Source organism: Thalia democratica, chromosome 4, assembly GCF_965202585.1.
Source record: "Thalia democratica chromosome 4, ktThaDemo2.hap1.1, whole genome shotgun sequence".
NCBI classification, from domain to species: Eukaryota; Metazoa; Chordata; class Thaliacea; order Salpida; family Salpidae; genus Thalia; species Thalia democratica.
Window position 1 is genome coordinate 40,346,356 of NC_139168.1, and position 53,252 is coordinate 40,399,607.

The 53,252-nt window shown below is 24.9% G+C and overlaps 2 protein-coding genes across 4 annotated transcripts; both read right to left on the reverse strand.

The window, feature by feature from the left end:
* Positions 1-1,933: 1,933 nt before the first annotated feature.
* On the reverse strand, positions 1,934-19,968 carry LOC145835044 (integrin beta-1-like). Its single transcript, XM_082942581.1, has 18 exons — positions 19,885-19,968; positions 19,553-19,647; positions 18,270-18,387; positions 17,616-17,705; positions 16,453-16,618; positions 15,537-15,723; positions 14,571-14,810; positions 12,980-13,075; positions 12,189-12,293; positions 10,956-11,078; positions 10,493-10,667; positions 9,898-10,069; positions 5,672-5,757; positions 5,271-5,467; positions 4,062-4,205; positions 3,627-3,756; positions 3,289-3,455; positions 1,934-2,667 (listed from the first exon to the last, which is right to left on the reverse strand). Exons 1-18 carry the CDS (start codon positions 19,937-19,939, stop codon positions 2,581-2,583), a joined length of 2,433 nt encoding a protein of 810 aa, XP_082798707.1. The 5' UTR covers positions 19,940-19,968; the 3' UTR covers positions 1,934-2,580.
* Positions 19,969-30,229: 10,261 nt separating this feature from the next.
* Positions 30,230-52,800, reverse strand: LOC145833901 (WD repeat-containing protein 44-like). Of its 3 annotated transcripts, none has more exons than XM_082941154.1 (22): positions 52,716-52,800; positions 52,339-52,393; positions 50,887-50,938; positions 50,591-50,640; positions 50,433-50,478; positions 48,363-48,599; positions 47,425-47,530; positions 47,032-47,162; positions 46,598-46,689; positions 40,204-40,290; positions 38,507-38,581; positions 36,896-37,040; positions 36,415-36,556; positions 35,801-35,981; positions 33,931-34,072; positions 33,583-33,755; positions 33,065-33,187; positions 32,863-32,973; positions 31,787-31,990; positions 31,460-31,569; positions 31,040-31,176; positions 30,230-30,826 (listed from the first exon to the last, which is right to left on the reverse strand). In XM_082941154.1, exons 1-22 carry the CDS (start codon positions 52,778-52,780, stop codon positions 30,681-30,683), a joined length of 2,610 nt encoding a protein of 869 aa, XP_082797280.1. In that variant the 5' UTR covers positions 52,781-52,800; the 3' UTR covers positions 30,230-30,680. The 3 variants fall into 3 exon arrangements, with proteins under 3 accessions (XP_082797280.1, XP_082797279.1, XP_082797281.1); XM_082941153.1 differs by having other exon boundaries at positions 48,363-48,602; XM_082941155.1 differs by lacking the exon at positions 40,204-40,290 and having other exon boundaries at positions 48,363-48,602.
* Between the last annotated feature and the right edge of the window lie 452 nt (positions 52,801-53,252).

Here is a 53,252-nt window from a genome sequence, read left to right on the forward strand (position 1 = left end):
TTGAACTTGGTGAAAGAGCAAGCTAAAAAATAAACAGATTTAAGACTGCTTAGAATTTTAAAATTACCCCTTTGCTAGTAATTGCCTCCAAATTACTAAAATTGCACATAAAGGATGAACCTTTTGGGAAAACCTGATTTGTGCAATATACTAAAGTCAGGTATTGATTTTCTCATGAATATTTACATATAACTATCAAACCGACGCATATATTCCCTCGTGATTATTTTTAACTCTTTTTATTTAGAGTCTTAACTTAAATTAGTTACTGGTTTTTCTGAAGCGTCTTAATCTATATAAATTACTTCTAATGTACTCTCTTTACTCAGATACAAAAGCAAAATTTCATCGAACATAACGTTTTATCTAACGGATCAAAATACGCAAACATTTTTCTCACAAATATCAGCTATTTCTAAATCTTTATTTAATTCTTACAAAATTACTGATGAAGTGTTTTAATGTGTTTATTAATTCACAGGACTATCTGATACTGTTTATAAACACTAAAACCTAATTAAAGCAGAGTTGACATTTTATTAAAAAAAAAATTTAATTCCAGTACTACTGTTTTAATTTCGATTACAAAACAGTTTTGCGAGATACTTAACTTTGACATACAAAAAAACATTTTTAAGAAGTTACTAAATGCTGCTATTATCTGACCTATAAATATTATACTTAAATGAATGGATTCTTTTATAATTAAATTTGTTTTTGAAGTCGGATGAATTTACTTGTGATAGTTTATCAACTATTGCCGTTCTTAGTCGTCATTACTGATCATACCAGTATTCATGGTAAAACATGATAAAATGTTTGTAGATTGGTGACTGAAAGTTTTAGAAAAAACGAAACCCGGGTCTCGATCTACCCTAAGTGCATGATCTTATGATCAAAGTGTTAGGGTTAAACCTTTATGTTAACTTGAGGAAGTCTTACGGCATACGAAAGTCCAGACTCTGTTAGACTTTCGCCGATGTCTTTTTTATAATAAGCAAAGATGTTGTTAAATATATTTTATATGTATTGTTTTTGTATGAATTTCAATAACTTTTACAGCGTTGTCTAATTTATTTGAGAAATTTCTTGTAGGTTTTGAAAAGTAGTATAAATACCATATATAAGCTTAAAGTTAATAGATATTGCAAAATGATAAATTTTAACTTAATATTTTTATATAACTACTACTAAATACAACTTTTAAGTAAGTAAACTAATAAAGTATAATCAGCTTTATTTTTTAAGTTGTTTTGACGCTTTTTTAATTCTTATCAGTGTTAAAAAAATGCTGTTATTATCAAAACTTCGGAATTATATACGTGTTCGCAACCTTTTCTCACTTTCTGTCTGGAACTACTAATTTTAAATAACTTATTTACATATAAACAGGGTTGTCACTCGTTTTTTCAAAAAATTTTTCAGGTTTTTTAAATTTCTTCCAGGTTTTCAAAAGTACACATTTTTAGTTTAAACTTAAGTTTAAGGTAAGAAACTGTCTTAAATAGTATACAAACATTGAAAAGATACTTTAAATATGTTTTTTAATAAAAAAAAAAATTGATGATGACAATTTTTTTTTGTTTATGATAGATTTTTGAAGTCAAATCGAAATTTTACTACTGAACATGTAAAATTGTTAAAATTTCAGTTTTTTTTTTGCCTAAATTGTCAAACTTAAGGTTTTTCAAGGTAAAGTGGCAACCCTGTATATAAACTAAAATATAATATCCCTAATGGTGATAACAAATCAAGCGCTTATACATTAACACTTTATTTTATATTGAGTTCAACCATCAAATAAATTGTGATGTAAAAATTAGTTCAAATATGTCAAAGAGAAACTGAATACAGAAACAGGTCAATTGCGAAATTGAATAGTAACACGATTTTCAAGTTCATACAAGATAATTGAAATTTTAGAACAATATTCAAATTAATTACAAAGCTTTATATTTCATTAAAAAAATTGAGTAAAACAAAAATAAAATATTTTTGAGTACAAAAATTAATTTACATATTTGTACTAGTTTTAAAAATTAATTTGGATTTTTTTACATTAAAGATACAAGTGTATCAAAACTACCAGTTTTTGTAAATTGTACCAATGTTTAAAACAAAAAACTTGAAATTGATCATTGAAAATAGAATTTAAATAATTTTTAAAAGTAAAATTCATTAGGCTTCAATACCTTTAAAAAATTGTTTATATTATTAACGGTTTAAACACAAAAGCGAAAGCAAATAAGTTCACATTAGTGTTCATAAAATTAGTATAGAAAAACTAAACACAAAATCATGATTTTAAAAAAGGCAAAGGTTTAGACACAAAAAACATACTTGATAGAAATATCGTATATGGTTTGTAATTAATTTATTTTAGTTCAAATACAAAACAACAACCTAAATATCTATAGCTTTAAAATAATTAATCCAAAACTAACAAGCACCTTTCAAAACATTAACTTAATATGGATCGGACGTTTTGCAAAGTACCAAGTCTGAATGCTAAAATGACATAGCATAAGTACCGCCATACTATATCTGAGAAAATGTATATTTTCTATTTGTGACGTCACATCACATGTTGGATGATGAAGGCTTGCCAGGCGTGAAGGTGGGATTTTGAAATGTCGATGTAGCTTGCTTGTATATTGGATTTAAGCCCTGAAAAAATATTACATGTTGAACATTAAATAATATTTTATTACTACAAAAGGACAGTAAATAAATGATAATCAGATTAAACGCTCTTTTAAACTGTTAGCAAACCAAAAAACACTAAAGTAAATGAAAATAATTTAAGTTTTTTATATTGGAAGTAGCTGTTCTACTAGTTATAAAATTTGGTTTAGGTAAAACCGTGGTAAATTAAACATTTTGCTTTTGTCCCAGATAACTATGTTTTAATAAATGAGGTAATTTAAATTCCTACTAACATTCTTTAATCCATTACAATAAAAATTTTGTCAGTAAGGTTTTATATTAGTTCAAACCAAAACTATATTGACAGAATTAATAAATTACGGCTATGTGAAAAAACAAATATTGTGTTATTTATTACAGTTTACAAAAGTAAAAATTCTTCTTGGCACAAAGCCATTTACGTATAAAAAATGCATAACTTTAAGAAAGTCAGTTTTTTATGCGTAGTAAACTATTTTAGTAAAAAATTAGAAATACTACTAATCTATCTCTTGTTAAGTTTTTTTTAAATAGAGTTGAATTTATATTAAATTTTGTTCTCATTTTAAAAAATTACTGTTATGAAGGTTATTTGAAACTAACTCCTTCGAACTTGACGTTTTGTGATTCTCTGATGAAATTCTTGTACTCTCTGGCATCTTTCATGCTAGTATAGACTTTCCACACGAGCAGTGCAGCTATACCGATACCGACCACAGCTAGAATGACCCCGATTATCAGCCACGTCGGGTCAATGAATTCGTTACACACTGTAATAATAATTAACTACAAATATGTTTTATTTAAAACTGATGAAGTTATACTTATGCTGACGTTTCATCATTAGTTTTAAAAACTTGAAAACATTATCATACTTTAAAAACCAGCAAATAAATCTTAGTAGAACTTAGTATCAAAACAAGTTTAACCAAATTACATACCTTTCTCAGGTCTGTATTCAACTCTGATTTCTGAGCCGACATACTTGAACCACGTTTCATAAACACAATTATCGTCATAATCAGCAAAAACGCAGTCTATTGCGTACGACTCTGCCTCGTCTTTTTTAAGCTAAAATTTTTAACTAGCTGACACATTAGTTTATAAACAAAGTTTGGAAGTACCAGCTGACATGTATTTTAAATATCAATTCATGGTTCTTCATAAAACTTTTGAAAATAATTTTAAGTTTTAATTTAATACAATTAATACAGGAGTAATAAAAATATGTAACTTATTTTCTGTTCAAAATATTCCAAAATACTAATTTAATAAATTTATTATCTCATTTTAGAAACAAGTTGCAGTTAAATAACTTAAAGTACTTTTACTACATAACAAAACATTCTAAATGATAGTTTTTATATTAGACCAACTTCTTTTAATACGTAGTTGCTGCAGTTAGCCGCACAGAGTCCATTTTTTGATAATTCACCCAACTCGAAAGCCTTGCACATAAAACAATCCTTGCGATTATTGCAAGCAATTGACGGGGCATTTTCACAAAACAACCCTCTGTACTGTTTGATTTAATTTTAGTTTATTATTTAGCCTTTTGCAAAGTATTAAGCTGTGAAGCATGGTTGTCAGAATTTAAAAGTTTTCAAATGTATAACAATAATAATTAGTATTAAAAGTCGGTTTGTTTTAACTTAAATGTTATGCTCGAGTAACTAGGTGGTATAATGCTCAAAGCCAATCTTGCAACTTTGCTGATAAGTATATACAGGGTTCGTGCGCGTTTTTTTTTTTTAATTTAGCTTGATTTTGACCGAATTAGCCTGATATTTTTCAAAGTAAGGAAAATCCTTTTTTAAGAAGTCATTTTTGGTATCGTGGGTCTTATTATATTAGGGTTGCCACAGATCGAACTAAAAAAAAATCCTGAATCAAATTCTTAATTAAGATGAATTCAAAATACATAACCGAAAATTGTAAAATTTTTAATTTATTCCAAAAATTCAATTAGACCCTGAAAAAAGGTGAATTGCATAAGCCAATTTTTTTAAAAACGATATTAGCAAAATGCAGTTTTTTGTGAGGATAAACTTTCTTTCTTATAAGTGCATATCTATATCAAATTTCCTGACTTTTTATCGAAAATTTAAATTAGTTTTTTCTTGACTTTTATCTTTTCTTTTCCTGATTTTCCTGACTTTGTGGCAACTCTGATAATCTGTTTTAAATGTTTACCAACATATGTTTTTCATAATGTTTTAGAGAGAATGTTTAGTAAAGAAATAGTATAGTAAATAGTTAATCAGTGTTTAACGACTTTAAATTTTAATAGTATATATGTTAAATATATAAAGACTATAGAGGGGTCAACGTTGTTTATTTTTCAAGTTGATCTTATTTCGTATAAATTTATTGTATATTTGTTCGAAATCATCAAAAACTTTTAAGTTATAGTTGTAACAGAAACACAGGTTTTTTTCAACCATTTAATTAAGTACAGTAACAAAATAAACTTGGAAAGTTATTTGTATAAACTCATTGCAATTTTTAAAAGAAAATAGCAGCTTTGTGACTAGCCAACGGAATTTTCGTTAAGTCTACCGGATGACGATATTCAAACAAAATACCTTGCTGCCGCTTTCTTCGTTGGTGCTGCACTGACACTTGTTGCACACACACTCGCCGTTTCCGCTGCAAACGGCGGTGGAGTTTCCTTCTGTGATATCGGGGTTGATGCACTTGTCTGTGGATGTGGAGCAATCGCAACTCTCTCCGCTCCATCCTTCGTCGCAGATGCAATCGTTGCACTTGCATGTTCCGTGCACTGCAATACAATAACATTTCGATTCTTTGTTACTCAACTGCTGTTTGTGACATCCGTCAAGTTTTGGGATGTTAAAATATTAAATGCGTAGTTGATCAAGTATGTTTCATATTAGTCATAAATTTAATTTATTTAAAAGAATTTTAAAGACACACTGTATTAAAAATATATATTTTTTTGTACCCATTATACGAAACAACTTACAGTTACAAACATTTCCATTAAATCTTGGGCAATTGTTCGAATCACATTCGCAATACTTACCATCGAATCTTCGCTCAGGTCCCGAACTGTAGAATTTGTTTTACACTATTTTATATAACCCTTTAAATTACTTACAACATTTGATTTTATTCAAGTACAAAACTTCAAAAAAAAGTTTACTTTGAACTAGGTATTTACTAAACTAATTTATTGATCACTGGATATTCATAAAATTAAACATAAATTTTAAGCTACAAGTTATTGCTTTTTAAATTTAACATAAATGAACACTATATCCAAGTTTAGTTTATATATGTATTTAAGCGTTAGCAGGCAATTACTTTTTCATACTTGGTGATTTATCAAATATGCTTTCATTTCACGAACAGTATTTGCTTATTGCGTCTACCAGATTGTAATAGTTTTCATACACAAAAATACTATTTTACATGAACACATATTAAGATTAAACTTTCTGCAGTTAAATTAGTGATACAAATTAGGAGTATTTCCAAATCACGATCCGGGCGGATGCGGAAAATTTTAAGTAAAGCAAAACAATAACTCTTCTACTATAATTCTGCAACATATCCACTACGAATTATTAGGTTTTAGTTAATAATTAAGTAAATTAAATAGATAAATTCTAGTTTATTGACATTCAATTCAATCAACTTAATTATCGAACATTAAAAAAAAATCAAAGGTCAACTGATTTAACAATAAAAAACATTCAAAAAAACTTAAAAATGTCTTATAACAAAATGTTTGTGTAAGATACTTTGCTTATTACTTAATCTTCAGTGGATTTTTATTACAAATTTGGTTTGTTTACTTAAAAAGTTTTTTTTTTTTTTAATTGAGTCAATGCCCTTTCAATTCAATACGACCCTGATCTTGTTTTAATCAATCCAGATCTCAGAAAAAAGGTCTAAAGCAACTAATTTCAGTACAGCTGTATTATGGTTAATTAACAAACGACGATAAACTGTTGTAGGTAATTGCTGAGCTCTAAAAAGTTTTAGACTTACACCTCATTAATATTGATCATCTAAAAACTAATAACTTTTTGCTCAAATTTATTATGAGATTATACAATATAAACATTTTAACTTTTAAGCACAATGTAATAAAGTATTTTTTCAGTTGAAACAAGTTTTTTAGTCTTATACTTAGATCCTTAGTTAAACTTTGTTAACTTACTTGTCTCAAATTAATAAACTACTTGTGAAAAAATAATAAATTTCGAAATATCTACAAATGGATAGAGGAAACCATATCAAGATAATCATTAAAACAAATATTTAAATAAATTTTCTAAGAAGATTTTAAACTAAATTACTCAACCTTACGCAGTTGTTGATAACGGTTTAATATCGTATTAAAAATTGTTTTATCTATTGTTTTAAACGGGATTCAAATGGTTATATGATAAAAGAAGCTTTACTTTTATTTGAAGAGCTGTTTCCGCAGTGCAACAAATTTAAAATTTATATAATTAGAAAAAAACGTTTTCAAGCAAATGAAATTAACATTATTATTTTTAATTAACTAACCTCAAAACTTATAATAATGTATTAGGCATCAAGATAACACTTTGTTAATTAAAATTTAAGATAATTTTTATAATATAGGAAGAACAAAAAACAAGGCAAATAAGAAACAATATTAATTGAATTTTGCAATACATAGAAACACTTTATAACTACTAAACATATTCCTAAACTATTCTGTTATTCTAACTATAAAAGTAAAATTCATTTCATAAAAAACTTATGTTTTACTAATTTTAATCGCGAACAAGTTGAAAAACATAGTGACGTAATAATTTTTAAACTCAGTTTAGAAAATTTAGAATGCATAACAACTCAGATCATTTCTGAGCAGCGCTTGTATAAAGATTTTGCAAAAGAATAATTTTAAATGTCCAGTCAAACAGAAAACAAGGAGAGTTCGCCTGCAGTTTCAGCAAATATTCCTACAACGGAAAAAGCGAATGCAGCGGTCGAGCAACCGAACCTAGAATCAAAGCGCCAACGAGTAAAATACTCAACAGCAGTAACAAAACACCACCCTCCATTCGTCAAAATGATCCAGCGAGGTCTGAATAAGTATGGTAAGAAAAAAAGTGATCCAGGCATGAATAAAGCTCAGCTTTACCATTACTTAAGAGATACTTTTGGCGTGATAAAAGGTGGAAGTACTCCTGCTAGAGTGCAAAAGGCACTGCTCGAGCTCAGAAAAGCTGGTAAGGCCAAAATATTAGAAAGAGGTGTTTGGAAAGCCGGAGCTGAAAAGAAACTCAAAACTAAATCTCTGAAATCTAGTGTCAGCAAACAAAGCAATGTTAAGGCAAATTGTTCGACTTTAAAAACTTCTAAAAGGGCAATGCCAACTAAAACTAACTCCAAAAAAGGAAGCAAAAAAGTAACTAAACCAAAAAGAAAACTGAAGTAAGAAACTGAAATCTTTGGTTTAAGATTTTCTCAATGAGTTTCAAACTTAAAAAACTGTGTTTTATTTAAACTCTGCTATAAATAGTTATTTATTGATAAAAAATTAAACTTATCTGAAAAACAATAAATGTGTTGTTAGTTTTTTCTATAATAAATAGTCATGAGTTAGTTTTGCAAACGTAAAGACTTAATTATTTATATATTATAAAATTCAAGTAAATTAAGCAAAGATAATAGTTATTATGAGAAGTTGAACTGAAAAATTTTAGGCTAATGTTTTAAAGCATAACAAAAGAAACAAAAACGAATTTATAGCTTTATATAGTTAGCTTTATTTTAATTAGTTTGGCATTAGTTGAAAATTCACAGAAGCTTGAATTAAAAACTTAATGTTTCATACTTTAATAAATTCATTCTGTTTAAGATTACAAAAACTTAAATCTTAACTGATTATAAAAATATTCATAAATAAAAATTTATTTTTTTACAACTTTAAGTCTTTTTTAGTTTTTAAAAACAAATACAAGCTTCTGTGTAAGTTAGGTTTTTCCAAATTCCAAACAATAACAATATTATAGGTCTAAAAGTAATTCTTTTTCTGAAATAAGTTTGATATTAAACTTTAATTTTTCTATAGAAAGATAATTAATAAACTTGTGAGAAAAAAGATTTAAATTTATATTCAAATGCTAATCTTTATTATTTTAAGGGTAATCTTTTGTGTATTACACATACTTGGAGACTCTTTGAAAATGATAAAAATTTGTGCATCAAATTTAAAATCTTAGTATTTAAAATCTCAAATAAAACTTTTAAGCTTTAAATATTTGTTATTTGAATAAAAATTACATAGCATTAAGTCTTAAATGTTTCATTATAAAACTTATTTCATGGCAATCTTTATATTGTAAATATCGTACATTTATATAGAATATTTAACTTATATAAAACAGGAGTTTATTCATTCACGAAGTTATCTATAAAACAATGTTTATCTAAAATAGTTTAAATAAGTTGTATTAAGTATATTAAAGAAAAAAAATACTATAGAGAAATTGGAAGTTTTTATGTCTTTTTTAATACTACACTTAAAATACTTACTTGTAAAAAATTAAAAGTATTTTCATTTGAGTATACTTATAATTTGTATAAATGTTATAATATAAACACGAATTTGAAATACATTTCTAAATAAATTAATTTAAAGAAGTAGTTTTAGTGATTAAATTGAAAAAATGTCTCTTTTTTTTGCCTCTTTTGTTTGGTTTTAAAATATTTAAAACCTTGTGCAAAAGTTATTGGACTATTACAAGATTAAATAAGAAATTTTCTGGGTGATATATTTTAGTGAGCTGTATTTTACCAAATTAAGCTGCTGCAGTTTTATTAAAAAGTATATAATTACAAAAACAAAGCAAAAAAAATGACTATAATTTTTTTATTTATTCAAGGTTGATAAACCCTGTACTACAAAACTCCTTAAAAATTTTGACAAGGCACGCTATTAAATCAAACGAACATTAGTAATTAAATCAAAAATAGAAACACATTTGTTTTAAAGACAATATTTAAATAACGTTAACTTTCAGACCAATCAACTTATTATACAGGCACAAACACAGGTCATAACAGTTTCAATTTTGAATCATTAATTTATAGTTTAACTTAAAACCAAACAGCCATTTCTTCAGTCGAACTAACATAAAATATTTTATAATTGTCATAAAAGCTATTTTACCAACATTCATTATATGAAACAGTGAAACAAACTTGCAAAGGCACACTCCACACTGGCACTCTCCCCTGCCACTGCAAGGCTCCCCGCCATCCGGGTGCGTGCAGTTGGAATCATCGGCTTGTATGTTTTCCTCATTGCACCCGCATGTCAGGCCGGTGAACTTCGGCTCGCACACGCAAGTACCACACTCGAACAAACCGTGGCCTGCTCGCGTTTTTTAATCACGTTTATTAGTTTAATTATACGTTTTTCATTTATGCTTTTATGGTCAGTAAATAGTACAAGTAAACTAAGTCAACAAAAATATTTATTTAGCTGTAATCACGTGATAATCTTGTTTCGGTAAGAAACAACTCTGTTGTCGTTCGGGTTGCCAGAATATTAATTAACGTAATATGTTCTTTGGTTTGTATAATAGATTTATAATAACTAACTACTAGTAAACAATTACTTTTAGAATAATTATTTGTATTTTTTACTCGGCGTAGCTCGAAAACCAAAAAAATTACCTGACTAGTGGCTATTTTTTGCTTCATTTAAAAGAGTTCTTTTTGTTTTATTAAACATAAAAGCATGGTTTGATTTTTTCAACTATACAACTCATTATTTACCAGAAAAGAAACTGACCATTACAATTTTCATTGGCATCAGATGATTCTTGAGCGCAACCACAATCACAAATAGGTTTGAGGTGAACGAGAGCCTTTTTGCTGTAGCCAGCTACATTAACCTCCAGCGTGATCGGCTCCCCATAACACTGCCGTTCATCGTTGCTCATTGTAATATCGAATGAAAACTCAGCCTGTTAATTTTATTATATATAATTTAGTTGTAAAACATCACGAAATTTTTGTACTAAGATCAAAACGTTTTTTCCAAGTTTTGATAGCCGGAAAGTCTAATAAATAGATAATCTTACACAATATAAAATTATCATAAGCAAAGTACACTTGTTTTAATGAAAGGTCTTTTAAATTTACCCTTAATTATATATAGAGGTACTAAGAAACTTCCAAACAATTTCAGGTTTTTTTTCTAAACAAAACTTAAATATAATCATTTTTGTCAGATCTAACTACTAATATTTTACCTCATCATTTTCTTTCATGTGATTGCATGTCAATCCATCATAAGTTTTACCATCAGCACAAAACGACTTTTTATTTGAAATTGTTATTTGTTCAGGTATATTTTGGCCAAACTCCAATACAACCTAGTATTTAAAAATACAAATATAATCTTAGTTTCATTTTTTATTTCAATTCAGAAGCATTTAAAATAAATTAAAAAAAAAAAACTTTAAGTAAAATTACTTAGATGCAAACTGTATATTAAAAAAAAAAAAAAAACTATTTCAATAATTTTATGCTAGCTAGCTAATAAAAATTAATTATATTTATGACAATATTGACTTTTTTTAACAAAATATTAAAGTAGTACTCAATAAGTAAGTTAGAAATAAAAAATAAAAACATTCTGAGATTTATTAAATAATATATATTTAAGCTTATAAAATTAGCAACTAAACAATTTGTTTTAATCATTACAGCCACTATGATATAAAATAATAATAACATTATCCTACTAATCGTTATAACTAAGTTTTAAAAATTGGTGTTATTTTAAAATTAATTTACTAACTGACTTACAAAAAACTAATTAATAACAATTAAATTAAAACCTACTTCATCGTTATATGCTTATAGTCTTTTTTTATCTAGTAGACCATTTCAATAGACTATATACTATAGATTTTTGTTATTAAGTTTATACTTTCTCTTTATTACCTCTATTTACTCTAAAGTCATATATATGGAAGACTTTTATGTCTTTAATTGTTAACTACTTGAAAGTATATATTCTAAAATAGTAAGTTTAATATTTATATTCCGCATAGCTTTTATAACCGCATGCTACACAACGAAAGTTTCTCCTAAAAATAAATGTGTAACTTTTCACGAAATAATTCGGTACAGACAACTTCCTTATAAGGTTGTGCACTGAAAGATGCTGAGAGCGTTTGTAATAATGATTTTATGTATCGAGCGGTTTAAATTTAATCATAACAAGTAACTGGCAAAAACTTTATAAAACATATTAATAGTATAGTTGAAAAAATGTTAATTTTATTACTACTGAAATTAATGTGTGTTCAGTAATAAATCTATTTGTTACTATATGAGTATAAAGGTAAAATATAAAAACAAACAGTTTATCCAATATCCATTGAATTTTTTGAACCTAAATCAAATGTGAATAAACAGTACATTTGATTTTATACAAAACTCAAAGTAAAGCAAAACAAACAGTAAATCAAACGTACTTTTTCTCTGAGAGTTTTATAAGAAGTGGAAATAATGTCTATCACATTCGATGAATTCTTGGTTAATTCAGCAGTCACTGACTTCGGTATCATTGCTGAAAATTTCTGTAGAAATTATTTAATTAACATGTATTCACTAAGGAACAAAATTTTACTACGTCTATAGCAGCTTTTTTAATGTATAACTTTTTTTCATTATAAATGTTATAAGGAATGTCTTTTTAAACAACAAAAGTTTAAAATATATATAAAAACAATAATATTATGAAACAAAATATTTATTTTTAATATTGATGTTATAAAAAATAGAGTAAGTACTTGTCAGTTTACATTTGTTTATAGAAGTTTAAATGTAAATAAAACTTTTACTTAGTTAAAACTTTTCATATATATGAGGTTTTTATACGCTTTAATATAAAAAAAGAGTTGACTATTAATTAAATTTTTAACCTTATTAAATATAATTAAGTATGTAAAAAAATTAATTAAAAACTTTTGAAGTACTTTTTAAATAAACAAATGTTAAAATATTGGTTTAATAATATCTCAAATATCATTGCAAATGGTTTCTACAGTCCTTATAATTACGTATTTGTTTTTTGAAGACGAAAAAGAAAACTAATCATACATGAATTGTTTTATTTTATTTTCATTGTTAAATAACTAACAAGGAAAACTTACTGAAAATATCCCAAAAAGTATAAAAAACTTTTAATCAAAAACTTATAAATAATTTTTTAATTTTCAGTATAGTTAAGAAAACATATATATTTAAAATAGGTGTAACAAACATCGTATGTATCTTTAGTATCTGAAGTTACTGCAAATATTGGTTGTATGTTGTATTCCGATATCTTTTGCACCAAGTGACCTACTGAAGGATAGTCCTGAAAATTTAAAAATACTTTTAACCTTTCTATTTCTTTTTTTTTTTTAATAGCTAAACTTTTGATAATAAGCACAAATTACAAAAAATCTGAAGTTCATATCAATTCTTATAATAATTAAAACCTTATTTTTTCAATAATACTAGATTTCTAGTAATCTAAAAATTTATTGAGTAACAGTATTTAGTAAGTTACTAAAAATATATAACAGAACACATTTCATTTTAAATTTATTTAAGTACTTTCAAATAGGCCTCGTCAGAAATTGTTTCCTATTGAATTTGAATGAATACAAATTGAAATAAAATTATACTGAAGTTTAAAGTTTTAAGATATAAAATGACGTAATAATCAAAAGTTAAAATTAAGTAAGTGCTAATGTTAAACAAATTTGGTATACTAATAAAACTCGGTAGAACTAAAACAATCTAAATAAAAAAGCGAAAAAATTTTAAATTAAAACTATGCTTAAAAATAAATTTAAACAAGAAACTAATTACGTTAAAATTACTAATATAAGGATTTAAAAAGTCTAGTTTGGTAAACAAACTTTTTCTGCTTGCATAAACTGGGCTTTAAAGATTGAATACATAAAGCTTCCAGAATATGCAATTGGAAAGAGTTCTCCGCTCTCACTAAGACTGAAAAATTGTCCTTTTTATAATTTTTAACACACTCAGGATTGTCCAACAAATGCTGCCCAATCGCCGAGAAGTATTTTTTAGTTGGTTTCTCAGAACGGCCATCAAACCACTTTTTCAAAACTTTCGGAACATGTTGATCGATTCTTACATGAAACCTTTGAGATGTTTTTCCCACGTAGTCACTACCACAGTGACAACTAAATTTATAGATGATGTTACTTTTTTCATGGGTGGGAGAAACATCTTTGTAAATTCCACTCAGAGGTCGATCAGTATACAAAACTGTTCTTAAATGAACAGAGCTGAAAACTTGGCTTTTAATTTAAAATTTTTTCGCTTTTTTATTTAGATTGTTTTAGTTCTACCGAGTTTTATTAGTATACCAAATTTGTTTAACATTAGCACTTACTTAATTTTAACTTTTGATTATTACGTCATTTTATATCTTAAAACTTTAAACTTCAGTATAATTTTATTTCAATTTGTATTCATTCAAATTCAATAGGAAACAATTTCTGACGAGGCCTATTTGAAAGTACTTAAATAAATTTAAAATGAAATGTGTTCTGTTATATATTTTTAGTAAGTTATGCACCGGAAAAAAGCTCTTCAAATATTTAGTAAGTATACTTTAAATCAGTGTTTTATATCCTACTCTATATGTAATTACTTCAATACCAACTTTTAGCTTGCATTAACTGTAAAAATATGTATTGTTAACTTTTTTTAGTAGAAAACATAACTTATGGCTTTAATACGATTTATCCAAAGTTGAAAACAACAAAGACTTTTATCATTAAAAGTTTGCAATAGTAAAAGCAGCTTATAAAACACAAACTTAGAAAAAAAACCTGTTTGTTTGACATTTCATAGTTGAAGCCGTTGGAGTCAAGGTGGCATTTACCATCGTTGGGCAGAACGATGCCGCCGAGTTTGCCGTCTCCAGCAAAGTGAAAGTTGGCATCGGTGGAAAGGAGGAGCAGGTGGGTGGCCTCCTTCCTCCAACCGATCTGATCAACGCACACTATCGACTGCATCATCGCGTCCAGCGATCCCTCCGGGTTGTCTTGGTTGGATGAGTGGTTTACTTTCTGTAAAAAGTTGTGATGTTAGAGATGTCAATATTTAGTGGGATTAAACAAACAAATATTTAAGTAGGCAGCAATTTGTTATGAGAAAATTTTGAAGTTTTTTCAGAAAGTTGCTATGTGTTACTTTAAACATTAAGTTTAATTGATGCTCAATCATTCACGCCATGACAAAAATCATCAAATATGGCCTGTTCAATATGGCCTCAATGAGTAGTACTTTTTTTATGAGAGAAAAAATAATAACTGAAAGAAAATTAGCTTCATAACAGCATGGCAAAGTATGCTCTAAATATTCTAATTTTTATATAAATCTGTTTAGTTAGAACCAGTAAGTGTTTTTTCACTTATTTTAATATTACATAATGAAAGAAAACATACACTTTTCTACATAGTTATACTTAAATGAAAAGTATATTAATAAAATGTTTAACACAATTATGACCTACTATATGCTTTTTTTTCATATTGTAGTTACTTTGATAGAAAAACTTTTGAAGTACGCAAACAATTATGTAGTAAACTTCTTTTTAAACTATATTTATATTTTAGATTTTTACCCTTTTTATAGTGTTTTAATCAAAGGGTGTTACGAAACAATATTTTTTTTAATTTAAATTTTTGTTTTATATAGAGTTAACTTTTTTATTTCAAACTTTTAATTTTTCATACAACATAGTTTTCAAAAATCATTTACGTATGACTTCACACAAAACGCAGAAAACTAACGTTGACTTTAGTATGAAACTGGTTTGTGTCAGAAGTTAATGGTAAATCATTGTGAAAACCATATGTTTTAACACAACGTTCACCAGAATCACCTGCAGTGTTTGATTGGCATGGATTTTCAAGTTTTCCAGGTAACATCGAAATGTAAGGCATGACTGTCTTGTCGACAAACGAACCAAAACCCAGTCTGAAATAAAAAAAATAGTGAGTAGACGTTAAAAAGAATAAAGTAAAATCAAAACATTTACTTTTCATTTTACCAAGTAAGTAAAACATTAAGTAGAATTTTTTTTTTAATTAAAAAGAAAAATAGGTTTTTTTTAATTATACTTTTTTTGACTTAACACTGTAACAACATCTACAAGGTGAACAAAAAGTCTTGAATCATGTTTTAATTTAAAACATAACATCATTGAATTAATTTTTCTCTTTTAAATTAAGCTAGAATTTAGTCTTGGAGTATGCAGCTTACAGTACGTAGGTCAATCCGGCTCGCTAAGTAGAAATATGTGTGCAAAAAATTTTTAGCTTGAAAACAATTTTCTCTTATTTTTCTTAGTTATTTGAAGGCTGCACAGCTGAGTAAAACTTTTTTTCTAATAAATCTATAATTAAACTGACTACTAACAATCTGGATGATAGTGTTTAATAAAACTATAATATTATATTTGAATTCTTTAAATATCTAACTATACTTAAACTAGTTTTAAGGACTTTGTTTAAAAAAATGAAATGTTCTTATTGAGAATTGGCTTTTTATATATAGCCATTTTCTAAAAATAGTTTGAAAAGTATATAAACAAAAAAAGCTAAAAAAAATTACAAATACAAGCCTATAATCTTATATAGAGTTAGAATAAGATGTACGTAGCTAAACACTTGCAAATTATTTTTTCAAAAAATAAATATCAAATACCTAAAATCTCTAGTAATATTTTTCATTTCTTCAGCAAGTAAAGTACCAAGGACACGTAAATTTTCAAGATCATCTTTCATCGACTGTGATAAATCCAATAAGTAGTACAAATCAACTGGATAATCTTCAGATTGTTTATACTTGATTTTTATGTTGATCTTTTCGCCTGATAATGTAGTTTAAGGAATTTAAGATGCATTATATAAATAGTCAAATTGAGTATATATTTAAAGTATTTTTTATACCAAGCAAACTATGAAAGCTAGCTAAAAATTATTACTTGTATACAACAAAAAATCTTTGATGACAAGTTTAAAGACATTTAAGAAATAAAACAAAATATTTTTAAAAAACTATTTAATAATGATTAATTTTAGAATATCAACTTAGGTAGGCAATAAAAAATTTATTGAAAAGACACATTTTTAATTACTTAATTTAGATTGCTTCTAAAACACATAAATAGGATTAATGAAAATAGATTTACTTTAATTACTGAAATTCTTTTTACTTTAAAGGTTTTAATCTTAAATACAGTTTCAACTTTTTCGTAAAAATAATATCACCAGCAAAAAACAAAAGTCTGATTTGACAAAATTTGACTTTAAAAAATTTTACTTAAATTTAAATTTGTTTATAAAATTTATTTTTGTCTTTGTAAATACTCACAAAAATATCTGGTCATTAATTCATTATATGATTTATTAATTTATTGAATAAAGATATTTACAGCTCTACTTAGCTAAAGCATAAAATAAATATATAAATAATTAGTTTATTGTAGTCTTAAAATGCATACATAAAATACAAATATTCAACATCTAAATAAATACATAAAAACTGTATGCACTAAAAAAAGATTAATATTTTTTATTAACTTGCAAAGATCTAAGTTATTTTAACTTATACTTCCACTTAAACAATAAGTTAAAGTGAGTAAAATATGCATACAACAAAACTATAATCTAAATACAAAAAAAAATTAAGTCATTAGAGAAAGGCTTAAATTTGTTTTAAGATTATAATTAAGATTAAAAATTATATTATATTGCGAATTAACGTATTATTTTTCAAAGTAAACTAAAAAAAATTAAGTTTACGTAATGATTTAAGCTTTGAAACCAATGACTAAATGGTAACGATTTTCATTTAATGAAACTCACCGACTCTAGCAGTAACATTTAAAACTTGTGGTTGAAGCTGAATTGCTTTTCCAACAGGTTCCTTACCAGCTTCTGACAACTCTTTGTTTTCTGTTACAATGTAAAAATGAAAAGTTTTAGTAAAAATAAAACCATTGTTTTTGGTTGTTAAATAAAAAATATAAAAGTTATATAGTTTTATTTATGAAAAAATTATAATAATCATTAAATTACAACAAAACAAATTTTCTTAACTAAGAAATAGCTGTTTACTAAATAACTCGTTAGAGATTTATTATGGAATTTAGATTATTTAAAACAAAAATTTGCATGTACTAAAACTTTCGAAGTACATATATTTATGAACACATATAAGAGTCATACTAGATTACACTTTATACTATAGTTTAATATTACATCAAATAATTATACTATTATTTGTAAAAACAGAAGGTTTAAAATAAAAGAAGGTAATAATTCAAGGATTGATTAAATGTGTTAAAAGAATTTTCATGTCATCAAATTTAAAACAAATTAGATGCATAAAACTATTTATTAATTAAATTAAATTGAGCTTGCAGCCTTTTAGCTAATTGAGAAAATAGTTACAATGTAAAGCCAATAAAAAATCATGTATATTATAAGAGACCAACTAAATCAATTTTTGAAACAAACCAGCATTTAGAATATCAGAACGAGGATCTTCAATATTGTCAGCTTTGCACCCAAATTTTACTAAATTTTCTTTTAAATCACAGCGAGGTACAAAAATATTTGTAAAGTTGGCATAGCTCTGTAGTAACAACATTTTTGTTAATTTACAAAACTTTGAAACTGTTATTGTAAACAATACTCCTTTTTAAATAGGTTAAAGTTGTTGTTGATAGCTTATACTAAAACTAAAACAACAAACTACAACATATAAATGAAAGGCATAGGAGGTAAACGGTTTTTTTTAATTAACATGGGTTAAAATATGAAAGCTCAAATTATCAATTTTAAGTCAGTTTTTAATACAATAAGAATTTTAATTAACTTTTGCAATATAGTAATATGCTTTAAAAAGTGTCTGCTTCAAAGGCTTGGACAGCAAAATTTTCTTCAGTAATTTTATTTTAAGTCTAAACTTGACTTTTTTTTAACTAATTAGCAAAAATTTCAAAACAAAAAAATTAATTTTAAATATGAAAAGTTAGAACATATCAATGTTGAAAGAAATAAGTAGGTATAATAAAAATAAAACAGCTTCTTTTTAAAATTAAAGATTATATTTCAAGTCATCTTTTTTAATGGTAGTAACAGACTAACTGTAAAAAAGCTTAAAAATATTATTTAAAAAGCTAAGAAGATTTTTTTTTGAATCAGTCTTTTTGAATTCTATAAAACACCTAACTTACAAACTTTGAAAGTTACTTTGTGTTTAGTTAAGCGGTAAAAAAGTGTCTGAAAGCTTAAACAAAACTTTACACAATAAGATCATCTTATAAAAAACTAAGATGATCTTATCTTAAACTAAGATCCCTTTATATCCTTAATTACAAAAACTTTTTCAAAAACATTTATCAATATATATTGTATAAAAATAACCTAGATATTACATTTTACTGGTGATACATCTCTTTGATTATTATAAAATTTTGTAGATTAAAACTAATTAAAAAAATTGACATACGAATAGTTTTTTCAAAGAAAATTAAAGTACATAAGCTAGTGTGTACATTTCCTTTTTTGACATTGATCAGTATGCACAATTTATCAAAGCTTTAAAAATACTGTTTTTTGCGGTATGTAATAAGTATATTTATTATATTTGTAGTTTTCTTGTAGTTTTATAAAAGTACAAACAAATATTTTTATAAATTAAAACTTATACAAATTTTATAATAAACTATTTAGTATAACACTCAAAAACTTTTAATTGATTTACATTTTAATAGTAAAACAAGTTGAAAACTAACAACTTCAGTACACCATGCACAATATGGATAAGACATACAATCACCACAACTTTTCTGTGCTTGGCAATTATTTATTTGCTGTGTCTTATCAACATCTGAAATATATACATTTAAAATATACCTTCCAATGCTAAGATTATTATATATAAACTAAACAATTAAATTTTAAACGTAATTTTTAGGTTTTTTAAATGAAAGTAATACACACTGCAAATATTCTACAATAAACTTATTACAGTGTTATTAACATTTACATATATCTAATTTCCTTGACAAAATTTCTACTTAAAAATAATAATTGCAGCTAAGCAGCTAAAAATTTATAAACTAACCTTGAGATGACACTGTAGTGCATACTAATAGAATTAGTAATAACAAGGATTTCATATTATTTGTTTTCTATAAAAATAAATCTTTTAAAAATTATTTATATTTATAATAAATATCTTTAGTTCACAGAATACTACTACCACATAAAGTGTAAAAAAACAACTTTAGTAATAAATAAATTGTCTCGTTTACTATAAACTAGGCTGAGTCAGCTTGAGTTCATAAGTAGAATATTCAAATAAAAAGCTAATTCTAGTAGTTTAACAAATAAGTTTTTTAAATCGAAAGCTAATTGAGCAGCAATGCTCCAATTCTATAAGAAAATTTAAACTTATTTTCAAACATAAACTTTCTTTCAAATTTAAAGAACTAGTTAGTTTACTTGTAATTGTTATATATGTGTGGGTAGAACTTTTATCATTAGTTTGGTAGAAATTGATTAAAAATATCTTTTATGGAGATTTTCAATTTAGGAAATTAAAGTTTTAAGGAAAAGTAAGATAAAAAAGCAATTCAATAACAAAATTGCCTATGAAAAAAATGATTTAGTTAAAAGTAATTTAGAAATGTGAAAAGAAGTTTAGAGTTTTAATATGTGAAATCATCTAGTAAGTAAAATAATATTGGAAAATCAGATAAGTCCCTATAGCTATTAATACTTAGTACGGCATCTGTTGGAATTACATAAGACTATTAAAGACTAAATTTGTGATGAAGTTGTCTTTAATTATATACTTTGATAACAATTGATTCTATACAAATGACAAACTAAAGTAAAAATAAAACCATCTTAACGCTATTTATTCAGATGTTACACCAACAGAACTTTTTAATAAAGTTTTTTCTAATGAACTAAGAAAAAAGAACCTAAAAAACTTACAAACAATTTAAATTTGTTACATTTTACTTTATTTCTTATACTAAACGCCATGAAAAAAATGTGGACTTACTTACTAGTTGCCAGTGATTAAAGCTACTTTATTTAAATAAAACTGATAAATTCATCTATGTACATTTTATAGTGTATGTTGAACACAGGGTCTATCTTGCAATGTTTAATTTAGATTATTTTAAATCTATCACTGGTAACTGCCACTGGGCCCCTGAATCATCAAGCAAAACTGGTTTTATACAAACTAACATTTGTCAAACTATAAAGTACATAATTTGATTTAGGATCTTTAAAAAAATCAGATGTATGTACTTTACAGTTTGACAAATGTACTTTCTAAAAGTTTAAATAAGATATGTAAAATAGGTTCTATTATGTGATTAGTATTTCCAAAATTTTGTAATGTTCTTCAAACTTAATTTGATTTTAGATCTTTAAAGAAATCAGATGTAAGTTTGAAGAACATTGCAAAGGTTTGGAAACACTAATCACATAATAGAACCTAATTTACATATCTGATTTAAACTGTTAGAAAGTAAATTTCCTTGATATATTTAACAGGCAACAGTTTATAAAAGTAAAACTGTTCAAAAAGATTTATACATTGAACAACAGAAAAAAGGGCTAAAAATAAGCAGTATAAGGACCTAGTGAACATAAACCTTTCGGTTATCTAGTGGTACACTGCTAGTTTACATTTTAACATTTTGTCCAGGATTTCTTGTTTATAAGTTAACTAAGTGTATTTATATTCTTTTAAAATTCTCTGATTGTGTATATGTGTCAACTACTGGGTTTCAATCTCTCAACTTCAACTCAAAGAGTTTTTAATGCCATTAGATCCCTTTTCCATCAGGCCACACAGTTTGTTTTTTTTTTGTTTCTAGTAGAAAAAAATCAGACTTACTACCATAACTTGGTGGTATGAATGATACATGGTGAGATTGTGGCTCTGCCCGTTTAGGGGGTGGACTAGTTTGGGTGTTGATAAAGGCTTGAGAGTCGCTTTAAGCACTGGTATACAGGTTCGATTCCCAGCCTCACTTCCTTGCTGTAGCTAATCAAATGCTATTTATTCAACCAGAGTCATCAACCCATATCTCAATATTCTGTAACATAAAAAATACAACAGTAGTATATTTAAATGAAAGGTTGAAATAAAAAAATAATGTTTCTTATTAATATTGATCATAGGAAAACTATTATTTATCATCAAGCCACCTCTTTCTTTGTTATTATACTCCTGTTGTTTATGGGAGAAACGATGTAGTAGATACTTGGGCGTTTATCACTTTCATCTTTTCTTCTAAAATATGTAAATTTAAATTCTCCTAATAATTATGGTGTCTGTTTAAAATGAACAGGCCATTAAAGTCTACCCGTAGTCTGTTTTTAGTTTTAGTCATTTTTTCACTGCGCTTTCATTTGAAAAAATGCAAGCTAGAGTATGGTGCTCAAAAGTCAAATAATAAAAAAAATCAAAAAGTTAGCTACACACAAGAGTTTCAGAACTTGATTTTAGTTCTTACCAATTTTTATGGTGATGTTTATTGTGAATATGACTTTTATAAAACTGCAAGTTATTTGTAAGTGTTATACTGTGAGAAGTATTAAGTATAGGTAAAAAACAAAAGTATGTTTATTTCATTGTTTTATTTCAAATATATATCTTATAATAATGATTTAATACTATAAAATTAAAACAATTTAAATAATAAAAAAAATTAACCAACTTTTTATTAATATTATTTGAAAATCACTATTATTTTCTAAATAGATTGTAATTAATTTTTATTACAAATTTTCAGAACAAATTTTCATCGTATTCATTCCAAAGGTACTACAGTACAGTTGATTATAAAATCAAACAAAACAACTATTTTTTTTATTATTAATACTCAATTGCCAATAAATATTTTTATAAAAAGATTTATTTTATTTCTTAATATCGAACAAAAAGCTTTAGTGCTGATCTTTGGATCGCTCAAAAGTTACTTTTATATTTCGAAACTTGAAGTAACAACCACAGTTGGCAAAAACAGTCAAAAACATTTAAGTCGTAGTCAAAAAATAAATAAATATATACATATATGTAGTAACTATGTTTAAACTATTATATATGAGTGTCTGATAGGACAAAATTTAAAGAATGATAAATTTTTTTTGAATAATATTTTTTTCTAAAACTTTTTTAGCCTAAATATTAAAAAAAAAAGAAACAAACTTATTGATCGAGTTTTCATTTATTTTAAGATCTTTTAGTTTAAGTCAAAAGGGTCCTATTTTTTGTTTATTTTAGGTTCCTTTTATCAGGTTACAAACAACCCTAATAAGATTATCAAAAATTTAAGTAAAAAATTAATAAATATTAGTTTATTTATGCAATTGTTAACAATACTTTAAAGCAAACAAAAGGTTTTCCTGAAAAATAAAGTTGAATGACATTAAAATAAAGTAAATTTTAACTTAAACTATGTTGTCAAAAAATTTACCTAGAGAAGACCTTGACACTTTTAGTCCGGTTCGATTTAAATAAAAGTTAGTTATGTTCTTAGTTTTAAATAGGACGAAAGGTTTGTATTAGCGTTGACTTAGGTGTAGTACGATAAGTAAAAAGTTAATTATACAAAATTTACTTGTTTGGGATTCGATTTGGATGATAATAAACTTGAAACTGGTAGCTTTTTTATTTAAATGAGAAAAACATTGATAAAAACTAGTTTACTTAAAAGGAAAGTAGCTCTAATGAAGATTACTTCATTAGAAACAATGTTGTAATATCTTGAACAGGTGTTTAAAGGTTACTATTTAGGTCAATTGGTTGTAAATCGTAATTCTACCACCAAAAAGCAGACATGCCAAAATAAACAATTTTCTATTTATATTAAGACTTTATCCTAACTTATTTTATAAAGATAGTAGGATTTCAAATTCTAATTAAAATAACACAACTTAACATGTAAACAACAAAAAATTTTGAATTTACAATTAAAACTTTTGCATTTTAAATTAGGCAAGCATGTATACAATAGAGCTAAGCACTGCTTATTTATGTTAACAATTTTTAAGACTTAAAAAGTTAATCAAAATATCCAAAAAAATCTTAATTTTAATAAAATTGTATATTGTCCTGAACAAGACGTTAAAATGTAATCGCGGTGTGCGACTCGATAACCGAAAGGTTCTTTGTGCACCAGGTCCTAGAACCAATATTTAGAGCGTCTTATTTTGTCGTTCAATAAACTATGATAATATTGTAGGTAAATAACAAGTTTATTCTATAAACTTTAGTTTTGTATTATCTGCAATTTGATAGTTCATTAAAAAAAAAGAAGCAATGTTTATATAACTTAGTATGAAAAAATCAATATAGTTTTCGAATAGTTTTAACATCTAAAACATAAAAATAAAATATAGCACTCGTTCTATACAGTTTTGAAGTTTTATACGCTTACTTTATGTATAAGCTACATATTTTTAGTTATCTAAATTGGTCAAAAACTCTTAATAGATCAAAATAATTTTAAACTAATAACAAAAACTAAAGCCTACAAATAGTTATTAAAAAAAATAAACAGTTATTGAAAAAAAATCTACCATATGTAGTTTAAAGGAAAGTCTAGCTATATATTTTTATTATTAAAACTTGAGATATAAAAGTTGTTTTTTCTATAATAGTAGTATTATAAACATTTAGAAATTATTATTTGTTTAAATAATTACTTATTTTTCAATTTTGACAAATTTTTTAGACAAAAACTAATAGGACGTTAACTATGTATTAATTATCAAACTTAAAAAGTTTTCTAATAAATTATTCTATTCTGATTTACTGAATATAGTTAAAGTGTCCAGTATTCTTGATATAAACTACTAATAAAATAATATTTTCGCTAAATCAAATTTAAGTTATAAAGTTTATTTTGTATTACAATCAAACTATTTTATTTCAAAGTTTTTTTACAAAGCATTAATGCATAAAAAATAATATTTTTCATGTGGACTAAAATAAATGGTAATGACTGTTATAGAAAAAAATCAAACTTTAGATTTTTTCTTAGTATTCTATTTAAAAGTATAATTTAGTAGACATTGTAAGTAGTATGTAAAAAAAATACAATCAGACTTCACAAAATGTTTTGAAAGTTTTAATAGTTAACTGCTCTAAACTGTTAAAATAACTGCTTTAAAAGTTATTTTTTAAGTAGTAAACAACGGTAGTTTCAACCTCATAAAAGTAATTGTACTAATTGTGATCTACAAAGAAACTTACTTAAAATCTACTTTCTTTTCGTACACTAAATTAGTTTTAGAGTTTTGTAATATTTTTGTAAATATAATTGTCACACTTAAAAATAAATTGTTTTAATATTTATATAGAATAAATATTCAAATAATAAATGTATAAAATTTTAAAAAACTAAATGTATATTATTAAATGTCTATAAAACTAGTTATTTTCTTTAATCAAATATTATAAAAAGTAAGGCTTACAAAATAAATTTTTTTTGATAATGTTTAACTTTTTTTTAACATAGACATATAATTTTAGTATTGAATACAAAATAAAAAAATTTAACATCTAAAAAATGAATACATATATATAGTAATACAACTTTACGATTTTTCTCCCGAAATAACTGTTCCATTCTTCTGATGAAAACTGCTGTTAGTTTCTTTTTTAATCAGAATTTTCGTCCTTATTCAACATTTCAATTTTGTTTTATATATAGTTAATACCCTTTGTAAATAAATAGTGAAATTTAGAACTTTACCGCACGACCAACAACAACAGAATCCGAAACAACCTACGATCGGTTTCGTCCTTATTAAGAGTTATCAGGCAAACATAGTCGCGAGGAACCGCTGTTAAGGTGTAATGTATAAATAGTAATTTATAGAAGCTATTGAAATTATTTATTAATCGTTAAAATAAATTTATAATAACAAAAAATTAATAATTCAGTGAAATGTATAGATAAAAAAAAAAAAAATTATGGTGATGTGTTTTAAGATTTGTTTTTATAGTAAATTTATGTTTTTAATAGTTGATCTCGTTATGAACGTTTAATTCGTTTATTTTAAGTTTGTCATTGTTAGAGTTTTAGGTATGAAAAACAAAATTTGCGATAAACTTTTACTTACCAACAAAACAATACTTATACGTTCTGATACAACATAGCGTTTCCTTTAAACTTTCTACTCAATCTTTATATTTTTATATTATTCTTGAATTTTTTATCAATGTTTTATTATACTTATTTATTTAAAATATTATTTAGCCCAGGAATTGAAAAACTGCGGCCCACGGGCTACATGCGACCCACAAATTGTAAAAGTGCGGTATGCAAAGTTATTTTGATTTTAAATGGGATACGGTCCATGAAAAGTAAAACTTGCGGCCCGCAAACATGCAAATGAGGCCAAAATTTTAGACTTACATTAGATATTCTGAGTTTCAAAATGAAGAGCAACAAAAAACGTCTGAGCTACATTTTTTTGGGAAAATCGAAACTTATACTAAATTTTTAGGGTGTATTATTAAGATAAAATCTAAATTGAAAATTGCAGCCCGCTAATACTTTATTTTTTTTAATTTTGCTTTTGACCACAAAATTCTTGCTGACCAATTATAAAGCTATATCTATTTAGCTTTTTTTAAGCGATATCAAATGAAGAAAACTTTTTTTTTTCTATAATAAGGTATACTACAAAAGAAAAGTATAATGTATATATTTTTAATAAGTAAATACTTTAATTTATTGTAATAAAGAACTACGATTCTTATCATAACAACAGTTTGTAGTTTAAACTAAAGTAGAGCTTTTTGTACTTTTTTTTTTTTTCTTTTACACTTTTTATATAGAAGAGTTTAACAATTACAAAACATTTGTTTATCTATTAATTTGCATATATGTAGTCTAAAAATGTTATAACAATCTAAAATAGTTATTTTATTCTTTCAAGACTTTATTATGCAAACTAAGTTTATTATGCCCAAAATACATTGTTTCTCCTCTAGAAGTTAAGATCTTTTTATTTGTTTTCAAAAAAAGAAAATTATCTTAGTTTGCATAATAAAGTCTTGAAAGAATAAAACATATTGTTTATCCTCTAGAATCTAGATTCTAGAAGTTGAGATCTTTTTTTTTGTTTTCAAAATATTCTTATCTATTAATTTGCATATAGTCTAATTGTTATAATAATCTAAAATACATATTTTACTCTTTCAAGACTGTTTTATGCAAACTAAGTTTACTATGCACAAAATACATTGTTTCTCCTCTAGAAGTTGAGATATTTTTATTTGTTTTCAAAAAATCAAAATATATGATATTCTAAAATGTTTTATTTTAAATTCAACAAATTACCAGGCAATCAATAAACTATGGATTGTTTAAAAAACAACGAAGCTCGATATTGACAATGTACTATCAGTAACATTAATTTTATATCAATAAAATTTGTAAAAAAAAATAATAATATCGTATACATAAGATAGAAAGAAAGGTGGTAAAGTAACAAAAAGTACGTAAATTATTAATTCCAACTTATTTTATCACACTTTTTTACGGAAATATAGAATTAAAACACCACAAAACTGAAACAAAAAGTTTAGACTAATCATTTTGTTAAACGCGGGCAACTTCGTTAGTCAGTGTGCCAGATTTATCAGAAAATGTCTTTTGCAGACCGCGTGTTTTTAAAAAACTATTCTTAAAAAAATACAAAAATAGTTAAAAGCAAAGTTTAATAACTTACTAAGCACTACTGTTTACTTAAAATAAAATTGAAATCACATTTCACAGTATTTGTTACAAAAAGCTCAACTTTGTATGTTTTGTACATATTTTTTAAGCTCATAAATATGTCGGTGTTGTACATTATCTAACCCTAGCTTAAGTCAAACACATTAAACAAATAAAAACTAATCTAGAAAATAACTTAAATTAAAAAGGAATTGCTTTAACTAATCATTTAAGTTGTAGAGAAAACTATTTATTTTTTTTAAGCTTAGGTATTACTAAATTAATTTAAAAAATTCGAGTCTAGTTATAAAAAAGTGTTTAATCCATTGTCTTAAACCTTTAAATGTTGAAATTTTATAAGAGAATAAATACACAAGTAGGGTTATTAATTAGAAGTTCTTCTACTAAAGATTTTTTGTAGCACTTTTTACTGCTATATTTACTCTTTTTATTTTTTTTTATGGATGTTAGCCCAACGTAACAATGTTTTCAATAACATCCATTCTTGTATGGTCAGTCTTTGTAAATCAACTATGAAAGTATAATCCATCATATTTTATACAATCATTCGACTGTTTAACTTAAAAATTTTAGAACTTTTTCGGCTTTAGCTCTTTAAAGTCTAACTTTATATTGATTTTTTATAAATATATACGTATTTATCTAACTTTGTGTAAAAAAATTGTAGTTTCCTTATAAAAAACTATTTTTTGTATTATTATTTATTTTGTATTTACAAATTTTATTAATAATGCTTTATCCTTGTCTAATGATTTTTATCTTACATATACTCTAGTTGTGTTAACTAACTTTTTTTTCTTTTAAGTAACCTGAACAGAAATCATATAAACTTTAAACAGTATTTAAGTCAGGTTACTTTTAAAATAAAAAATGTAGTTGTTTTTACAATTACTTTTGCTTAGTACTTTTAAAACTAAACTATAATGTACATACTCTACTTGTCTCTTTTTTAAGATAAGTTTTTAGGTATAAGCTCTGAAAAACTTCCTACTAATACTATTTAAGTAAACTACGTAAAAAAGATTTTATCATAATTTATAGGTATATCTTATAAACAACGACACGTCTAGATTACTAGAAACTTTATTTAGACTATAAAATGTTTGTAGTTATCAGCACCTATAACATTAATTTAACCCAAGATTAATGAATTGTTATATGAATTATAAAATATTAAGGTTTTAAAAACATTCTTTTTAAAATGAACGTATAGACAATTAAGGATCAATTATACCCTTTTAGTTTGTCTGGGACTACAAATAACAATTTGTGAATTAGTCATCAAATCTGAATTTTGTAGCTCTACAACAACTGAATCTATTGTTAGTAAGAGCTAGGTTTTTTACTTCAAGTTTATATAACACTATAATAATAAAATTAGCTCTGAAAGAAAACACCATAAAAAAGGACCTATATATAAGAACATTTTTTAAAACCTTGTTTCTAAGTTTTGTTTTCCGATTTAACTAAACACTTTTTTTCAAAAACAATGAAAGTTATGTATTTTGGTCTTCAACCTGGTAAATCTTCAACTGTCGTAAAAAATATAACATAGAGTCACTTTTAGGAGATTCTAACAAAATTAATGGATAATGCTTTATTCATTTCGTTTTTGAATAACCGGTTTATACTTCATATACAGTATTAAACAGAAATACTTTTTTAGATAATTTAAAAAATAGTTTAAATAGAATGTTTCATTTTAATTTAATACTTTTCATTGTACATTTTATAACATTTAAAAACTCTTAGACCACAAGAAAAAATCAAAATATGAGTTTATGTTACATGAGTCTTTTTTTTAATTTTAAAATAAACTTACTTTTTAATAAAGAAAAAAGTAAGAATGATTTAGAAAGCTACTAATTATTTTTTTGCAAAATTATTCTGACAAAATCTAAGACTAGAAAAAAAAACTAGAACAAATATTGAATATTACAAAACTTTAAGTAATATTTCTAGTTGAGCACGACTTGGGCTTATCAATATGCGAAACAAGTTAATCATTGCAGATATTCCTAACAAAAAACATTTTGACAGATACAAGCCATATACTTAAGATTTTAAAAAGCTAATAAAAACATTTATAGTAAAAAATAATACAGTACTACTGAACAAAATACTTTTAAATAAATATTAATTACATAGTTTTAATTAAACTTGTTTTCAGGTTGTAAATACATTTTAGAAGCAAATGTTGCATAGAATAAAAAAATAACTTTTTTTCATGTGCTACTTAATAACTTTAAAACTTAGTACTACTAAACTTAAAACAGCTTAAATTTACATTTTAAGTGTTTTTAGTTGAAGTTAAACTCAATAAAACTATTGAATGCTCGTTTATAAGTAAATAAATAGATGTAGAAAAAGTATATAAAGTACATAGTATATAAAGTCCGCATTCTTGTTTTAAATTATGAAACAATTAACAACAAAAAATTAAACAAGTTTAAAAAATTAATATATTAAAAAAAATTTAGTCAACAACGATGTAGATTTTTAGTAATAAAATATGAGTAATATCAATTTAAATAAATTAACTAGCAAATTTTAAATTTAAACTTTATACCGAACTAGTAAAAACTTTAATCCATTTAAAGTATTAATTGTAATAACTTATTAAGTTAAAGCACAATAAAAAAAGAGATAAACCTATTTTAATTTGCTAAAAAAACTATACTGTCATCAAGCAAGATTATACAAGCTTTCAAGTTTTAAAGATACCAAACAAAGTATTTTATAAATAAGTTAAAAGGTGCGAATAAAAACACTACTCAACTAAAAATCTTAGCATCATTGCAGGTTTATGTAAATACACAAGTATTACTTGGTAAAATATTTTTGTGAAATATAAAATTGGCAATATATAAATGTATAAAAATATGTAAAAGTAATAAAATTTACCGGGTTTTAGAGCTTTGGAATGCAATTAAAAAAATAAAAAACTTGCTAATCTTACTCGATTTTTTTAATCACGAAAAATCGCAGGTATTTTACTTTAAAATATAACTAAAAACAAAGTATCATAGCTAATATTGGCTTGAAAGTAAACTCATACATTTAGATAATTATTAATAAGAACTAAAAATCTAAAGGTAAAATAATAATTATAATTTTAGGGTTTTAGTCCTAATAATCATGATGTCATGAACACTTTAATGACGCCGACGAAATCGGCAGATATGATGACGTGTTTTTCTTTCTTCTGGTTGCTACTTCCAGATGTGATGAGGTGGGGAAAAGGTGCAAATATGGCGCATGTAACTACTTCTGTGTCGCTTGCTGGTATATAAAAATATAAATAATAACGAAGTACTTTTAAACTGAGAGCAAAAGGTTTTAAAAACAAGTACTATAATATTAAGGAAACGCCACAAAAATATTTAATTGTTACAATATACAGTGAGTTATCAAGTTTGTAGTTCAAACGTGATTAATAAAGTATGTCGATACCACTTCAATTGTTTCTTTATTTTTCTAACAAACAACACAAACCTCTCACACTCTCCCACATAATGTTTCGGTCCCTCCGAAGGCTGGTCATCTTCTGTACGTGGTCTTGTGGCAGATGGGTGGGCCAGATGTAAAATGATTTGTCTTCGCTGCCCGCTATTATGTACTTGTGATCGTGACTGCACGTGTTTTTATTCACAATAATAATACATTGTCGTATATATTTTCTATTGAAACTAAATGTAGATTTACTTATAATTTACGTTTAAATTGCAGTCTAGTAAATATTGACTAACACTTTGTCACATGGACTGTTGTTGTTGATGGTCAAGCGGTGCGGCCTAGTACTTACGTTTAAAGTGTAATGTTTTCAACTACTAATTATTTTAATCTTATTTTTTCAAAACATAACCCTACTTATTCTATAAAAACTGAATATTTTGTTGTAACGAAAAAAAAAACCTGAAGGTAGCTTTTATTTGTGAACCGGTGTTGACGTAACCTTTGTATTTGCAAGAAAGTGTCAAGTCTCTTAAATCGTACAGACGAATTCTTGAATCATTTGATGTTATCTAAAATGTATAAATAATTTTGTTAAACATTCTTTTACATAAATTAGGCAAAAATTAAACACTTGGATTATCTTGAAAATCCATACCGTTTTGTTTCTATTAGACTTTATAAAGAAAAGCTAAAACAAGACTTTAAACATTTTACAGTTTCTAATTATTTAACTGTAATGAACATTTAAAGATGTTTAGCAACCCAATCTAAAAAACAACAACTCACAAGAACTTTGTGTTCGGACGGCAAAGGTTCGACGCCGGTGATCTTGAAACCTCGGTTCTTTCTACTGCCTCTCACGTGGATCTGCGTGTAGTACTTCATCTGTTCGGTGCTGTAGAACAAGCACCTTCCGTCGTACGTGCCACAGCACGCGTACTTGCCATTCTCACAAAACGCCACTGATGTTATTATCGACTCCTTTGAATCCTGTTTGATGGAAATCGTTTAACTTGGTTTCATAGACTATAAAAATAGAAGGCTAAATGTTGCTCTGAAAGGTCAAAACGCTTTAATATAAAAGACATAATAAACTATTTTTTGTAAATTTAAAACTTATAGATGAACTAAACTGTATGTAGAGTACTGTTTGACGTGTGACTATTATGTCACAAAAAACTTTTTTGGTGTATCAATAGTATTTCTTAGAATTTTTAATTTTACAGTGTTTAATTAAATACTTAGATTAGTACTATTTCTGATATGTTTAAGAAATATGAAAAAATTTAAAAATATATTTTAAAGATACTAAGCAAAAATAATCAAAACAAAACCTTACTATGGAATTTCTTATTTATTAACTTTAGCTAAATCAACTAATAAATTTAAAACACTACAATTTTTAGTTAGCTTTAACTAACAATGAATTTAAACAAATTATCTGACTTAATTCAAAGTTGAAAAACAGAAACAGTTATCATTTAAAATTTGATAAAATTTTGTAATTTGTTAAGCAATTTGAACAAATTTTGCAGTTTAGTTAATGTGGAATTTTTCGAAAACAATCTTGAACTGTTTTAATAAAAATTAAAATTATCATGTGTCAAACATGGGTTTAAGATAAAAGAATTTAACATATAATTACAAACTAAGAAAATTTAATCCAATGAAATATGTTAATTTTTTAGATAAAATATCTAAACACTATAACCACTGTCGTTTTTAAAATAAATTACTTACTTACAATATCAATTCAAACATCTCTTATACAGCATCAAAGCTAAATAATGAATGTTTTTTTTTGAAATATATTTAATAATTCTTATAAAACCTTATACATAACTAGAATGCCAAAAAATTACATTTGAGATGGAATCGTGACCGACTTCATTCCAGAGAGCAACTTTTTTTTCAGGAATGTTCCACAATCTCAATTTGCTGTCAAGCGATCCACTTAGGAAGTACCTATCGTCCTAAAAGGCACATGATTTTAAAATATAAGCATTGCTACAACACATATTAAACATTGCACCTTTTAAATATTTCCATAAAAATTCAACAAACTTTAGGATGAAAGGCAATGGCAGTGACAAAGTCGATGTGTTGAAAGCAGCAGAGACATTCCTTCTGACTAATGTGCCACAACCGGCAAGTTTTGTCCATTGATGAAGATAGTGTGAAATAATTCTGTTCGTAAAAAACAATATCGATTAGATTTATTAAATTGTTATAGTTTTAATTTATGATGAATGTTTTAAAAGATTATTATTTCGAAACAAACTACTTTAGAAGTAAAAAATAAATTGATGCTTATTTTGTACATAACATTTTCATAAATAATAATCAGTTTAATTACTTAACAACTTTAACTGGAGTCTAAAAACGTACTTTTTAACTGACCAAATAGAACTACTTGTTATTTTTGTGTTTTAATTACAGATATTTAACAAAATTACAAGCTTTAAATGATAAATTTCTATATGAGATTTAAAACCTATCAAACATACGTATTTGTTCTAGTTACTTTATATATAAACTTTGCTTGCTTTGAATTTAACAATAAAATGAGCAAAAAATCTTACTTTCGACCACGCGAGATCGAGAACATCTGACGTGTGACCGACGTAACTCGTCAGCGGCAACGGCCTGAACGGAGAATCGTCTTCCAGGGTCGAATCCGCTGAAGACTCCTGATTTTCCGGCTGCGAGGAAGACTCGGACATGGATCGTGGCGGTGTTGCAAACACTCCTCGATCTGCAAAACAAATTAATCAACTCAAAATGTTGAACAATTATCTTCTCTGAAAATATCTTTGAATTATACGAATTATAATCAAAATATTAAGATTTTTTGTTGTTAAAAACACACGTTAAAATTTAATAAAAAAATATTTGACAAAAAATTCTTTTTTAAATAATAAATTAAAAACCGTTTGATTTCTGGTAATCGTTTTGGAAGTTACTGAAGTACTGGTAGTAGTCCTTCAAAACCCAAACCCATATAATATTGTTTTGTCCTGCAGTGGCGAGCAATCTCCCGCAATGAGAAAATTTCATGCTCCACACCGCTCCCTTTAATTTTCAATGTGTTATTAAAACGTGTACTTAACTAAATAATATAAGTTTTATTATAAATAAGTAAAAAATACGTATTAAACTTAAATAAATAAATTATATTTAATTATGCAAGATTTAAAACATTTATGTAAATAAACGAAACACCTTTTTAAAATAGTTTTGTATAATATTTAGACAGCTTTCTTAATGGTTTTTACCATAAAAAGTTGAATTAGAATAGTATACACTGTTCATTTCTTAAAACAAGGCTGACTATCTACTATATATGTGATTCTATAACTATAAAAAAATTAAACTTAAAAATTGAACTTTAATTCAAATACTGATAGTAATTTCAAAAACAAAAGTCTGTGTTTTATATATTTTTAAGAGAATAAAAAAACTATACAACACCTAAAATTTGTTGAATTTTTATAGCATTATTTGTTCGCCAACTACAAACAAAAGATAAAAACAAGCTCTAACAGATTTTTTTTGATACTAACAGCATTGAAATACATCACTGTAATATTGAAGAGCAATATAATTGACTATTACAAAGCTATAAAAACTGTATGCGCCTAACCTTCTTTTATGTTTGCAAAATTATATTTGCATTTTAGAATAATGTAAAATTTCAAATAGAATTCAAAAAAACTTACAAGTATTAGCTTTATTTATCTTTTTTTTTAACTTTTATAATAAATAAATTGATTTCAAACGGATTATAAATAAAAAGAAACTAAATTAAATTAATAAAACAAGATTTAGATGTTTTCCTTTTTTGATTATAGTTTATAAACATCAAAAATTATTAAGTACGTTTTAATTAAATAAACAAGTAGTTAACATTAAACATAACTATACAAATCTAAAGGAGATATTTTTTTTAAATAAAAAACTTTTTTTAAAATAAACCACTTCTACTCAGAATCATATTACTTATAAAAGTAAACACTTCTAAAAATAAGTTTAAACGTAACGAACTTAAACACAAAATACTAATTCGTTTTACAAAACTATTATTAGCGCTTAAGCGTTAAAAAATAATTTAAAAATCAAAGTAATATTTACAACTTCCGTGTACATTTAACAATATAAATAAAAACATAACAAGCGAACAATGAAAAAAATGTTAAACAAATACTTCAAATGATAAAAACAGAACAAAAATATCAATACTATCAATAGAAAATAAGATTACAATTGATAAATTTTATAAATAACTTTTCAGAATTACATGACACTCAAAAAAGTGTTATGCATCTTATTTTATGCTTAAGCTTTTATTTTTTGGAAACTGTAAACTTTAATGACTACTTTTTAGGCGTTTATCTTAAATATTTTATAAGTTTTCCCATTAACATTTAGAATTTTACAAATAGGAGGTTAAGCATTTTTAAAAACTTAGTAGTAAAAGCTTTTTTACGACCAACTTTTAATTTTAGACACTTAAATTTTTTTTTCATTTGGTGCTTTTGGCAGCTAGTTACAAATTAAGTCCTACTTTTACACGTAAGTCCTGAAAGTTTTTAAACATCAAAATAAGTTATTCGAGTTTTACAAAATTTCATTATCATATTAAAAAAAACTTAACGCTTTTACTTGTGTACTAAGATATGATTTACTAGATTGTATAATGTATATATGGGTGTTATTTATAGCAAACAGACCAACTTTATAAGAAGATTAAGTTGTTAAACCTTTAGCTTTATTACTTAGTACATTTGAAAATAAACTCACTACATGAACGTTGATATCTTGCACGAGTTTGAGTTTATTGAACTGGTGCTGCCCCTTGAGGCTCGATGACACTTTGTACTTGAGCTCACTGTTGTCGTCATCGGAAGACACGTTCAGTTCCGATCTGGTCGTTTCATCTTGAGCAGCCAGGATCTTGCTCTGTTTCGCTTTCTGCAGCACTCTGGAAAACCTCGTGTTACAATATAAACTCATAATCTTCAGAATAAGTAAATAAAACGATGGTTTTAGAATAAGATTGCATGAAATTATCTGTTTAACTCAGGATTTGATAAAAACTATTAAAGTATTGAAAAATGTAAATAAATAAACTTCAATTTCATCAAATCAAAATAAATACGGGTAAAATAAGCAAGACCTATGTCGAAAAGATATAAAGTACAAACACTTGTGGATTTTATTTATAAAAAAGTAGGTAAAGGTCACTAAAACAAGTATTAATGGTTAAACAGTATCATTTCTGTAAAACTAAGTGTCTTTAAAATATTAATTATTAATTTTAAAAAACTTGCAACTGTTGTAAATAAAATTCAGCTCAAAGTTATAAGGAAATTTTTAAAGGAAGCAAACACTTACACACTGAGTAAATTACTAACTTATCAAGTTGAGACTTGCTAATGTTTTTGGCCTTCTTCGCTTGGTTATTCAAAAAACCTTTTAGTTTTTGCGACTTGATCCTCAACTTTTTACCAGTTATTTTATTTCCTGTGGAGTTTGAACTCGACGTTTCTCCTTTCTCTGTATAATAAATAGTGTTATGTGAATTATGTTTTTTGATAAGAAAATACAATTATTACTTTAGTTTTAAACGCAATGAAGATTTTAGCCATACTTTTGTACCTTATAACTTAAGTAAATCATAAATAAAACAATATGGTATAGTATTGTGTAAAATATAAATGTAGTTTTAGATTTAAGTTAAAAAAAACTCGTTATTAAATAATCTAAAATAGTTTCTTCCGTAGTTCTTCTTTACTTAACTTAAAGGTATAATAAATAGACATTTTTTTCTTAGAGGCATTATTTACAAAACAACATAATTTTTGCTTTCAACAGGGTAGAAAATATCACGCTGACCGAGTGAGGGTATTTCATCAGATGCAAGTGAAATACTGTCATGCTTGGAAGGTGTGTTGTTCTGACTTGTTTGGTTGGAAGGGCAGTTAAATTCCTTCGTTCTACTCATTATTTGAAGAGATAATGGATTCAAGTACTGAGAAACCTGACAATTATGAAATATTTTTTCTTTACAATTTAAATAGTATTTAACATACATACGTGTACCCACAAAGTAGTAAACTGTAATTTTTTATTAATCAAAATATATAAAACTATTAGGAATTTAAGCACATTTAATCGATATTAGAGTTTAGAGAATTTTTAATTAAAATATTTTTGTAAGATAAAGCGTATCAAGTTACTCATTAGGTTATTCAAGGCCTTAGACTTTTATGTTTAATTCGCTTTTATTTTCAAATAGAAGTTTGTTTTGTCACGAGATAGTATTTCTAGAGACCTTTTTTATTATAATAAAAGTTTAAAATAAACTTGTCTATTTAAAAAAAATAATAAATAATTTCCTAAACTCATATTGTTTTTCACTATAAGTCTTATCTATTTTCAACTTTTCTAAAAATTAAACCCTTGTATCATCTGAAACTTAGGTCTGTTTTTTTCGAAATACATTAAGATAGCAAAACATATTTAGTCATAAATATAAGAACAATATTACAAATATAAACAATAAACATTGTAAAGTACATTATTTAATTTATAAAACTAATTCATAAATAATTCATTTACAAATATTCAAATTTAATGTTTAACTGAAGCAGAAAGTATGTTTTGTAAACAAAACTACTTTTTATTTAAAGTTTACAAAATAATGTATTGGACATCATATGCTTCACAAAAAGAAAACTATCTGTAGTTAAACAAACTTTAAATTTCAAATAATATGATAATATATTATCTACTAAGAATTTACTTTTCTTAATGTAAAAGTCAAAACTAAAAAGAAAAATTATTGATTTTTGTTCTAATAAAATTATTGATTTCAAAAAAGCTAGATATGCTTCCAGTATAAAATTATTCCATACAAATAAGTTTTTTATGCTTGAGTTACATATGAAATAATTGTACATGAGTTACTATTAATGTTTAAAAAATATTTTTCATCAACTTTTAGTGATATTTAAAAGTTTAAAACAAAAATTTTATATATCTAATAAAATGAAATAATTTATTCAACCATAAATAACTAATTTGTATAAAATTTATTATCAAAAAACTTTTAAATAACAATTACAGGTTTAAAATAAAAATATAATTTATTTGTTAAGGAAATAACTACTTCAATCATAAATAAATAATTTGTGTAAATTTATTATAGTTAAAAACTAAACCAATCAAAATATGTTTACTATATTTTGACAATGTTAAAACGATACCAGAATACATTAAATTATAAAATCAAGGCTCTGCAGAGTATTTAAAACGTTTAACAGTTCTCTTACTAAAAACTTAAAACTTTTTAAACTCAACTAGTTTCAAATTTTACAAATACGTCATATGTTGAACTATTAAAACTTGAACTAATTTACTTAAATGCTTATAACTTTACAGTTGAAAACTAATAATTAAATACTCTTAAAATTTGTTTTTTTCTATTTATTTTGTGGAACCTACTTGTTCGGCAGCAGTACTTAGTGGCATAGTCTGTCCGGTGTCCAAATTTCTCACAATCACAGTTGACAGTATCTCCTTTGTAAATTTACACAATGTGAAAAATATGTTGTAAGTTAAGTGACCAATACTTGTAATAGGAAAATAAAATTACTAGTAACTATATATTGAATTTAACTAAATTAAATTTATTATTGCATCTGTAATTATTATACTATTGTACTTTATAAGTATTAAAAAAACTTAAAAACAACTATAAAGTTAAATTATTGCTGTTCGATTTGATTTACTATTAGAATATAAAGAAACAAACATAATAATTTACTAAACAACCTTTTTTAAATAATCATAATTTTTATTTTAGTACTTATCGTTAACTATAATATTAACAGATGGACTTTTTAAGTTCAAAAAAATAAGTTCATAGTTTTAAAAAATACAACAATTCTGGATAACAGATTAAATGTTTTAATTAGTTTTATACTTTTACAAATAAATACAATAGATAATTACAGTGATCGTTTATCTAATAATTAATAGGCTAGATTAAAGACAAAAATTAGAGTAAATAAACTTATATCTCTGACTACATCACCAAACTTTATTTTAATCCTTGATTGTAAAGAGTTTTGACTAAGTCTATAATTTTTTTGCTTTGATGTGTTTAACATACTTATCAATTAATATCAGTGACCTCAAAATAAAGGATTAAACTGATAACTAGTAAAAATTTTAAAGCTTGATTATATTTTAAATCATTGTTGTGTGCCACTGTTGCATTTAGATTAATACTTACAGGTTACTTGTTAGTAATAAACTAAAATCATGCAAAAAAAAACATGCAAGTTATTTCGTAAAATAACTAAACTTACTTTGTGCAACTTTTTGTATAAAAATTAAACTCTACAACAGGCTATAAAATACTTAGGGCGCTTAAATGTACTGCGAAACTTACCAGTTTAAAAACTATATATTGAATATTTTTAACTTCTAACTAACTTTTCTATAAAGAGCTTAATTGAAGAGAGTATATAACAACTTATTTAGTCTGAAAAATGTAAAGACAAAAGAGAGCTAGATGCTAATTAGTTTATTGCTAAATTAAAAATTATTTTACTGTTTGTTTCAATTACAAATAAATTACATGTAAGGTCTACCAACTGAGCTATAGTAAGAATTACAAAAACCTTAAAATTTTTTTTTTTTAAGGCTTTACGTGTTTATCCTGTAATCATAAATATACAAAGATAATTAAAGTGAACAGTGGTTAAATTAATTACTTAGAAAATATTATTTTGTATTGTAAAGATAAATTAAAATATTTAATAAAAACAGCAGTAAACAAAAATTGCTTTTTAAGTTACAGATAATAAAACATAAACTTATTTTCTATATTTGTTATATAATTAAACTTTTGCTATTTTACAACATTACAAACATAACTTAAAAATTAAAATTTTAACAAACATGATTTTAACTCTGATTATTGTGATAAGTTTTATCTTACTAAAATTTGCTATATACAAGGTCCAACTGTGGTAGTTTTCAATACACTTAAATTATTAAATGTTTTTCAATTAGTAAGAAAGTTCAGTTCAATTTAAACCAACTACTGAGCTGAACTAATGATTAATTCTACGAAAACCACCCGAATTGACATGCTAATTATTCTACATAAAGGGCTGCTACACACAACATACTATGTTAGGATGAGAATCCAGTGTTATTACAGACTTCTTGGTTAGTTTTGACCATTGGCCCTTGTTTTCGCCAAATAATTTCAATACCTGTGATCCATTATACAACACAAAAAAGTTTAGTTCGCAGGTAGATCAAATATGGTTTGTTGTTTCAAATGTAGTCAAAATTACCCATTAAGAAATATCAACAATTGACTAGTTTTAGACTTTGTTTATATATTTTTTATTCCAAAAACTTCTCTAGTAAAAAATCTTTGATATACACAAAGTAACTTAAAAGAACTTGACTATAAATAATTTATAATAACTAATAGTTAAGCTCTATTATTCAAAAAAAAAAACAAAAATTAAGAAGATAGAAAGAAACAAGTAATTTTTAAAGTTTATAAGAACATTTGATGTAAAAAAAAAAGTTTAAGCCAAAAAGTGTACTTCTAAAATGAAAAGTATGATTTTTAGTAATTAAAAGTTATAAAGTTTATTTTTATTTTCAGATATCATACAAAGTCACATTTTGATCACTTGAGGCATTAACTAAATAGAATAACTACGAAAATATAATTACATTAGTTTTATCACAATAGTTTTACAAGTTTTGTTAGTAAAGTTTAGTTTTGTCTAAAATTTACAGCTATATACATATAGTCCTGGACAAGACATTAAATAGTATCTGTGGTGTATGATTCGATAACCAAAAGGTTTTTTCGTACACTCAAGTCTTTAGAAAAAAATTAAGCGTTTTTTTTTGGTCATCCAATAAACATACATACATATTTTAAGTTATACTAAAAAAATTATGTTAAATTTGAATCTAGGTATCATATTTTCTATATATTTAAAACAGACTAAGGTAAAATTATTCAAGAACCGGAAAATAAACAATTAAGTTATGGCTTGATGGAGGTGTAATGCAATATAATTGTTTCCAATTATTGTCAAGAAACAGTAAATAGCTGTATTTATTTTTAACTAAACACAATTTTTTTAGGAAAAACTTAACATGTATATCAAAGTTAAAACACGGTTTTATTTTTTAAAATTTCAGTGTATACTCGTGTAACTTAAATCAAATTCAATTATTAAAATGAGATTTGATGTAGGAAATCAAAGACTTTGGGAAAGACTTAAACACAAAATTTCAATAAAAGTTGTACTACAGTTTAGACTTTGAAAAGTATATATAGTAAGCTAAATATTACAAACTAAAGATTTTATATGTATAGGTTAACAAAATTTATTTTGAAATTATTCTTAAAATTGTTGACTAAAACTTTTTCGAAGGTTAAACAGTTTGTTTAACTTATTTGTAGGACTCATAAAAAACCAAAACTATATATAACCGATCAAGAATTCAAACATTCTAATTAATACCAAAAACGGCAAAGTAAAATAAGAAACATAGTAAAACTACAAACTATATTTAGTTTTTAAACAATTCGATTAATAAAGTACTAGTTACATTAAGTTAGTAATAAGTTTGTTACATACTCATGGTTGCCACTGACCGAGCTGAGAAAAATTTCCTGACTTTTCCTGACTTTTTACCAAAATTTCCCTGACTTTTCTAAATCAAACTCTTAAATTAAACTTATTCTAAAATACATATTCTATCACTTTAAACTATATAAAGCTTTCAATCTAATTCTAATACAGGTTAAAAACAACAGTTTTTTTGCTGAATTCCATCATTAAACTTCCAGTACATCACTTAAACCATCTGTGTATGATTGATGTTTGTAATAAACAGCTCTATCAGCAAAATACTTGTATCATTACCTTATAAACACAGCTTGTCTGAAAAAAGACACATTTTTTTAGCATTTCCGAGCATAAATGTATCTAGATATACAAACGACATATAAGGAACTTTTACAATTAAAACCTTGAATAAATAACGAACTTTCACAACAAAAATCTTAAAACAATAACAAATTTTTACAGTTGAAACCTTAAAACAATAACAAACACAATTTTTTAGAATTTCCTAGCATAAATGTATCTAAATAAACAAAACGACATATAAGGAACTTTTACAATTAAAACCTTAAATCAATAAGGAACTTTCACAACTCAAACCTTAAAACAATAACGAACTTTTACAGTTAAAACATTAAAACAATAAAGAACTTAATCAAATACTGTTTTTTTAAATGATGTACTAAAATTTATTTTTTCCGTTTTTTTATTAGCACTTTAACCTCTTCATCTATTAAAAATTAAATACGTTTGGTTTAATTGTAAATGGTTTCCTTCATCTGAACTGCATTCCGCTTCATTTTATTTGCAGTTAAAATCATTTGACTCATTTTATTTAAATCGCTCTCATCAGCTGCTCCTACACTTGTTGAAGAGAATCTTTTCTCTAAATCAAGCCACAACTTGTGGGCTTCATTTCTTTTCTTTTGGCACTCATTTATTTTACTTTTCATTTATAAAATATTTCCTCTTATCATTTAGTATAAAATTTGTAACAAATAAATATACTCTTATTTACTTTAAAAACTTAAGTTACTCTACAAAAAATACAATAATAGGTAAACTTAATCTTGGCATATACCTCTCTTATAACTTATTTTATAAATTTAAACAACTTTGAAAAAATTATAAAGAGGAAAAGTATACACATTAACTTATTACATAAAATACTAAACTAACTGCTTAGTTTTAAAGAACTCAATAATTTAGTTAAACAAAAAATACTTTGCTTCTAAAATTATGCTAGATAAAATTTTGTGTATATATCACAGTTTCACTATGGAAGTGTCCTTGCTACAGATCATCAATACTAAAAAGGTTACAAAATCTGCTTGTTCAAGTAGGGTACTTGTTCAATATGTTAATAGAAAATTTTTGCAGTTTTGTAAAGGATATTTTACTAATTCATACTAGATGAAGGCATTGAAAATACAATTAAATATTTTTGTAAATTTATAGGAAAATTTTGCAATATTTTTCTGACGTTAAAGGACTTTTAATTAATTTTTATCATTTGAAGGGTTTGGAAAACAAGAAATTTTGTAAATTTTAACTGACAAAATCTGAATTTTTTTTAACTTTTATCAGATTTCCTGACTTTTCCTGACTTTTTTTGAAAACCCCCCATTTTTTCCTGACTTTTGTCATTTTTTAAAATTTTTCCTGACTTTTCCTGACCGAGTGGCAACCCTGCATACTACAATATTAGTATTAACCTAAAATATTTTGTTATTATTAATCAAATATTTCAATTTTTTTTCTAAATACTCATATGTATTGTTTATAGCATTACTCATATTCTTTTGAATTAACATTAAGTATATTCTTGTAGGCTTATAAAAAAATAAAAAGTTTTGTTACGTTTAGCTGCTTTTATTAAGCATATAAACTAGACGTATTAAAAAATAAAATAATGTTTTAAGTTTTCAAAAAACTTTTTAAGTAGTTTATAATTCAAAAGTAGTATAGAAGTTATTTTGTAGTATATTTTTAGCTAAAAGTGTACATTTCGTAATATAATGTTTGATTTAAAGATATTTATATGTTTTTACTAGTTACTTTTGTTGTAAAGTCAGAACGTACTTTAAACAAGTAACAATGCTTATGCTAAAACGTATATTACACTACAATTTCATCATACTATAACAAAAATTTACCAAATACAAGCACAAGCAAAAGCTATATTGGTAAAAACATGCTCCAACATTTAAATTTATTTGCTAATAACAAGTAACAGCTTATCAAACTTATAAATAAATAACTTAAACTTTTGTAAAAAAAAAACTTTGTTAACTTTTAGAGCATTCAAAAAAAATACATAGTAAATACATGTTAGACATAAATATTAATAACGTATGTAATAATAGTTCAACTGTACATTTTAAAGACTTTTTTGATTAAAGCAAATTTTATGTCTAATAATAAAACTATATACGTATGATAAAAAACTAAAACTTCCAAAAATATCTTTAAACTTAATGTTCTTTACCATTTATTCTGTTATATAATACAAACTCAAACAGTAGTGATAATTTTAAACTTTAAACTTTATTATTTGTTTAACAAAAGCTACTCGTGTTTTAAGTTGTAAGCTACTCTGTGACTTAATGACTCTGATTGAATGATGTTAGGACTTTTTATTGTTGTAATTAAGTTATTAAGTTTTAATTTAAGACTAAAACACTTGTTATTTTTATTTGAATATGTCCAGTATTGGTACATAAGTTATTTTATTATCAATAAGAAAACAAAACTCAATTATCAAAAAGAAATTTTTAACATAATACATAAAACCTTAAAACTGTGACAAAATATAACTCAAATCTCTTATAATACTGTAACAAAAACAAATATATATTTTAAAATTTAACAAAACCTTGCATTTACTAGTAAACTTGTCTCTTCTTTTCTTTAATGAATTTGTGCTTGCCAGTGAAATACTCTTTCTCTATACATAAACTAAATTTGAACTAGGTTTTTTTATACTTAAATATAAACAAGGCAATCGTATTCTTACTGTTTTTATTGTATAAAATCTAAAAAAACATTAAATTATAAACTATTTAAAATTTGATAAGCACTAGATTGCCCCGCACAACCATCAACAAAAGTCTCTGTGACAATTTACAACCCATTTGGTCCTTTTTAAGGGTCACCAAGTAAACTTAATTGCAAAAAACCGCTGTTTTATTCTAACCAAGCGTATCCAAGTGTTTTATCACTGAAAAATTTGTGGGTAAAAATAGACGCAACGATATTGTTCACAATTCGGTTTAAATGTGAAATGATAGTAAAAGCTTGTTTGAACAGTTAATTAGTAGCCATATTTCGGGTACCTTAAGCAAAGCTAAGATGTTTTTTGCTATCATTCAATAAGCTTTAAAATGTTCTCTATGAGATTCAACAACAGACTCGATTTAAGGACAGACTTATATTGCTACTAGTTAATCAAAACTTGTAAATTTTAACAAGAAATTACTAAAAAAATATATGTCTACTTTTTTCTGTTAATGTAACAATGACAGGGTTGCTATAGGGTTTGAATTTTTTTTTCAATTTTCGAATAAACAATTTTTTGTCCAGTTTTAGTATAAAAATAAATTTAAGGTAAAAATCTGTCTTAATTAGTATAAAATTATAGAAAAAGATTTTGTAATGCTGCCTAAAAGGGATTTTATAATAAACAAAGTTATAAAAAATACAAAAAAATATATTGCACATAGTAGATTTTTTCCATCTAATCTAAACTTAACTTTTAAAATTAAAAAATTGTTTAAAATTCCAGATATTTGAGCTTTACTTTTTGCTTAACTTGTTAAATTCCAGGTTTTATGGCAACCTTGAAAAAAGTAAAAGTTATAAATACTCAGTTTAAACATAAAGTTGTGGCCAAACTTTTTATTTAACATCACTAACTAAGATATTTAAAATTAAATATAATATATTCTCTAATTGAAATCTTAAAACCATTTTTAGTTTAAAACTTTAGGGTCTATTTTCAACTTACTCTTCAACTTATAAATATCTTAATACTGTATAAAAACACAACTTGCATTTTCTAAGAACTAAAACTGTACTTATGAGTATACTATAATCAACATGACTTTATGTCTAATACTAAAATTGAATATCTCTAAGATAGATTAAATTTCAAATATAAACTACTTACTCTAATATTTCACCCTGCTATTATATTAAATTTTGCTAAACTTCACTTATGAAAACAAAAAAACTTATTATAAAAATATATCAAAAATATTGTTTATAAATATTTTATAAAAGCTTTTACTATTTCCTAAATTTGTCTTATTTCTAAGTTGTAACAAAAGGATCTGATTTACATAATTATATAATGCAAACTTTAGGGTTTACAATAAAATACTTAGCTTAAAAGTCATAGTTTTTCATAGTTCAAAAAATAACTAATTATTATGCAAAGCTTAAAAATAACATGGGCTATATTTTATACCATTATATTAAAATTACATAAAAAAAAAACTTCTTACCTTACTTAAGCTAATAAGTATTTGTATATTGAAAAAAAATATTATAATTTAGATACATTGTAAGTAACATAAGAAATTTTAAGCAAGAAAATGTTTTTTTGTTCAATTTATAATTTTTTTTTTATTCTAACTTTAGTATTAGTTTTAGTGTTTTATAAATAAGTTAAAAGAAAAATTTCATCAATGTTTTGCAGCAAGAAAGTATCTATGTGAGAAACGTTAAATTTACATAAGTAGTTTACAATTTTTAAATATTTAGTTTTTAAGTTTTTTGAATTGACCAATTGTTAATTTCAACTTGAAATTTCAAAAAATAGAATTTGAAACACAGTTTTTAAAACAGTGAAATCAAGCACTAACAAAAATTAACTGATACAATTCAACAAATTATAAAAAAACAAAAAAACAAGTACCTCATCAATATTTTTGTTGCTAGAAGTTGATGTTCTTTTCAACGAGTTACTTTTGTTTGGTGATTGCTTGACTTGATCTTTTCTCACACAATCTAAACAGTATTGAATTCAAAACTAATCAAAAATTTCAAATTACAATAATGTTGATAATACTAGACAAACTTTACTTGTATGAACATTTGACTTGTAACTACTATTTAAAAATACTTAAAAAGTAGTTTTTTTTTTTTTACTTTATCTTAAAAACTTGTAAAACATCATATTTACAGTAGGAACATAGATAAGGTATTTTTATATTGAATTCCCGCAATATTGCGTACCCTAGAGTATAGTAAAGTAGTAGACAAAAATCAGTAGAACTTTAACTTTTAATTGAAAATATTTGATAGTTTTAAAAATAATTTACTGTTTTGGATAACAAACATATAATAAACCTTCATTAGGTCCAGATTTAAATGGTGTGCTTGTAGAGTTTTCAATGGTTTCTTCATTACAAGTTGTAAATGCTGCAAAATCTTTCGTGATGTTGTTAACTGTTGTGTTAGGAGTTTGTTTGCCCTCATCGCTATGAAAAAAATATTTATTTGGAATTTATTTCATTTAAACTTTTCGAAAATATTAGATAAACATTTAGATTGCTTCAATTTGAAAAACAACATTTTTTACTACTTTTTAATTAACATATTTTTCTTTACAGTAAGCTCGCAACGGTTCTGATTTTATTTTAATAATTGTACACGTAATAATATATTTATCCGAAATTCAAAACCTCTCAATTTTATAAGAAAGAAACTAGTGAGAGGTTAACTATTTCACAAGTAACTAACAACAAATGTTTTTTGAAAAAAGGTAGTGGCGGCCTCTTCGGAATTTTGCCTGGTTTTGGAGGAGGTGGTCTTTTAGGTCTGTCACTTCTGATGGGCGAGGGTAAAACTAATGAAATACAAAACATGTTACATTTTATACATATTAAAATGAATTTCTAACCTCACAATTCAAATGTAAAAATAATTTACAAACAGCAAAAATATGTTGACTTCTGAATAATAATTTTCTAAAAAATAATACTGCTCTTTTATACAAAACTATTCATATTATTAAAGTCTACAATAAAATGTATAACAATTTTTTTATTGAGTTTTTTTATTAAAACCAAGTTCAGTTTGAATCTTAAAAAAATATATGATTGCCACAAATTTTAAATTTGTTAAATTTAAATTTAAAAAAGAAGTCTAATGATGAGAAAATTTGATAAGCCGCTGCTATAGATTTTTACTTTACCTAGAAATTATTATATATAAAAACTATTCTATTTCCAAAAAGTCAACTAAGTTTTTATTTTATACTCATTTTACTGTTTGGAGTACTTTCAGATTCTTCTTCAGCAAACAAGTTGAGTATCAAAAGATAAAAAAATCACAAAGAACAATTGACATACCTAAGGACGATTTGAGAATTTTAAATACTATAACATTGTTACTGTAATCAAAAACAAAAACACTAATTGATTTTACATCTTATATTTACTACAACTTTAGTAAAAAAAAATAATCTTTAACTCAAAACATGTTATTAGTATAACTTGTTATTGAAATTTAGTATCAAAAATATAAACTACTTGTTTCTAAATTTGTTAAACTTATATTAGTCCTGATAAAATGCATACACCGTTATTTCATTAAATTAACCTTAGCAACAAAATTTAAACTACAATTAAAGCATTTAATTTATCATATTACTTTAGGAAAATATCAAAAAAAAAGACCTGCACTAGAAGTGGCAGTTTGAGAGTAAATAGGCAAGTTAGTTGGTCTTTTAATGCATGGAACTACATGTGCTTCTTTACTTGTATCGAATGAACAAGGGGTTGAAACTTTGTTACTGCTGCTTCGTGAGATTTTACTTTCATCATTCACAGGGTGCAACTCTTGTGTTGGCACTACATCTGGAGGTTGGGATTTTGTTGAATTTGCATCTTGATCAGCTGGTTTGTCATCTTCTTCTGCTTTTATTAAAAAGATTTTAGTACTGCAAATTGTAGTTCATAATACAAATATTTTTGGCTAAGCTTTGAATTAAACAATTTTAGCTTTTTAAACGGACCATAACACACACAACCATGGTTGCCACTGATCAGGCTGAGAAAAATTTCCTGACTTTTCCTGACTTATTCCTGACTTTTTACCAAAATTTTCCTGACTTTTCTAAATCAAACTCTAAAATTAAACTTATTCTAAAATACATAATCTAACACTCAAAACTTTATAAAGCTTTCAATCTAATTTTAAAACAGGTTAAAAACAACAGTTTTTTGTTGAATTCTATCATCAAACTTCAAGTACATCACTTAAACCATCTGTGTATGATTGATTTTTATCTAACTAAAAAAGTAAACTTTAGTCAGAAATAGCATAGAAGTTGTAAAACAACCTATAAGTTAAAAATATCTAATAATAAAAAGTATTTACTTAAAACATGTTTTACTTATATAAATTTTACACTTAGTTTTATAAAATACTACCCAAAATATTTAATAAAAAATCCTTAAATTAAAAATCAATTAAAAAAGAATATACTTAAGTAACTGTAATAAAAGACATAAAAAAGTAAACTATATATCTGTTGTATAAAATATTTCATCTTATCAAGTAGTATAAAATTTGTAAGAAATAAATATACTCTTATTTAATTAAAAAACTTAAGTAATTCTACAAAAAATAAGTAAACTTAATCTTGGCATATACCTCTCTTATAACTTATTTTATAAATTTAAACAACTTTGAAAGAATTATAAAGAGGTAAAGTATACACATTAACTTGTTACACAAAACACTAAACTAACTGCTTAGTTATAAAGAACTCAATTATTTACTTAAACAAAAAACACTTTGATTCTAAAATTATGCTAGATAAACTTGTGTGTATATATCACAGTTTCACTATTGAAGTGTCCTTGCTACAGATCATCAATACTAAAAACCTTACAAAATCTACTTGTTCAATATGTTAATAGAAAATTTTTGCAGTTTTATAAAGAATATATTACTAACTCATACCAGATGAAGGCATTGGAAATAAAATTAAATATTTTGTAAATTTCTTGAAAAACTTTGGATTTTTTTCTGACTTTAAAGGACTTTCAATTAATTTTTACCACTTGAAGGCTTTGGAAAACAAGGAATTTTGTAAATTTTAACTGACTACATCTGGCTTTTTTTTTAATTTTATCAAATTTCCTGACTTTTCCTGACTTTTTTTCAAAACCCCCCGTTTTTTCCTGACTTTTCCTGACTTTTGTCATTTGTTTAAATTTTTCCTGACTTTTCCTGATTTCCTGACTTTTCCTGACCGAGTGGCAACCCTGCACAACTTCTAATAAATTCAGAGGAAAAACAATATGCAACGCTTAAAATCTTTATAACTATAATTTTTGTTAAGACTTAAAAAACATTCTGTTTGAAAAATACAAGCACATTACACCAACAAATAAAAAATAATGTTTTAGAACAAGACTTTTTATTTTTATTTGTAAATTTTTTAAATAACTGTTATTTAAAGAATTTAAATAAAACTTAAGAATAACAAAAGTACAAAAATGTTAAAGTTTAAGTAAGTTTAAATTGGTATAAAAAAAAAAGAGTAAAACAACTTATTTTATAAATTTATAGCTCTAAATATTTAATCCTGTAACACATTTAGTTTTGATAATAAAATATCAAAATACTTGATGAAAAAACTTAATTAACTAATTTAAATTATTTTTAACAAAAATTCAATATTTTGTTTGTAAGCATACAACTAATATTGCAGTAAAAAATCAAATATGTAGGCAAACCTTTATTTTTAATCAAGTCTTTCTCCATGGAACCTCCTACAACAATCTATAAATAAAAGTAGATGAAGTGCTGTATTAAATACTAAAATAAAATCTAAATGTTGTTTACATTAACATTAATCTAAAACTATATACATTTAAAAAATTATTTTACTTACTTTTACTGAAGATGGTTCGGTTTTAAATGGGGAAGTTGGAGATGCTTGATCTAAAAAACATATTTGCTGTAAGAAAAATAAATTAACCCATGGATTTGGCTTTTAAAAAAGCTTGAATCGCTTGAGTTGCTTGAATATAAAACATAACCTTAAGTGATGTGTTCTTATAAGTAATTGATTTACATTGTCTAAACAAGACTCAAAAAAGTTGAATTAAAATTACAAAAAATATTTGTTTAACTTTTGTCTGGTTTGCGTTAGAAGTATATGAATCACACTATTTATACTTGACTAACCATTGATAAGTGCAGTAAGATTTAGACTACCATTACTTATGTCTTCATTCTCCTGTAATTAAAAAGCATAATAAACAAAAAGTATTTATCAAACACAAAAGTAAACTAGAAATATTTTATTATTTGTTTTTAATATATATAACTCTAAACTTCATCAAACTCATAGCTCACAAACAGACAAGCATTTAATATTTCTACAGTAGTGTTTACTTATATATCTAATTTTTTATTGATATAAACATCTGAAATCATACGTTTTAAATATAAAGATTTTTCAATAACTTTTCAAAAAAAAATATTTCAGAAAATAAAAACTATGTGTTAATTAATAAATCAAGTTTAAATTTAGCTATAATTGTCAGATAGAAAGCATGTTGGGCACTGCCAGCTGCTGATAAATGAGTAAGTTGGTAATAAAAGTTGTTCAAGTAGTTTGTTTCTTGTCGCTTAAGCCAATCTTTTTAAATTGTACACTGTAGTATGTACATAAATTAGTTTATTGTGCACAGAAATTTCATTGAGTTGCAAACCCTTTTTTAAGAAATTCTTGAATAATAGTTGTAATAAATGTAGTCATAAATACAAATTATCTATGATAGAAGTTTTTTGTAACATACATTTATTTACTAATAAATATAGCGTGCAGAGAACTTTTCTTACTGGACATATTATTTTAACTGCAAAAAACACCAGCTTAAGCTACTATTTTTTCATTAATATTTTGTATAATTTATTTGTTATTTCATTTTTTATCACAAATTTAAGTTTAGTTTTATAAAATAAAGTTTCTTTTAAATAATGTTTTATTAACAATACATTTAATGTAGTTTATAGTATGTACATAATTATTAGGTAACTATATTTTCTATGTTTAGTGTTTATACCAAGTTTGGTAGCAAAATTCCGGCAAATCATAATATAGGTTAAGATATCCTAGGCCTTCTAAACTATATAAATAAAATTGAAGTCAGTTAACTAATACCAATTTAAATCAAAACATATATTCTTATAGCTTTACATAATTAATTAGTTATAGGGTAGACTTTCACCAAAAAATAAAAAGTTCAAGTCTTTAAAACTAACTAAAGTTCTTACCATACTAGCTTATACATGACTAACAATTCAGTACAAAATTTAAATTATTTTTAACTGTCAAAACTAAAAAAAAGAATAGATTTTATGTCAAAACTTAAAAAAAACAAAAACTCAAAGATAAAAAGATTGCTACAATATTCAAGCCATTTAAAACAAAAACTAAGCTGGGTAGTACTTTATCTGGGATTTAAAACAATACATAAACTAGTAGAAAATACTCTCCAATGAAAAACTAGTAGAGTTTATAGTTTAAAATTTTACTTGGATCTTCATAGAGTTTTTTATAAATAGTATATATAGTTTGATTAGCAAAAAAGTACTCAAAACTATTTTTTTAAATAAAAATTTGTAACAAACTTTTTGATTTAGGTTAATCTCTTCTGTTAGTTCAGCATTTTCTGTGCTTTCCAATCTAAAAAAGTATTTTTGTACTTTATTACTAAATGCCAAACTTTAGTATATTTGACAAACATTCTAAAACGTTACAACTTTATTGAATGTATTTATAAATACTTTAATAAATTGATTAGCTAAAACATTAATAATAAAAAAATAACCATTATAATGGTAAACAACATAAATTTAGCACAGACTTATGTTTTAAACTTACAACAGTCAAAAAAGTTACTAATTAATAAAAGTTTGTTTAATTATTTAAAAATTAGAAGTCATGTATTTGTTTTACCATTGTGAAGTGTTATACATACAAACTTATATATAATTAAACTACATACTGAAGGGCTGGAAACTGATCACTTGCATCAACAAAGTCTTCATCTGAATCAGAACTAGACCACATTTTTTAACATTTATAAGCCTGTTAAAAAATTTACAAATAAAACAAAATTTTTACGAACGAAACTTAGTTCGTAAAATAAATTTTTGAAAGAATAAATTCTTATTTCTCCTCCAGTAGTTGAGATCTCTCTATTTGTTTTCTTAAAACCAAAACATATAAAACAAAATTTATTTAGATCACTAATTCTATAAAATTCTTTAAAATTAATTTAAAAAGTAGTGTACAAACTGTACACTGATTTATTAATCATTTTCAAAACTAAAATCCTAAACTTATATTATTTTAATCAGTTAAAATAGTTCATGTAAAACATATTTCATCCTTCTAAGAAAGAAACAAGGATATTAAAGTGTAGGATAAAAAAATTATAAAACTCTGATTTTTTATAACCAGTAACACAATCTTAATGCATATGTATACTTTTAAAAATACTCTGATTACTTAAGTATTGGATTAATGCTACAGGATTTTT

Coding starts and splice junctions, on each gene's coding strand:
- LOC145835044 (XM_082942581.1), bottom strand. CDS start 19,939: ATGAAATCCTTGTTATTACTAATTCTATTAGTATGCACTACAGTGTCA. Junction 16,619..17,615: donor AAATGTTACTGCTAGAGTCG/GTGAGTTTCATT, acceptor CTACATTATCAG/GCGAAAAGATCAACATAAAA. Junction 13,076..14,570: donor ATGAAATGTCAAACAAACAG/GTTTTTTTTCTA, acceptor TTAAATTTTCAG/GACTATCCTTCAGTAGGTCA.
- LOC145833901 (XM_082941153.1), bottom strand. CDS start 52,780: ATGTGGTCTAGTTCTGATTCAGATGAAGACTTTGTTGATGCAAGTGAT. Junction 36,557..36,895: donor TGATGAAATACCCTCACTCG/GTCAGCGTGATA, acceptor TTTATTATACAG/AGAAAGGAGAAACGTCGAGT. Junction 31,570..31,786: donor CGTCCGAACACAAAGTTCTT/GTGAGTTGTTGT, acceptor TATACATTTTAG/ATAACATCAAATGATTCAAG.